The sequence below is a fragment of the Sorghum bicolor genome, chromosome 1, assembly GCF_000003195.3.
Source record: "Sorghum bicolor cultivar BTx623 chromosome 1, Sorghum_bicolor_NCBIv3, whole genome shotgun sequence".
Classification (NCBI taxonomy): Eukaryota; Viridiplantae; Streptophyta; class Magnoliopsida; order Poales; family Poaceae; genus Sorghum; species Sorghum bicolor.
The window spans coordinates 26,491,419-26,552,155 of NC_012870.2; the positions used below are offsets into that span (position 1 = coordinate 26,491,419).

The following is a 60,737-nucleotide window of genomic DNA, read 5'->3' on the forward strand; positions in this document are numbered from 1 at the left end:
AGGGATTATATATCCTGTGCCGCACAGTGAGTGGGTGAGCCCAGTACAAGTTGTGCCTAAAAAAGGAGGCATGACTGTTATTATAAATAAAAAGAACGAGCTAATTCCGCAACGCACCGTCACAGGATGGCGGATGTGCATAGACTATAGAAAACTAAACAAAGCCACGAGAAAGGATCACTTTCCTTTACCTTTTATAGATGAGATGCTAGAGCGGTTAGCAAACCATTCGTTCTTCTGTTTCTTAGATGGATATTCAGGGTATCATCAAATCCCGATCCATCCCGATGATCAAAGCAAAACCACTTTTACATGCCCGTATGGAACTTATGCTTACCGTAGAATGTCTTTTGGGTTATGTAATGCACCAGCTTCTTTTCAAAGATGCATGATGTCTATATTTTCTGATATGATTGAAGAGATTATGGAAGTTTTCATGGATGATTTCTCTGTTTATGGAAAAACTTTTGATAGTTGTCTTGAAAACTTAGACAAGGTTTTGCAAAGATGTGAAGAAAAGCACTTAATCCTTAATTGGGAAAAATGTCATTTGATGGTTAGGGAAGGAATAGTGCTAGGACACTTAGTGTCTGAAAGGGGTATTGAGGTAGACAAAGCTAAAATTGAAGTAATTGAACAACTACCTCCACCTGTGAATATAAAAGGAATTCGAAGCTTTCTTGGCCATGCTGGTTTTTATCGTAGATTCATAAAAGATTTTTCATTTATTGCTAGACCACTTACTCTTTTGCTAGCCAAGGATGCTCCTTTCGAATTTGATGATGCATGTCTAACATCTTTCAATTTATTAAAGAAAGCACTCATCTCTGCACCAATCATTCAACCCCCTGATTGGTCGTTGCCTTTTGAAATTATGTGTGATGCTAGTGATTATGCTGTGGGGGCAGTATTGGGACAAACTAAAGATAAGAAGCATCATGCAATTGCTTATGCTAGTAAAACTTTGACAGGAGCTCAACTTAATTATGCAACCACTGAAAAAGAGCTTCTGGCTGTTGTCTTTGCCATTGATAAATTTAGATCTTATTTAGTTGGAGCTAAAATAATTGTTTACACTTATCATGCTGCACTAAAATATTTGCTCACTAAAAAAGATGCTAAACCTCGCCTGATTAGATGGATCTTATTACTCCAAGAATTTGACTTAGAAATAAAAGATAAAAAGGGAGTAGAAAATTCTGTTGCTGATGACTTGTCTAGAATGTATTTTAAGAGTCCACAGGAAACCCCCATCAATGATTCACTTCGGGACGACATGCTCTACGGGATTAACAGGTCTGACCCCTGGTATGCAGATATTGTTAATTTTATGGTTTCAGGGTATGTACCACCAGGAGCAAACAAGAAGAAGCTTATTCAAGAAAGTCGTTCACATATATGGGATGAGCCATACCTCTTCCGAGTATGCTCTGATGGCTTACTCAGGAGATGTGTGACCACTGAGGAAGGATGGAAGATCATCGACATATGTCATTCATCACCGTATGGAGGTCACTATGGAGCATTCCATACACATTCAAAGATCTGGCAGTGTGGATTCTATTGGCCTACAATGTATGAAGACACAAGGCAATATATCAGAAGATGTGGGCCATGTCAAAGGCACGGAAACATAAATACAAGGGATGCAATGCCACTCACCAACAACCTTCAGATTGAGCTCTTTGATGTCTGGGGAATAGACTACATGGGTCCATTTCCTCCATCAAAGAAGTGTGAGTACATCTTGGTGGCAGTTGACTATGTCTCCAAGTGGGTAGAGGCATTACCTTGCAAGTATGCCGACAACGTCAGTTCAAAGAGGATGTTTGAAGAAATTATATTTCCAAGATTTGGAGTCCCCAGAGTAGTGATAAATGATGGAGGAGCACACTTCATCGACAAACGCTTCAAGCAATATCTATCAAGACATGGAATCCGTCACAACGTCGCTACCCCTTATCATCCTCAGACAAGTGGCCAAGCAGAGACTTCCAACAAACAAATCAAGAATATTCTTCAGAACACAGTAAATGAAATGAGAACGGCGTGGAAAGACAAGTTACCTGATGCACTCTGGGCATACCGGACAGCATACAAGACCCCAATTGGAATGTCTCCATACCAATTGGTGTACGGGAAGACTTGCCATCTACCTGTTGAACTAGAATTCAAAGCACACTGGGCCATAAAGAGATGGATATGGACCTAGATGTTGCTGGAGATTATAGAAGAATGCAACTATCAGAATTGGAAGAATGGCGAGAGAAGGCATATCACAATTCAAAGATCTACAAAGAAAGAGTCAAAAGGTGGCATGACAAAAGAATCAAGAAGAAGGAGTTCACACCCGGAGATAAGGTATTACTTTTTAATTCCAGGGTGAAGCTTTTCGGGCATGGAAAACTCCGGAGCAAATGGGAAGGACCATTCAAGGTAATCAATTCATCATCCCACGGAGCTATCACACTTCAAAATGACGAAGGTACGTTATTCAAGGTAAATGGTCAACGTCTTAAATTATTTTTAGAGCCCAATAAGGAATTTGAAGAAATAGACGTAGTCCATTTTTACCTTCCCATGGAGAATTAGAGCCCGACATTTTTGGTCTGATGGTTTTGGGTCATATATATATTTTTCTAAATAATTCCGCATCTAGAAACGCGCTCGGAAAAGTGGGCCCACAGAGGGGCCAGAGAGAGGGCGGGCGCCCAGATCAAGTGGGCGGGCGCCCAGCTCCTGTTCCCCCTCGGTCCCGACTTTCTCTGTTATGGAAAATGCAATTATGGTAATTCGAATAATCCCTCGGATAGAAAGTTTCGCACACACATCGACGGGAGAAACCTGAACAACCCATAGAGGCACCCTTTTGACCCCTATATAAACAGACCCCTGACCTCAGTTTTCAAACACCAAGCCACCAAGCTTTCTCTCCTTCAATTAGAGCTTGATTAGCTCTCCTTCAATTAAAAGTTTATTAGTTCCTCGTTGCTCCAATGGCCGAGAAGTACCACGATGATTGGGAAGTCGTCACCTTCAACCTCAACATGGAGCCTGTGGAAGACCCCGATGCCCGTGCTCTCGTCCCGGCCAACACAGAGCGTCAGCTAGAAGCCATGCCATTACGCCAACGCAGCTCCGCCCAATCTTACCATGCTCAACCAGTTCTCACCGCACCACCACAACCCCTACTCCTCAAAGGATCATCATCCAAGACGAAGACCACTATCAAGGTGCCAACCGGCACAAGGATCCTTCCACCTAGACCCAATGAGAGGGTCGTTGGAGTCAAGACCAACCGGAGCGGCGAGATCAGCGGCGTACGCTACACTACGGAGGAGGAAAGGCCTTACTTCGAAGGGATTAGAGCAGCCAAAGTCCGTTTCATCCCTCCAAAGGCAGCCTCGAAGCACTCTCTCAATGCTTTTGAGACACCTCCCAAGCGTCGCAAGACTATAATGGATATTGATGAGGAAGTTCGCAGGCTAGACAGAGTTATCATAGATCTCCAGTCCTCGATCAACTCCCTCACTAGGCAGCTCTCTAACCACAACACCATTATACTAGGCCTTAGGCAGGATCTTGCCAGTGCCAACAAAAAGATCAAGGAATTAGAGCGCCGCTAAGTTATCTAGATTAGACCTTGAGGCAATGCATCTTAGTTATCTATTTTTAAATTCGGTTTAGGTTTGCAATTATCATCAGTTTGCTATTATCATCAGTTTGCTATCAGTCTTTTGTAATAAATGCCTCAAGATCAATAAAGAGTATTATTATTATTATTATTATTATTATTATGTCTTGTGTGTCTCTACTTTATTTTTGTGCAAGAAAGAAGAAAACAAGTATGGGGGAGATCCCTCAACATGCTAAACACACTCCGACTACACCATTCCACGATTCAGGTACACACTCTGCACACTTTACTTAGACATATCTTTGATTATGCAGATTACTGTTTCCGACATGATAAGATAAAAAGATTAAAATATTTCTAATCATGATTAATCTCAATCTATGATATTTCCTGAAAACTTGCAATTATTATAAAAATCATTTTAAAACCCTGTGTTACTTAAGTCAATATGGAATATGTGATGGTAGAGTATGATTTCTTATTCTTGATATCATTGTTGCTTGGAGAATTTATTTCAAAATATTCAAATTTCTAGCTACCATCCTCAGTGTTTTATATGCCTGATAAAACTGAAAATATTAATTATGATTATAAAAGCTATCTGCTCTGTATTGAGTTTGTTCAAAATGAGTTAGACCCTTGTTGAGAGATTTATCATGCTCCCAAGATCAAGACATTATTTTAGAAAGATTCACTCTTCCGAAGTATTATTGCATTAGAGGCATGGGCTATGCAAAAATAGAAATATTTCGAGGAAATAAAAAGGAGCAAGTGCTCGACAACCTCGCAGAAAAAAATAGACAAGTGTCCGGCAGTAGAATTAGGGGTACCTCGGTATCCACTTAAAAAAAATGATGATAGCCCATGGTCCCTCTAATAAGCAATATGCCAGCAAGAGTTGACAAAGATTTTAATTTCCAAAGTCTTTGATCTAAGAGTATGACATTCCCCTCCTCGGATCCCGTTTTGATCAGGCAATAAATGCAAAGTAAGTATGCTTGAGAATTTTTTTTAAAATAAAACAGCCTCAGTAAGATATATATAAAAGATAATGAGTGATCTGAGAGAACCTATGAGGATAAAAAGGTATGCTAACTTTCTTTCAAAAATATACAAAAACTCCAAGTGATAAGATTGAGAAGAAAGGATCTTTACTCTTGACCATAAACATCCTTGACTATGGTACACAGTGGATTTTGTAACACCCTGCAATTATAAAGAGAATGTTTTAAATGTTTACCCCAGATATTTTTCTTAACCATCCTTTTCTCGAGGACGAGTAAAAGCCTAAGTATGGGGGTATTTTTTGACGGTTCTTAAGTATCAATTTTAGTTATCAAATAAACAAGAGAAAGGACCAATATGCAACCAACACCTAGAATTAGGGTTTGATCTGACAGAATTCCACGAGTTTTGTTGTTTATCTATTTCTGCAGGGGGTTATCAGGAAATAAGGAAGAAAGGCCCACATGTCGGGATTACATAGAGATATCAACGCACCGCGCGATTTTACATCATCTAGAAGACTCCAGAAGCCACGAGACCGAAGCGGAGGCGAAACGGGGCCAGGCCCAGGGCGCCCGCCCTGGAGGCCTGGGCGCCCGCCCCCCTCTGGATTGCTTTCGGGACTCTCTTCGTTCGGGATATTCCACCGACCTATTGGATCAAGAAAAACATAGTACCACCTCGCCTATCGACCCAAAAACGCATAGAAGGGGAGGACTATATAAGCAAGGCCCCCCTGGCCCCTGGAGAAGACATGAAGAAATTATCATAGAGACTGAGGGGTGCCCTCAAAGGAAAACCTCTTCTCTAATTAATATTTCTTTTTAGGCTTAGCAACCAATGTAAGGTAGAAATAGATCTTCTAGTTTCTACTAGATTGAGAGAGATAGAGTGGAGGTGTAGAGTGGAGGAAGCCCGGCCTGTCGGTGTCTACTCCAAGCTTGTACCTGCGGGATCAAGTTCTCCTAACCCGAAGCTTGCTCCTAGGATTCTTCAGTAATTCGACTTCTAAATTCTAGTAAGTTTTTGTTTTATTGTTCTTATGGTTTATGAGTTTACTTTAATCTCTTTGCGTAGAGTTTAGAGTAATCATTACTGGCGTAAACGTGGTGTTTAGGCTGGGGTACTCATAGATATTCCCTGACTAGCTGGACCGTGGTAGTAGTGAGGAACGTGACAATTCCGAGCTACCTTTGTAGATCACATCTCGTTAGCAGGAAGGATAGGGTTTATAGGTGCGGGTTGAACATCCTTTGTGGTGTCTAGATTCCGTTAGCCTCCCCATTAGAACAGTAGATCATCCTTACCAAGGTTAGAAGGAGACTACGGTTGCAGTCTTCTCTATTTATCACTCACATCGAAAGACATTCTTTGTGCCTAAAGGTTAGTAGTAATAGACCGGTTAGTCAGATGCACTCTTTCTCCTAGTGGTAAAAAAATAAATACGATACTCTGGATAACCTCCCGGGTGAAGTGCTCACCGATATCCGTGCGCTTGCGGATCAATTCCTTATTGCGTTCCCAAATATCAACAGCCATCACCTAGACGGTTAGGTGGTGATTGGAGGCACGAAGATCACCCGGAGTTCTTGTGGGTGGCTCGTGTCAAGCTTGTGAGCGGTTTTGGGCGATTCACCGCGACGGAGTGTCGAAGAATCAGCCCGTAGAGAGCACTTGGTCCTTGCGCAGACCAAGGGGGAGCAAGACCCTTGCGCGGGTGCTCCAACGAGGACTAGTGGAGAGTGGCGACTCTCCGATACCTCGGCAAAACATCGCCGAGCTCTTTCTTCCACTACTCTTTACTTTCTAGCATCTACTTTATGTTCTTACATTCTTAGAATTGCCTTGCTAGAATAGGATTGGAACTAGGTTGCAAAACTCTTTATCCGATAGCTCTCTAAGTCACACTAGGCACAAGGGGTTGAATTAGAGTTTATAGGTTGCTTAAATTTTTAGAGAAGCCCAATTCACCCCCCTCTTGGGCATCTTGATCCTTTCAATTGGTATCGGAGCCTAGTGCTCATTATTTAGGCTTCACCGCCTAGAGAAAGATGTCTAACGGGGATGGACCGCCACCCATGTTCGATGGGGATGACTTCCCGTATTGGAAAATACGGATGGAGTCATACCTTGAGGCATGCGATGTAAAGTGCCTAAAAGCCGCGACCGAAGGGTTTGCCCCTCCGGAAAGAGCCACCGCTCTTACTCCACAAGAGCAAGAAAACGAGAAATGGAATGCGAAGGCCAAAAACCACATCTTTAGAGGCCTTTGCAAAGAGGTGTTCAACCGCGTTCGGAGCCACAAAACCGCCAATGAACTTTGGAAGGAACTTTGTGCGCTTCATGAGGGATCAAAGAGTGAACGCGAGGAACGCTGTCACCTAGTGATGAACAAGCTTAATACATTTGAGATGCTTCCAAAAGAAAATGCTAATGAAATGTATTCTCGCTTGAATGTCATTGTAGAGGAGCTTAATGGACTTGGCCTTACTCAAATGAGTGCCGCGGATGTAGCAAGGAAGATACTATGTGTGCTTCCCATTGAGAAATATGGGCACATAGTGACGGTGCTTCATTAAGGCGATCTCTCCACCGCTACACCAACCGCCATATTGGGAAAGATCAATGCTCATGAGATGTACATGCACATGAACCCCCAAGATGGCTCCTCATCGGCCAAGAAAGAGAAGGACTTGGCTCTCAAGGCTTCTCACAAGGGCAAGGCTAAGAAGATTGAAGTTGAGTCATCAACTTCAAGTGATGATGATGCATCTATTGCCCTCATGGTGAGAAGAACCACCAAGATGTTGAAGAAGCTCAACAAGAATGGAGTCAACTTTGACTCCAAGAAGAAGAAGTTCTTCACAAGTAGCAAGAGAAAGCCCATCTCCGAGATGGATTGCTACAATTGTGGTGAACTTGATCATCTTGCTCACCAATGTCCAAAGCCCAAGAAGGACAAATACAAGAAGAAGAACAAAGAACAAGATGACTCAAGTGATGATGACAAGAATGAGAAGAAGCAATACAAGAAGAAAGGTGGCAAGAAGAAGGAGCACTACAAGAAGAAGAATGGCAAGGCTTACATTGTTGGTGATTGGCTCACCGACATTGAGAGCTCAAGTGGTGACTCCTCCGGCAATGAGAGTGATGATGAGAAGGTTGCCGCAATTGCCATCGATGCTCCATCACCATCATCTTCACCACCATCTACATCCTCTACACACCTATGCCTCATGGCTAAGGGTGACCGGAAGGTACAAAGTGAGGATGAGAGTAGTGAAAGTGATAGTGAATATGAATCACCCTCTTATGATGAACTTGTAAAATTGCTAAACAAGTACACAAAAGTCATAAGAAAGACTAGAAGTGAGAACAAAAAGCTTGAACTTGAAAATGAAACACTTCTAGCAAAGCTTAAGTCTAGTGATGAGCTTCCAAAATGAGATCATGACCACTAAGCTCAAGGCGCTCAAACTCTCTCTAAAAGAGCTCAAAGAAAAATATGATAAACTTGAGAGTGTTCATGATGAGCTTATCACTAGATATAGAGCAATGAAAGAAGAGCTAACAACTCTAAAAGCAAACTATGACAACCTTGAGATTGCTTATGAACTTGCAATTGAAACACATGTTGCTACTAACAATGTTGCTAAGCTTGATGTAGCCACATCTTGTGATGACTTACTTGTGGAGAGCACAAGCAAATGTGTTGATTGCAAGGGCAAGAAAGTGGTGGTGGCCGAGAGTTATGAGGACATTATCAAGCTCAAGGATGAAATAGTCATGCTCAAGAAAGAGTTGCAAGACCAAGCCAAGCACAAGACCATTGTGATTGAGACACTTGATCAAGACAAGAAACTTGCATATGAGAACAAGTTACTCAAGGAAGAAAATCAATATCTCAAGCTTGGTTTGATGTATGACAAGCAAAAAGAAGATGAGACATTCATCTTGGATGAGTTAGCTAGCAACAATGACCCAATCATCAAGAAGCTAACTCAAGAGAACAACAAGCTCAAGAAAGAGAAGGAACACCTAACCATGGGGTTAGCCAAGTTCACAAAGGGTAAGGACCTTCAAAGTGAGCTTTTCATGAACACCGTCATGAAGATGGACAAGAGTGGGATTGGCTACAAGGCTCATCAAACAAAGCTCATCAAGTCACTAGCCACTCATGATCAACCAAGCAAGCCAAAGCCCAAGACATGCTTTGAGTGTGGTCTAGAAGGACACTTTGCTCATGAGTGTAAGGCACCACTACCACCACCCTTGCCCAAGCATGCAAGACCATTTGCCTTCAATGCTCACTACATTGTAAGGAAAGACAAGAGTGGCAAGGTCAAGGTTAGCTTCATGGGCCCGCCCAACAAGCAAAGGCCAAAGAAGATTTGGGTGACAAAGCAACTAGTAGAGAAGGTCAAGGGCCCTAAGCAAATGTGGGTCCCTAAATCTCAAGCTTGATCTCTTGTGTGTAGGTGAACTACAAGACCGGTGGATCACATTGGGTAATTGATAGTGGTTGCACTCAACATATGACCGGAGATCCCCGGATGTTCACCTCTCTTGATGAAGATGTTGACAACCAAGAGAAGATCACATTTGGTGACAATTCAAAAGGCAAGGTCAAGGGATTAGGAAAGGTTGCTATATCAAATGACAACTCCATCACCAATGTGCTCTATGTGCAATCATTGAGTTTCAACTTGCTCTCGGTTGGACAACTTTGTGATCTTGGATTTGAATGCCTATTCAAGAAGAAGGAAGTAATTGTGACCAAGGAAGATGACAATGAAGTGATATTCAAAGGCTTCCAGCACAACAACTTATATGTAGTTGATTTCTCATCCGATGAAGTTGATGTCAAGACTTGCTTATTCACCAAGACTTCACTTGGGTGGTTGTGGCATAGAAGGTTAGCACATGTTGGAATGGGTACACTTAAGAAGTTGATGAAGAAAGAATTGATTAGAGGCTTGAAGGATGTGACATTTGAAAAGGACAAGCTTTGTAGTGCATGTCAAGCGGGCAAACAAGTTGCAAACACACATCCAACCAAAGCCTATCTCTCTACTTCAAGAGTGCTTGAGCTACTTCACATGGATCTATTTGGACCAACCACATATGCTAGTCTTGGAGGCAACAAATATTGCTTGGTCATAGTTGATGATTTCTCCCGGTACACTTGGACATTCTTCTTGCAAGACAAGGCCGAAGTTGCATTAATATTCAAGAAGTTTGCAAAGAATGCCCAAAATCAATTTGATGTGAAGATCAAGAAAATTAGAAGTGACAATGGCAAAGAGTTTGACAACACCAACATTGAAGAGTATTGTCATGAAGTGGGAATCAAGCATGAGTTCTCCTCAACATACACACCACAACAAAATGGGGTTGTAGAAAGAAAGAACCGGACGTTGATCACCTTGGCAAGAACAATGCTAGATGAATACAACACTTCGGAGAAGATGTGGGCCGAGTCAATCAACACGGCATGCTATGCCTCAAACCGGCTCTTTCCTCACAAATTCCTAGAGAAGACACCATATGAGTTGCTCAATGGGAAGAAGCCCGATGTCTCATTCTTTAGAGTGTTTGGGTGCAAATGCTACATCTACAAGAAGCGCCAACACTTGGGAAAGTTCCAAAGAAGATGTGACATTGGCTACTTGGTTGGCTATTCATCAAAGTCCAAGGCATATAGAGTCTTTAACCATGCCACAAGCATGGTTGAAGAAACATTTGATATTGAATTTGATGAAACTAATGGCTCCCAAGGAGCAAATGATAATCTTGATGATGTAGGTGGTGAACCATTGAGGGATGCCATGAAGAACATGCCGGTGGGGGACATCAAGCCAAAAGAAGATGATGATGATGTGCAAGTCATTGAGCCACCATCCACCTCACATGTACCACAAGATGAAGACAAGGATGTGAGAGATGCTCATGAAGACACCCAAGTCACTCATGAGCAAGCCGTGGCACAAGCACAAGATGTTGATGCTCCCCAACCAACCCCTCAAGTGGCGCCAAGAAGAACATCACATCTCCTCCAAGATCACTCTCAAGATCTCATCATCGGGAGTCCATCACGTGGTGTAACTACTCGTTCTAGACATGCTTTATTTATTGAACATCACGCTTTTGTGTCTCTTGAAGATGAACCAAAGACTATAGAGGAAGCTCTTCGTGATGCGGATTGGATCTTGGCCATGCAAGAGGAGTTGAACAACTTCTCTCGCAATCAAGTGTGGACACTTGAAGAGCGACCCAAAGATGCAAGAGTGATTGGAACAAAATGGGTCTTCCGGAACAAGAAGGATGATCAAGGCAAAGTGGTGCGCAACAAGGCAAGACTTGTGGCAAAAGGCTTTTCACAAGTGGAAGGTCTTGACTTCGGTGAAACCTTTGCACCGGTGGCGAGACTTGAAGCAATCCGTATCCTACTTGCATATGCATCTAGTCATGATATCAAGTTATTTCAAATGGATGTGAAAAGTGCCTTTTTAAATGGTTATATTAATGAGCTTGTCTATGTTGAGCAACCCCCCAGTTTTGAAGACCCTAGGTACCCCAAGCATGTCTACCGGTTGTCCAAGGCACTCTATGGTCTCAAGCAAGCTCCTAGAGCTTGGTATGAGAGGCTTAGGGACTTCCTCATTGAGAAGGGCTTCAAGATTGGGAAAGTTGACACAACACTCTTCACCAAGAAAATGAATGGGGAAATCTTCATTTGCCAAGTTTATGTTGATGATATTATTTTTGGCTCTACTAATGAAGATTTTTGCAAGGAATTTGGTGATTTGATGTCCAAGGAGTTTGAGATGTCCATGATTGGCTAGCTATCCTTCTTCCTAGGATTTCAAGTCAAGCAAATGAAGGAAGGGGTCTTTATCTCTCAAGAGAAGTACACTCAAGATCTTCTCAAGAGGTTCAAGATGATGGATTGCAAGCCAATCAAGACTCCCATGGCATAAAATGGGCATCTCGACTTGGATGAGGGAGGTAACCCTATTGACAAGACTCTCTATCGCTCCATGATAGGAAGTCTACTCTACCTCACCGCATCTAGGCCCGATATAATGTTTAGTGTGTGTATGTGTGCAAGATATCAAGCAATGCCTATGGAATCTCACTTGATTGTTGTCAAGAGAATTCTTAGGTATCTAAAATACACACCTTGCCTAGGCTTGTGGTATCCCAAAGGTGCAAGATTCCAACTTGTAGGCTATTCCAATTCGGATTATGCTGGATGCCGGATTGATAGAAAAAGCACATCCGGAGGGTGCCACTTCCTAGGTAGATCACTTGTCTCTTGGATGTCAAAGAAACAAAATAGTGTTGCCTTGTCAACGGCCGAGGCGGAATACATTGCCGCCGGTGCTTGTTGTGCACAAATACTCTAATGAAACAAACTTTGCTAGACTATGAGGTAGTACTAGACAAAGTACCTTTGTTGTGTGACAACGAAAGTGCCGTAAAACTTGCAAACAACCCGGTTCAACACACCCGCACAAAACATATTGACATCCGCCACCACTTCCTTAGGGATCACGTTGCTAAAGGTGATATATCTCTAGAGAATGTGGGGACAAAAAATCAATTGGCGGATATCTTCACAAAACCCCTAGATGAAGCTAGGTTTTGTATGTTGAGAAATGAACTTAATGTGCTTGACTTATCCAACTTCACTAAAAGATAAAAGTTGTGTGTTGAAACTTGTAAATAACTTTTGCTTTGCATATCATGCATACTAAATCTAAAATCCAACTTGCATGTAGGGCTTGTCTAACATGGTTAAGATAACCCCTTTGTGTGTGTGAAAAAGCTTAACCTTGGATCAAACTTGACAAGCATTAGTTTACTTTCAAGTATTGCATTACAACTCATATCATATGCATGCTTGTTAGTTGATCGTTTCTTTTCGGTTATTCGTTGAGCATCCGCTGTGTTCGTCCATGGATAGGGGGAGCATTCAAAGCTCATTGTGATTCTAACCTCTAGCTTTATGGCCATATGATGCTCCTTGGTAATTTCTCGAACTATTTTCATAAAAATTACTAAGCCTATGGCTAAACATTTGTGAAAATTTGAGGGTTTGAGAGAAGTCACTCATACCAGTTCCGTTTGGTGTTTATCTGTGTGTTATTGAAGATGAACTTGGTTGGGTCAAAATCGGTCGTGGTGCTTAGTTGAAAAAGTGCTCAGAGGAGCACCGGACGATGCACCGGACGCTGCCTCTGTGCGTCCGGTGCGGTGAGTGTGCCAGACTGCACTCACCGGACGCAGGAACAGTGTCCCTGCAGCGTCCGGTGTGGTGCGTCCGGTGCTCACCTGGCGTGACCTGAAGCACCGGACGCTAAAGCCAGCGTCCGGTGCCCATCGTCCGGTGCAATGCCGAATTGCAGACCTCTCTGCGCATGAGTCCGGTGGTCACCGGACGCGTCCGGTGCCACATTAAGAGCGTCCGGTGACCCCGCGGCGGGCGCATAAAGCCCGCGCCCTGGGGCTTTTCTCGGGCAGTTTCTTTTCTCCGTCCTCCGCCCGAGCCCGTGCCCTAGACCCGTCACCACCTCGCCGCCGCCGCCGATCCCTCCGTTCTCCGGCGACCCAGACTGCTCCCCTGCGCCAGATCTGCACAGGGATCTCACCCCTTCCTTCTCCTCGCATAGAGTTTTCCTCCTTGCGAAGTGGTTAGGGTTTGGGGTAAGTCCTTTATTCTGTGCCCCCAAGGTGCTCGAGTTTTTGAGTCAATGGATAAGAAAGGTGTTTTGATCTCGATCTTGTACATCCAATCCTTGTAGCACCTTGAGGAGAGGATTCGTGGTCTCCGGCAGTCTTCGATCGCGATATCTCCTTGGGAACGCGTCTCGTCCTCGGATCGTAAGTCGTTCGCGCCCGTATCTTATCTATTCTTGCGATCTATAGGATTGTCTCATCTCTAGTCGATATGATTGCTTATGTATATACCCTATCTTGTCTATTCTCTGCAGAAAGTTGTTTTCCGTTGTCAGTCGGTTGTTTGTCGGACGCTTGATTTGCAATGGCTCGTACCAAGAACGTCAGTGGTCCAACAGCTGGCTCAGGAGGTTCCCCAGGGGGTGATGGTGGAGGTGATCCTCCCCGTCGCCTGTCAGCGGCAGAGAAAGGCAAGGGAAAGAAGCTGGCCACCAAGAAGCGCAAGGCCAGCGACAGAGATGCAGAGGTCGCAGAGGCAGTGGCAGCAGCAGCAGAGGCAGCAGAGAGAGGTGGTCGCTCTGGTGCTCTGAGGATCGGGGATGACCTCACGCCACAGCAGAGGCGTGCAGTTCTTCAGGCAGAGGCCCTTCATGGATCCCCTCCAGGCACCGTGACGATTGGAGGACAGAGGATTAGGCTCGTGGTTAGGGATTCGGCTCAGGAGGATCCAGACACTGAGACAGAGACCCAGGCAGAGGGTCCAGCACAGGAGCAGGAGCAGGAGCAGCCCCTCCGGAGGTCGACTCACGCTCGTACCCAGGCCACTCCTCGGACTGGTACGCAGGGTCAGTCCACCTCCACTGCTCGTGCTACACCAGCTAGAGGCACTCCAGCTTCTCGACCGAGGCCAGTCAGGATCCACAGGGATCTCTCTCTTGTGTCAGCCAGAGAGATCCAGCAGCTGAGGTTCGTTCCGTTTCCCACCTGGTTTCCAGCTGCCAGGGATCCCAGAGCCGGTGCCAGGTTCTACACAGTAGTCCAGGAGGACATCTACGAGGCACTGGTTCGCTCTCAGGCACAGTTCAGGGAGCACAGAGTGATAGACCTAGAGATACTGGGGAACGTGGTTGGAGCTGACATTCGTCAGTATTTCACCTACCTCCCCGGACTTCCAGAGTTACTAGCACTCCCCGACACTTACTGTGAGCAGTGGGTCAGAGAGTTCTACACGTCAGTGTGGGTTTCTCCAGATCACAGTTATATCCACTACGCACTAGCGGGGACAGACTACAGAGTGACTCTTCTACCGTGCCAGAGATGACAGCTACCGCGACTGAGCCCGTGCCTGCTTCGTCAGCTGGACTCGAGCAGCCAGCACAGCCTGTGACAGCTCCAGAGCAGACCCGGACCGCTTCACCAGCTCCTGCAGCTTCAGAGGGTCACTCCACCTCCTCTGCCTCGACGGCCGACAGTTCAGATGATGCAGCCCGCTTCGTGGCCGTGCCGAGGGACTCCACTGCTCCGCCTCCTCCACCGGCTTCTTAGGTTTTTGGCGCTTGATGCCAAAGGGGGAGAGAGTGCGTATGAGAGTTAGGAGTTAGGGGGAGCTAGAGAGAGTGTTTAGGAGTTTATTCTTTTGAGATACTTGTTATGTGTGCTACTATATCATGCATCACGTTTACTTTAATGCATTGCACTTGTGTGAGATACTTTGGTTGTGAGACATGACTTGTGCTTAATGTGATATCTTAATATCATGTGTTTTGGCTCATATTACCTTTGCTTCCGTGTTGTACTCCAATGTACTTATGAGCCTTATGTTTATATCCTGTCGTATACCTCTCACATATTTGGATGCATGATATTGGACTTGGTTGATATAAGCATGACTAATCCCGTTGTTCTTATTGCAACATGCTTATTGAAACCAAGTCACTTTAAAAACCTCAACTCTTTTCATACTCGAGGTTGTCATCAATCACCAAAAAGGGGCAGATTGAAAGAGCATCTAGGCCCCTAGTGATTTCGGTGATTAATGACATTATTGATTACTATGACTAACGTGTGTTTTGCAGAGGCAAAGTCATAGGTAAGGTCATGGTAAATCGGTACTCGATGGACAGGGACGTACATGCCAACTTAATAGTGAAAATCGTTTCGGTTTTAAAAGGATGGATGGACATCGTCAAGACTAGACTAGGTCTAAGTGCCATATGGTGAAGAAGGGCACTTAGAGTAGTTTAGGACTTTGTTTTCCTTTGACCGTACTATTAAGAGGGGCTTTGATCTAGTAGCTTGACTTAGGCAAGGCTTTAGGTTTAGGTGTGGTGCACACTTGGTAAACCTAGCACTAGGCAGCTCAGAGATAGTCCTTAGATCGAGAGGAACCAACTTCGTTTTGGAGCGATCGCGTTTCGATGAAGTTTGGGTGCCCGAAGGGGCACCGGATGCTCTGTGAGTGCGTCCGGTGAGGTCCCTAGCCGTTAGAACAGTGTGGTGCTTAGGGTTAGGCACCGGACGCTAGCACCGGACGCACCGGGTAGCGTCCGGTCTTTTACCCAGGGAGGTTGCAAGCCTTCCCTGAGCACCGGACGCTAGCCCCGGACGCGCCGGGTAGCGTCCGGTCCCATGCGCAGGGAGCTTGTAAAGTTCACCCGAGCACCGGACGGTGCACCGGACGCTGGGAGTTAGCGTCCGGTGACCTGTTAGAGAGAAGTACAGTTAGCCGTTATGAAGCACCGGACGCTCGGTGCAGTGCGTCCGGTGCAACATAATGTGTGTCCGGTGACCCCGTTTTCAGTGGAAAACGGTTGGCCGACCTTTGGATTTCGTGGATAGTATTTATACTCCACCTCGTCCATGAAAGCCCTCTTGCCCATTTGAACATCAGAGAAACTTGTTGTGGAGCAAGAGAGTAGCAAGAGCCTAGAGAGGATTGAGATTTGAGTGATTTCTTGAGAGAATCCTTCTCTAGTGAGTTCCAAGAGTCAAGTGTGCATCCACCACTCTCTAGAGCCTTGTTTGGGTCAAGTGAGAGTTCTTTGCTTGTTACTCTTGGTGATCGCCATCACCTAGACGGTTAGGTGGTGATTGGAGGCACGAAGATCACCCGGAGTTCTTGTGGGTGGCTCGTGTCAAGCTTGTGAGCGGTTTTGGGCGATTCACCGCGACGGAGTGTCGAAGAATCAGCCCGTAGAGAGCACTTGGTCCTTGCGCGGACCAAGGGGGAGCAAGACCCTTGTGCGGGTGCTCCAACGAGGACTAGTGGAGAGTGGCGACTCTCCGATACCTCGGCAAAACATCGCCGAGCTCTTTCTTCCACTACTCTTTTACTTTCTAGCATCTACTTTATGTTCTTACATTCTTAGAATTGCCTTGCTAGAATAGGATTGGAACTAGGTTGCAAAACTCTTTATCCGGTAGCTCTCTAAGTCACACTAGGCATAAGGGGTTGAATTGGAGTTTATAGGTTGCTTAAATTTTTAGAGAAGCCCAATTCACCCCCCCCTCTTGGGCATCTTGATCCTTTCATGGATGTTTCAAAAGTAGATCGAGTGTTGCATCCTTTGTCTTCGCTTTTCTGCTTCCTCACCTTCACCTCGTTGTCTCTCCGTCCTCCTTTTAGCACCGACTAAGCATATGTCGCCTCTCCCTCTCTTCTGGATGTTGGTCTAGCCACCTGTTGTAGTCGCCCGCCGCAGCCGTAGGCCGCAAGTATGCGCGTGAGCAGCGGAGAGGTGCGAGCGGGTCGGGGCAGCACGAGGTGGGTCCAAGCGTGTGCGGCCACATGGGTGGGCGCGGGGTGCAAGCACGCGCGGGAGACGAAGTGCAGTCCCGAGCGTCCGGACACGCGTATCCGTCCGGACGTCCGGGCGCTAGCAGTACCGCTCCTGGAAAGTTGTGGCTGTTGCCGGGCTCGCCTACTTCGGCGCCCAAAAATTTTCGAGATTTCCTGTTACATCGAATTTTACGGCACATGCATAAAGTATTAAATATAGATAAAAAAGATAGCTAGTTGCACAATTTACCTGTAATTTGTGAGACGAATCTTTTGAGCCTAATTAGTCTATAATTAAATAATAATTGCCAAATAAAACCAAAAGTGTTACAGTACCGAAACCCAAAATTTTTCGCGAACTAAACAAGGCCTTCTTGGCTAACGAACTCGAGGTCGTTAGCCATTTTATAATGTTTTTCTTTCATAATAAATCAGCTAACAGTACTATCACGATTCATAAGCTAAACGAACAAGACTGTCTTGACTAGGGATGAAAACGGTACGGATATTTTCCGATCGTATTCGAGACCGAATTCGTTTAGAGGGGTTCAGATCTGTCCGTATTCGAGTCCGAATATTCAACATCCGATACCGTATCCGTATCCGAATACTTAAATCGTATATTTGTGATGTCGACATCCAATCATATCTTATCCGACATGGTTGACATTATCCGTATTCGAATCCGAATCCGACCAAAAACATGAAAACAAATATGATATCAGTGATATCCGTCCGTATCCGATCCGTTTTCATCCCTAGTCTTGACCAGTAGCCTTCTAGCTAGCATGGACAACAAGGACAAATTCGAAGACGGATGAGCTCATCATGCAGTTAGGTCTTTTTTAGTTAAAAAATTGTAAAAAAATTCAAATTCCTCATCACATTGAATCTTGCGGCGTATGTATGAAGTATTAAATATAGATAAAAATAATAACTAATTGTACAGCTTATCTGTAATTTACGAAACAAATTTTTTGAGCCTAGTAAGTCTATAATTAGACTATATTTGGCAAATACAATCGAAAGCGCTACAGTGTCTATTTTGTAAAAAAATTTAAAACTAAGCAAGGCCTTAGGTCTTGTTTAGTTCCCAAATTTTTTTGCTTTGGGCTATGGTAGAATTTTTATTTTTATTTGATAAATATTGTCCACTCATGAACTAACTAGGCTTAAAAGATTTATCTCGTAATTTATAGGCAAACTGTGTAATTAGTTTTTGTTTTCGTCTATATTTAATGCTTTATGTATGTGTTGTAAGATTTGATGTGATGAATAATTTTGAAAAAAAAATTGGTTTTTAGGTGAACTAATCAAGGCCTTACTCGACTACAACGTCAAGAATGGCTCGACAGAGCTCTGATTCTTAGAAGACATGGAGGATGACACGACGGTGCAATGGAGCAAACGGCACACGTTGCAGCACACGCTGTTTGGGAATGATGAGTCCCTGCACCATCACTATTCGCTCCAGTTCTAGATGACGGTATGATACTCGTGTGAGTGGACACGACATCTGCATGAGCATCATGGACGGATACATAGGGCAACGGACGTAGTGTCAACTCATCTTCGTGTAAACTGTGCAAACTCTAATCTGGACCACATGATGTTGATCTAAAGAGGTGTATGTGGAAGGAGGGACTTGTAAAAGTGTGATTAAGAGCGAGCGGTTAAGTGCAAAATTACCCAATCTCTCCGCGCCCCTTGGATCAACATCCTGTAGTCCAGATTAGAGTTTTTACAGTTTGCACGGGAGATGAGTTTGCATTAGATCTGTTGCCATTCTTCTAGAAATACCCAACCTTTTTATCCACTAAGTATATATATATATATATATATATAATATATTAGAATTTCATGTTTAGGAAATAAAATTTCTCTCTCATTTTTTAGTATCCTTGTATTCTTTTTTCCACATAGGTTTTATGTTAGTTTGATTGCTAAAATTATTCTATTTTGTTGTTTCTGCGAATATAAACCTAATTATTTATCTCCAGACCACATACATATTGACTCATGTCACCAAATATTAGTACAATCATATCTTGTTTCCAAACTCTTTTCCAAGATAAAAATCGGAATATGCACATGATAACATGTATAATAAAGTATTCTTTCCGTATGAGTAAACGAGGCATGAGTGGGAGGCAATTCTACAATCATCGTTCCTAAATCTCTAACCCTAGTCGGCCAGGCATGACATGGTGATAGTACTGCCGGTTTCCAGTGTCATGAGCTCCTAGTGTCATGAGCTCCTAGCGGCGTAGGGCATGCAGAGCAGGTGCGGTCTCTGTCTCTATGCTATGCCCACATGGCGACCGACGAGAGCGCACGTTGATCATGAGATTAAAGGAAACAGCTGAGCGATGGCCAACCAAATACCAGCAAAGGTATCCAAGATTTAAATCCTAGCTCCGCCATAGACGAGCATATGATCCTGAGACATGTATATATGGACTGATTTGGCCACGCTGGCAGAAGATTATGTTGTTGGCATGCACCATGGAAGCCTTCTGCTTTCAAACCTTTAGGTGGTCTAGGCTTGAGCTCCTTTTCCAAGCATATGATCCTTGAGGAGATTTAACAGAGCATTATCATATTATTATCAATATTAACTTATATTATAGTTGTTATGGACATCATTAAATAAATTATCAATAAAAAACTATCAACATACATATTTTTTTGATAGCTTCTTTTCTTCCGTAGCAACACATAGGCAAATTTGCTAGTCATCTATAAAAGACTGAAGCCTAACTTCGCAAATCACAATAGGGTAACAATAAAAGTGATCTTTCTAGAACCATCATTCAATTGACCTTGTTTGGCAAGGCTTCTCCAACGGCTTCAGAAGTTGTTTGGAACCATTTTCTGTCAAAGGGGGTAAAATAAAATGGCTTCACCGATGAAGCCTCTAAAAACATATTCTACACAACTTTGAGGTAGGAAGAAGCTAAAAATACTGGCTTCTCTTAGCTTCACCTCGTCTTATATGACGTTTTTTGAGAGCATATTGTTAGGAACTCTATATATGGAGCTGTTTTGCCAAACAATTTATTAAAATGACTCCAGCTCGACCGATAAAGCTGTTTATGAAACTGAAGCCCTCCAAGACCGGCTTCACTAGTTAAGTAGAGCCATGGCAAACGAGGCTGTTTTGAGCAGGCAAAAGAACATGAATCTCCAAGAAAAATACTCCTAAAAATGGGGCTAGAAAAAACAACTGAAACCTAAAAATTAATATTTTCAAATAGAGCAATTCTGTGCAATGGGTAGCCTTTCAAGCAAGCAAAACAGAGACGGTCTCATAATTGGGCTGGTAGAACAACTATTTAGCAGTGGGAATACGAATAGTACAACAATTTTGGAAATGGGGAAGCCGAGGAAGCAAAGGTTAAAGACTAGTAGAACAATTATTTAGCAGAATTTAGCGCTGCTGACTAGACAGTCTTCCCTCTCTCAATAGATGCTAGACACAAATTTTGCAGAACAATGGACAGTGTGTCACTGTGTGAGGAGCACACACGCTATTTCTTAATAACTAGTATACTGCCCGTGCTAATGCTAAAGCAACATTTAGCTATGTGCAGATTAGAACTAAAATATATGTAATTAAAACAACCAAGTTATAAATTATAATAGAGTTCATGGGGAAAAATTATATCTACCAAAAGAGAAATTCATATCTACCAAGAGGATGGTTAATACTTCTCGTTCCAATGGAAATGATGGTTGCATTGAATGTAGCCCTCAGTTCATTTATCTGCTTATTTTGACCATCTTGCCATGAAGCATAGTCCATGTCAAATGCCAAAGCATATAGAAATACAAAAGCTTAGTTCCAAGATAAAGTTAAAAAAATTCTCGTCTGTCCGATGCCAAAGCACACATTTAAGGTCCGGTCCCGATCGTGGTCGTTCTTAGATGGGCTACGGCAGGGACGAAGCCAGCGGTGGGGCAAGAGGGGCTCAAGCCCCCTCTACCGCTGCAGATCCCACAGAGCCCCCTTTGAAGTTTCCTTCGAATTTCTAGCTTTCTGCCATTGTTGTACTGTATAGGAGGGGCTGAGTTTGATGTTGAAGACGACCTCACGACTTGGTCTACCTGGGCTTTAGTTTCCTTCTCATTTCAATACTTGTAATTCAACCAAAGCCGAGTAAGACCCATGCGGTGTAAATCAACACATGTGTGGCATTGCGGTAGGCCTGTCAGTGCCTCACATCTGTGGTCGGCCGGTTGCCGTTTCTTTTTTATTCTACTTGGGCCCTATGAATTATATGAGTATTTTGATTTGTAGTGGATACGGTGACATAGGAATTTTCAGTTGAGATTGTCAAGAAGAGTAGGGGCGTCCCTGGCCGTGTACACACCCTCAATATTCGCCATCTCACCAGCCCGAAGGTAGAATGGGAAGATTTTTTCGGTGTGTGCCAAAATAATCTAAACGCACGACTGACGAGCGGCTCAATAGAGGAAGATGGGAGGAGAATATGTAGTAGCGCCTACCTGCGGTGCCAGACTGAGTAGCGGTGCCAGGCGGTCACGCCAAGCAGCGACAGCAACCCCACCCAACGTTGAGCTCTTCCTCCGACGGGAGTGAAAGGTCCTAATATGGCTAGAGGGGGGGGGTGAATAGCCTATTTAAAAATTCTACAAAAACACTAGAGCAAGAGGTTAGTAAATAACAAAGCGAAGCTTTTTGCTCTAGCTCTAAGGGGTGTTTGCAAGCCACCTATCCAACAATTCTAGTCGATAAAATCTCTAGGCACACAAGATCTATGTCACTACTTACACTAGAGAGCTACCTAAAGTTTCTATACAAGTAAGTAAGCTACTCTAGTTTGCAAGAAAGTAAGAGAGATGGTTTGAACTTTATACCACGGCGTAGAGGGGATGAACCAATCAATAATATGAAGTCCAATCACCGGGAGAAATCCAAAGCACAATCACAATGGATACACACGATTTTCTCCTGAGGTTCACGTGCTTGCCGGCACGCTACGTCCCAGTTGTGTCGACCAACACTTGGTGGTTCGGTGGCTAAGAGATGTAGCACGAACCTCGTCCTCACTAGGACACCACAAGAACCTACCCACAAGTGAGGTAACTCAATGACACGAGCAATCCACTAGAGTTACCTTTCGGCTCTCCGCCGGGGAAGGTACAAGACCCCTCACAATCACCGGGAGATGGCCATGAATAATCACCAACTCGTGCCAAAGCTCCTCCGCTGCTCCAAGCCGTCTAGGTGGCGGCAACCACCAAGAGTAACAAGAAAACCGCAGCTAGAACGATCCCCAAGTGCCACTAGATGCAATCACTCAAGCAAATGCACTTGGAATCACTCCCAATCTCACAAAGATGAATAATCTATGAAGGAGATGAGTGGGAGGTGTTTGCTTAGGCTCACAAGGATGTCAAGTATGTTAGAATGCCAAGAGAGTGAGCCCTAAGCCGGCCAACACGTATTTATAAGCCCCTCCAGCAAATAGAGTCGTTGGCTCTTTCACTAGGCAAAACACGGGGTCACCGGACGCTCTTAAAGGGGCACCGGACGCTCAACACCTGCGTCCGGTGCTCCAAAGTCAGCCGCGTGTCAGGGTCTAACGGTAACCTGCAGAGCACCGGACGCTCTCTAAGTTGGCACCGGACGCGTCCGGTGCACACCGGTCTTAAACACAGAGAGGTCTGCAAAACGCGAGGTCACCGGACGCTCCAAGCTGCGTCCGGTGCTCATCGGACTTAAACTCAGAGAGCTCTGCAAAACGCTCAGGGCACCGGACTCACACCACCGGACGCTCCAAGCTGCGTCCGGTGCCTATCGTCCGGTGCCTAACCCTAACCGAGCCAGGTTGCCTGCTCACCGGACGCACAGGCACAGCGTCCGGTGCTTCTGGGCCAGCGTCCGGTGAGTGTTCCTCAGCGAGAAACACTCCCGCGACTTCTCCAAATTTCCCACCGGCGCAATAGAAAATATGCATTTCATTTTCTCAAAAGCGCCGAATCCATCCTCTCTCTACCCTTCAGACTCCACCTCCTTCTCAAAGTGTGCCAACACCACAACGTGTGTACCAACAAGTGTGCACTTGTGTTAGCATTTTCACAAACATTTTCTTCGAAGGAGTTAAGTTAGCTCACTAGGTTCTAAATGCATGCACATGAACAATGACATCTAGTGGCACTTGATAACCGCTTAGCCAAAGAATTCCCCTCTTTATAGTACGGCTATCTATCCTAAATGTGATCACACCCTTTATGGTGTCTTGATCACCAAAACCAAAACCCTAAGCAATACCTTTGCCTTGATCTCCATAGGGTTTTGTTTTTCTCTTTCTTCTTTACCAAGTTGAGCACTTGATCATCTTGTGGTCATCACCATCATCACCATGATCATCACTTGCTCCATCACTTGGCATGTACCAACCTCATTAAGTCTACACACACTTAGCATAGAGGTTAGTACTAGGGTTTCATCAATTATCCAAAACCAAACTAGGGCTTTCAATGCAGGCGACGCTGCCCCTGTCCGTGGGCGGCCCAGCACTGCCCCTCTAACCGCTCTTATGCATGCTTCAAACTTTTTTCTACCGCTGTTAGATTTGGTTCTCGTTGGTTTTGAGACGTTGATTTTGATGGAGTTAAATTTTTTTGTGTGTTTTTTTAGGTACATAATAGTTAGAGCTCTCAGCGGGAACGTTTTCTCTAGGTAGACCAAACATAATTTTGTTAGGTGAATAATAATAATAATAATAGTACTACTAATAATAATAATAATTCCATGCCTCCAAACAATTCACAACATTTTTATTTTAGGTCTGCTTTGAAAAGAATTTCACAGTAATTATATTATATAGGATTTTATAGAAAATCAGTTCATTTTTTCACAAGAAAAAATCCCGCGTTGCAAAGGCGGTCTTATTCCATACATAATATTAGTGCAGCTGGAAAAGAAATCGAAATCCAACTGCACTGAACTGAACTGAAATGCATTGAAGGTATGGTAGGTATCTACTAGCTAGCTAGTCCTATCTAGCTAGTAGCCAGCAGGGGCGTTGGCGAGCAGCGCTTGTGCTTGTGTGTCGTACTTGAATCCTTGGCTCCTGGAATGATCGGCGGCCCAGATGAAGATCCCGTAGAGCTTGCCCTGCGACTGCAGCGTCTGGCAAGCGCTGAGCGACGTGTTGATGGACACCGACGTCGTGGTGGCCGCCGTCGTGAAGCTGGCCAGGATGTTGCCTCCGGGGTAGTTGACGAGCTGCTGGTCGAAGTAGTCCACGTACTGCGCCTCCGTCGTGCTGGCGCCGTACGCGTAGAACTGGTAGTTGACGTAGTCTATGACGCTCCCGTAGCTCGCCCACAGTGCCTGGTAATGGCGCTGCACGTCGGCGTTGCCGTACGGCGCGATGGACGCGAACTTGATCACGCCGTTGCTCTTGAGCGTGGTCACCAGGCGGCCGATGCACTCGGCGAAGGTCGCCGGGTCCGCCTGGAACTGCTCGTAGTCGATGTCGATGCCGTCCAGGTTGTACTCGTGGATGATGCTGGTCAGGGAGGAGACGGCGTTCTCGACCCAGGACTCCACGGAGGTGATGTTGAAGTACACCGGCCGGTCGTTCACGGTGGCGCCGCCGAGGCTGATGGCCACCCTCACGTTCGGGTTGCTCTGCTTGATGCCGGCCACCGCGGAGGCGGTGAGCACCGAGTTCTGCCAGAAGATGTTGAACTGCCCGTTGGTCGGGGTGGGCGGCTCCGTGGCGGTGGTGTAGTCGATGACGAAGGCCATGATGAAGTCGAATCGGACTCTAGGGTTGATGGGAACGTCGGTGAACTTGACGCCATTGAAGATGGCGCCGATGTAGTCCCGGAACAGGTTGGAGTTCGCTGCGCTGGCCATTGGGACATGGACATGGACGGCTACAAGAGCCGGGACAAGTACTAATAATGCAATCAGCTTCGAGTAGCCCATTGTTAAAGTATCTTGCTTTGCAATGGCCAATGCCCAATGGTAGGTTGGATTGGTGGAGGTTGGAGGTGGAGGTGGAGCTGCAAATTAAAACAGCAATCGGTGTATTATTTATATACATCTGCATGTATGGGCCGGCGAACGTCAATCGAGATTATTAGATTAGTATAAATATATTTTCTTCAAAGAAATTAAATGGCGTTGAACGTTGAACAGTGGACTTTTCTCTCTACTACTAAGTCTGAACGTAAAGATCAGGTCAGAGATGTCAGCGTCCAGATTGAAGGAAGCTCATCAGACTGAAACTGAATGTGCTCCTCGGTAGCTGACCCTTGGTTCATTTGCCATACCCATGCAGTCAATGGATACGGAAGAAGAAGAAGTAATGCTAGCAGAAAAGGTAGAAGAAGAAATAGATTACTGAAGATTATAACATTCTCTGAATGTTAGGTTGCGCTACAGTGGTTTGATCTTCATTCCAGCGTTTGCTCCCAAACAAATGTCGCAGCTGGTAACGAGAAAGTCTCTCCAACTTGGCATTTGAAGGTCTGGCAACAGCTCAGAGAAACGACTAATCTTGCAAACACATCTTGTTGGTCCACTTCCAGAAGGTACAAATGAGAGGCTACCCAACCTATAGTTGACTTCATCAGAGATCAAATACACCACTATTGTCTATGTTGGCTTGGAATTTATCAAAGGTACTAGGAAAAATTTTGCTCTTGTTTGATCTAGATGCGCAGTTTGTGGGCGTCGGGCTAAATCCCTCACTTTCTCTGTTCTTATTAGTTACAGTGACAGGAGAAAAGGAAAGCACAGCTGCTATGTTGGACTGTTTCAAATGGATTGCATAGGAGTATATATATGTCTAAGAGTTGGTGTTGGGCCTGCAGCCTGCTATTGGATACAAGTTCTGGTTTCAGGCTACAAACTTTGACCGAGAACGACGTGAAACATGCACACAATACACTGAAAAGGACATGACAACATCAATTGGAAGAAGCAATGCTTTAATTTTCCGAGAAGATATGCATTCAATGGAAATCTGATACAGCACCGGCTAGCGATTCGTACGATTAGCACTTGCCTGGATGGCGTTTGCCTCCACTGGCACTACATAAAAAACTAACCCATACTCTTATATGAAACTACTGATTTAGTACAGTTGTAGCCATCACAATTTAGCTGCTTCCTGGTGGCCTCACTTCTCACGGTCCCAAAGAGAGAAATTAAGAGTTGCACCAACTACTGAAGAAGATTCAGAAGACATAATCCGAATTCCAAATGCAATAGACAGACATGAACCTGGACAAAAGGAAAAAGTATTCGGTTTAAATTGTAAACCTGATACCTAGTTCAGACATGACAATTGAGGTATTTGTCGTTGCAGTGCTCAGTTTGAATTTCTTCTTTTCAATATAATCATCAGTTCCCTTCAACCACTGAACAAGAACACCCTCGCCCCTTCAACCAAATGCAGAACGAGATGTCCCCATCCCAGAAAACTGTAATGGATCCTTCCACTCCTTCCTTGTCTCCAAACCAAAAGCAAAGATTCTAAACAGTCAGGCAGCCTGACATACTATATATGAGAAAAACATAGACTTCTGCCAAACAAGTATTGGGCTCGTTTGGTTAGAAGTAATTAAGGTAATTAAAAGCAGAGAATGACAGTTTAGAGATAGAAGTTTAGAAATCTTTTATTTATTTTGTTGGTCAGGCCGTTTGGGGTAATTGAAAGTGGAGAATGGAAGTTTAGAGATAGGAGTTTAGTAATGTTTTTTCTTTGTGGGAACAAGAGTTTTGGTAGGAATGGGAATGAGAGTTAAGAGACAACTCCCACTAATAATCAATTCCCTAGAGGAGGGGTCATAATTGGGTGGAAAATGTGCTCTTAACAAAAGAAAAATACATCATCACCATCAATCATGATTTGGCATATAATTTCTCCCTCAAAATTGCCACACCAAACAGGGGATATGAATTCCATCTCTTATTTGCATCCATGAACCAAACAAAGGATTGAAATTAAAAGTCAATTTCCTACACTAACTCTCTCTATCAACTCTCACCACTTATTCCTATACTCCTTCCCACGTCGTTAGTTGCTAAACACACCCGTTTAGAAAGAATGGATAGGGAAGGGTACAACAGAAATATGTCTATATCCAAATGTAGACTAGTTAGCTGACTAGATGCGTCATTAGTAGACGACACAAACACAAACACTTGTGGTGCTGAGTAGTTGCAGATTACATCCCATTGGACCATATTTTACTATTCTTATTTGGGTGTAAGTTCTATATTCAATTGGTGTAAATTGATTGTTCATAAATGAGAATATCAGAATTACTCAAACTGTTATCTGATTTTTATTTTGGAATTTTTTTATGTTTTATTTGGTTCTCCTTTGAAATCTTCCATTTTAGCCTCCATAGAAAAATCTGGCTAATTTTTTGTGTTAAATTATTTTGATAGGTTTTATTTGGTCCATTTGATCTGGTCATGGCAATCGAGCGTTTCATGGATAAAAACACTCGATTTTGTTTTTGTTCTCAATCATGTTTAGGTGACATCCAACACTTGTGTCAGATATGCCCCTAAAACATCACAGTGCTGAGTACAGATTCCATTCTTATAAATACTTCCATTCTACTATACGAGTGTTTGACGACAAATATACATGTCTATCAAATGTTAGACTAGTATTTAGCTGACGAGATGCGTCATCGTCAGTAGACGACACAAGCACAAAAACTTGCAGTAGAATGGAAGAATTTCAAGAGCACATGCATTATCTTAACAAAGGGTCACAGCGACATGGCTCAAAAAAAAGGTCACAACGACATAGCAACTGACAATTTGAGCACATAGCAACTGACAATTTGAGCGCGATTATTTCATTCTCCATTAGGTGGAAGTTTCATCTGAGTTTCATTCATATTAAATAGGCTGCCACATAGGCATTTTGGATGACATGGCAGTGTATTTAAGAAAAGAGAGAAGAAATAAGTTTCATCTAGATGAAACTCTCTTGGCACGATTACCAACTCTCTATGAGTCTTAAAATTAAATGCTTATAAAACTATGGAATGAAACTCTCATAGTGGGTGATTCATCCAAGTTTCATTTCATTTTATATGACATGGCAACCTTAGAAACAACGCTACGAAACTCTCCACTGAGACTGACATTATATTCTTGCAACAACGTTTTATTCCATATTTAGGCCTTGTTTAGTTCGCAAAAATTTTCAAGATTCTCCGTCACATCGAATCTTTGGTAGCATGCATGGAGCATTAAATATAAACGAAAATAAAAACTAATTGCACAGTTTACCTGTAATTTGTGAGATGAATCTTTTGAGCCTAGTTACTCCGTGATTGGACAATGTTTGTCAAATAAAAACGAAATGCTACAGTAGCAAAAACAAAAAAATTTTGCGAACTAAACAAGGCCTTATTACCATAATTAAGGGGTGAATAGTTGAAGCAAAGGTCCAGTCCAGCTGCAAAATATATCTACTGACTAACGGTACATATATTTTCCGACCGTATGAGACCAAATTTGTTTAGAGAGGTTTAGATCTATCCGTATTCGAGTCTAAAAATTCAACATCTGATACCGTATCCGTATTCGAATACTTAAATCGTATATTTATGATGTCGACATCCAATCGTATCTTATCCGACATGATCGATATTATCTGTATTCAAATCCGAATCTGAATCCGACTAGAAAATAAATATGATATCAATGATATCCGTCTGTATCTGTGGAGTAATCCGCAGCCCATATGAAGATGCCGTAGAGCTTTCCCTGCGACTGCAGCCTGCGCTGAGCACCGTATCAACCGGCACCGAGGTCGTCGTCGGCGCGGTGGTGAAGCTGGCCAGGATGTTGCCGCCACGATAGTTCACCATCTGCTCATCGAAGTAGCTCATGTACTGTTCAGCGTTTGTCACTAGCTGTGGGGCGGCTGGATATTAAGCCGCCCCTATAAATAATTCTCTATTTGTAGGGACCGCTTAATATACAGCCGCCTCTACAAATCGATTTGTAAAGACAGCTCAATATCTAGCCGCTCCTATAAATGGACGTCTATTTCAATGGACGACTTAATATCCGCCCTACAAATCAATTTATAGGAGCGGTTAGATATTGAGTTGCCGTTAAAAATGGACGCCAAATATTTAAAACAAAGTACTAAAATTGAATTTTTGAAAACAATCTCGGATGGAGAAATGACTAAAATAAACGTTATAGATCTTGAGAAGCTATATAATTTTGTAGTTGACAATTTTTTGTTTGAATTCATTTTGTTAAGAAAAACTACGTTTTAATTTATCCAATTTGAAATTTGAACTTTTCAAACGATCTCGGATGATGAAATGATCAAAATAAACTTTGTAGATATTAAGAAGTTATAAAATATTATAGTTGACAACGTTTTGATTTGAAGTCATCTTGTCATGCAAAATTACGTTTGAATTTCAAAAATTTAAAATTTGAATTTTTCAAATGACCACGGACAGAAAAACTTTCTAAATGAAAAGTGTAGCTCTCAAAAAGTTATGAAACTTTCTAGTTGGTAACTTTTTCATTTGAAATCATCTTGTCATGCAAAAATACATTTGAATTTCTAAAATTTGAAATTCAAATTTGTAAATAGTCTTAGATGGAGAAACTCTCTAAATGAAAATTGTAGATCTCAAAAAGTTATGAAACTTTGTAGTTGACAACTTTTTGATTTGAATTTGTTTATAGCCTTAAACAATCAATTTATACTCAGTTTAGTATAATATGTGAGGAACCAAAATGAAAAATAGACACAAGTGACAAAGGGGTGTAGTGGTAGTGGAGGTCTCACGCGTGAGAAAAAATTCCAGAGTAGTAGATGGGTGGGTGGTGTGGCTGACCGATAGGGCCTACTTGGATTAAAATAAAAATGTTTTACTATTTTTTGGGATTTTTTTCATGGTTTCTGGAAAATAATTTGTAAGGGTGGTTCAATATTGAGCCGCTCCTACAAATCGATTTGTAGAGACGGTTGGACCAACCGCCCTTATAAATTCTTGATTTGTAAAAAGCCTTCCCGGAGGGGCGGCTAGTGATGACCGCCCTTACAGAAGTTAGGAGCACCCCCTACAAATCATAACTAGCGTAGTGTGTGCTCGCGTCGTACACGTAGAACTAGAAGTTGATGTAGTCTATCACGCTAATCCCGTAGCTCGCACATAGCCCCTGGTAATGGCTCTACACGTCGGCGTCAGTGAACGACGCGATGGACACGAACTTGATCACCCCGTTGCTCTTGAGCGTGGTCACCAGGCGGCCGATGCACTCGGCGAAGGTGGCCGGGTCCACCTAGAACTGCTCGTAGTCGATGTCAATGTTGTCCAGGCCGTATTGCGGGACGATGCTAGTCACAGAGGACACAACGTTCTCGACCCACGAGTCGACGGAGATGACGTTGAAGAAGACCGAGCTGTTGTTCACGGTACCACCGTCGAGACTGACGGCCACCCTCACATTCGGGTTGCTCTGCTTGATGCCGGCAGGGCGTCAACACCGAGTCCTGCTAGAAGATGTTGAACTACCCATTGGTCGGAGATAGAGGATCAGGGGTGTAGTCGATGACGAAGGAGAGGATGAAGTCGAACCGGACGTCGAGGTTGATTGGCACATCGCTGAACTAGACACCATCGAAGATGGCGCCGATGTAGTCACGGAAGAGGTTGAGTTTGTTGCGCTGGTCACTGGGGCATGGAGGGCGATAACAAAGGCAAGAGCTGGGAGAAGAACGACTGCAATGAGCTTTGAGGAGCCCATGGTTGGTAGTTTTTCTTCTTGTAGACAACCGGTTTGCCCTACTGCTTGTGATGCGGCTGCGAAAGGAACCGTTATTTATAGATAGATTGTCCTGCACTAACTTCACAATAATAATTTCAGTCTTTTTCAAACTGAAAACAAATGATTCTTAAGGTTGATTGGACTTTCCTAGCTTTCATCTCATCTAGATCTGTTTGGTTGGGCTGTGACTTTTAAAAAAGTAGCTCTGAGTTGCAGCTCTCTAAAAAGTAGCTTTAGAAAAGTAGTTATGAGAAAGTCAAAAGCCTCTTTGGCTCAGCAGTTGTGGCTTTCTAAAACACTGTTCTCACCTACGAGCGAGGTCCGCGTGTCATCCTCTTCCCTCTTTCTTCCAGTGTTGCACAGGGAGGAACTGCTCATGCTCGCGGCTCACTGCAGTAGTGGAGGTCACGCTAGCAGGGGAGGGAGCTTGCCGGTGGAGGGCACAACAACGGTAGAGGTCCATCGTGCACGGGAGGAAGCTCACTGGTGGAGCTAAGGCTGCGGTGGTTGTGGAGGTTGCAAGGGAGGGAGGGGACTCGTCAGATGCGCGGTGGCACTCGCTAGTGGAGGGCATGACGACGATGGAGCTCGTAGGGGAGGGAGTTCGCCGGATCCGAGGTTGCGCTCACCGTTGGAGGGCACGATAGCGATGGAGCTAGCAAGGGTTGCACTCACTGGTCGATTCCAGGGCCACGCTTGCAGCCAGGACCATGGTAGCGCCGCCCATGTGCCCGCGCAACCATGTCCAGGGTAACGCCCGCCACCAGGCATAGGTCGGATGGGAGGAAGAAGACACTTACAAGGCTCGCAAAAACATAAAACAAAATGGTATGTTTTATAACCACTGGTAGGTGGATAATTTTTTTACCCCAAAAGTAGTTGAAAGCAAGGGTGAAGGTACTTTGAGTTTTGTACTACAGCAAAAGCCGCTTTTGGCCTAAAGCAATTGTGGCTTTTCACCCCTTTGGTTAGCTTTTGTCTTTTGCAAAAGCGAAAGCAGGTTCAAAAGCCCAACCAAACAGACCCTTAAATGTCAGCTTTTCGATCGGAAGAAACTGAAACTGAATGTTGCAGTCATTGGATATGGAGGATACAATAAAAGTTTCGACCTTCCAACTAGCAGTGAAAAGTCTTATCCAACTTAATGTCTTTGGAAAAAATGACTACTACAACTTGCAAATTGTTGAAAACCAAAGTCCAACTACAGTATATGAAAAGAGGACTTTGAATGGTGGCTAAATTTATGAAGAAGAGAAAGGGAGTCAATAGATTCAAACACTGTAAAATCTTTGTATCCATTCTCTTTGTCCCCTATAAATAGAGGGTCGCTTTCATGCTTGTAATACACACTAGAAAAGAGAAACAAAGAAGCAGAAAGATCACTCTTCTCCCATCTCTCTGTGCCCAAATTTCTGTGTTCTTGAGTGCATTATGAGCAATTCGGTGAACGATTTCTAACATGTTATCAGCACGAGTTCTACCGTGCTAAGGGTAAGAAGGTAGGAAATCGATTCAATTGATGCTCACTGTTTGTATCCTCTTGTTCACGAACAAATACACGTAGCACAACACAGTAGTACCTCGCCGCCATCCTGAAGATAAGCGTGCGGACGGACCGAGCCACCGACGTCCCAAAGGCGTACGGAACAGAATGCCGACGTGTGGGTGCCTCTAGCCCCACCTTCGTGCGAAACTCCGCCCCCTGTAGGGGTGTGACCGCCGAGCCACTGAGCCGCGAGCCACGGGGGCCGCGCCCCGGTCGGCTCGCCACGCCGCCCACGCCCCTGGCCGGTCGCGCCGCCGCAGGGAGCCGCACCCCTGCTGCAGACGAGCCGGCCGCGGACCCAGCCGCCGGAGCAGCGCCGCCATGGGGGAGGTCGCGTCGGGCCCTGGCCACGCCACCTACCGCAAGCGCCGCCGCGGACCTAGGCCGGCCGCGGGCGGGCCGCGAGTACCGTCGCGCGCTAGGCCAGGTCGCTGGCCGGCTGCCATGGCCCCCATGGCCATCTCCTCTCCTATCTATCTTTCTAAAGAAGAGGATAAGGAAGAGAGAAAAGAAGAAAAGAATGAGTGGGTTAGGGTTTACCCTTCCCATTTATATGTTTTTTGGGCGAATCTAAGCCGTCCATCGTGATGGACGGTCACGATTGATTGGGCCAATCTGGTCAGCCCATAAAGGACGAATTTGGCCTCTTTAGCCCATTTAGGGTGGGCAGCGCATATTATTATTTGCACAAAAATAGTGCCCTGAAGCCCACTATAATACAAAAATACACGGCCCGAAGTGCGTGAATCATGTGCGGCCCGAAGTCCGCCATATTTATTTATTTGTTATTATTATCGCTATTATTTATTTTTCACAATCATTTATTGCATTTAATTTTCATATATTTATTTTATTGCAATTCTTAATATTTCATTACAAAGTAATCCTGAAGATTACACCTAAGAAATTTATATAGTCCTGAAGACTCTATGAAGTCGTAATTCTGAAGATTACGTACCGACATCTACTAATCCTGCACATTAATCGTTCAGGCATGTCGGACATCGCAAAAAGGATTTCGAGATGCTCGCTGTGGATGGCAGCAACTACCTCACTTGGGCGACCGACATCGAGATCACACTCGATGGCATGGGCCTCGATTATACCATTGTTCGGCCTGAAGCTAGCAAGGATGAGCGCACAAAGCAGGACAAGAAGGCGTTGCATTACTTACGACACCATCTTCACCCTGACTTGAAGTTCGAGTACATGACGGAGAAGGATCCACTAGTCTTGTGGCAGTCCCTCAAGGACCGCTTTAGCCAGCAGCTGACCATTGTGCTCCCCAGAGCACAACAAGACTGGATCAACCTACGCTTCCAAGACTTAAAGTCTGTGGCAGCATACAACTCCGCCTTGCACAGGATTGTGACCAAACTGCATCTATGTGGCCAGAAGATCATTGACGCTGATATGATCGAGAAGACCTTGTCCACCTTCCACCCTAGCAACATTGTACTTCAACAGCAGTATAGAAACTCAAGGTACACCAAATACTCTGAGTTGAGTGAAGTACTATATGTTGCCGAGCAACAGAATGAGGTTGTCATGAACAATCATTCTGCCCGGCCTACTGGTTCCATAGCTGTGCCTAAAGCACATGCTAATGTTGCTAAGAGTTCTCACAACCGCAAGAGGGGCCGTGGAAAGGGAAAGTGAAAGGGGAAGAGGGGTGCCATGTTCAAGGTCAAAGGAAAGGGAAAACCCAAAGGTAGGTTCGACCCCAAGAAGGAAAGAGGTGACCACAGTGGAGAAGAGCAAGGCAATTGCTATAGATGCGGAACAAAGGGGCATTGGTCCCATAATTACCGCACCCCCAAACACCTCGTTGACCTTTACCAGTAGAGCAAGAACAAGGAAAAAGGTCAACATGAGTCCCACTTTCTCACTGAGCCTGAAGCTCAGCCTGAGAGGCACGACGACGGGGTCGTCAGTGAAAGTGGAGGCGTCCGAATGGACGAGAGTGAGGACAACCTTCTTGATGACTTTGATAAATTTGGAGACCTACAGTAATCTCCAAAGAGTCATGTTAGCGATGCTCACATGTACTAGTTTGGTCATGTATGCTCCTGAAGAGCATTTGTAATGTAGTAGATGGTCCGAATTGTTGTAATGTTTCCTAGGAATTATGTAATGTTGTCTTTATGATAATATATGTTTATGTTAAATTCTTGTCTTTATTTTATGGTATTTAACAGAGTCTGTGGGGACCCGATGGCGGAAGCAGAACTCTATCTTATAGACAGTGGTACCACCAATACGATACTAAGGGATACTAGATATTTTCAAACATTAACAAAGAAAAGTGGAAATATTATGACCATTGCCGGAAGCAATGCTCATATTGCGGGCACCGAAAGTGCCACTATAGTTATCCCTATGGGTACTCAAATCTTTGTAAAGGATGCACTATTGTATCTCGACTCAAAGCGCACACTTTTGAGCTTCAAAGATGTCCGTGCGAATGGTTTCCATGTAGAAACCAAGATCGAGCAAGGTGCTGAATACCTGCTGATCACTAAATTCGACAGGTACCAAAAGTGAGTGGTTGAAAGATTCCCTTCATCGCCAACGAGTTTGTACTACACGTACATAAAGCCCACAGATGAGTATGTTGCGATGAAGACCATATTTAAAAACACAGAATCGTTTCGAATATGGCATGACCGCTTGGGTCATCTTGGGTTGGGTATGATGAGAAAAATCATCAACAATGCTGCAGGCCATGATGGTCGAGGCTTCTCTAATCCTAAAGATTTTATTTGCACCGCATGTGCAAAGAGGAAGCTGATCACTAGACCATCCCTCCTAAAGATTAGGGATGAGTCACCTGTGTTCCTGGAAAGGATACAAGGTGACATATGTGGACCTATCCAGCCCCTGTCGGGCCCATTTAGGTACTTTATGGTACTGATTGATGCATCTACCAGATACAGCCATGTGGACCTGTTGTCCACTAGAAATCATGCTTTCTCCAAGCTCATTGCCCAAATAATCAGGCTGAAAGCAAGTTCCCCTGATAACCACATCCAGTCCATTCGGATGGATAATGTTGGTGAGTTCAGGTCGAAAGCTTTTGATGATTATTGCTTAGCCCTGGACATTAAAGTAGAACACTCAGTACCACATGTCCACACACAAAATGGTCTAGTTGAGTCCTTGATCAATCAAATGGATTGCCAGGCCATTGTTGCAGAATTGTAAGCTGCCAACCAGTTGTTGGGGCCATGTGGTGTTGCATGCTGCAGCACTGATCCAACTTAGACCAACTACATACCATGATACATCCCCCTTGTAGTTAGTGCGTGGGAAAGAACCAAGTATTTCCCATCTACAAATATTTGGCTATGCAGTGTATGTGCCAATACCACCACCCCAGCGTACCACAATGGGACCCCACCGGAAGTTGGGGATATATGTTGGTTATGTGACTCCATCCATAATCAAATATTTAGAGCCTATGACTGGGGATCTTCATACGGCTCGATACGCTGATTGTGTCTTCGATGAAGACCATTTCCTAGCATTAGGGGGAGATAGACATCCAGAAGAATGCTGGAAAATTGAATGGAATGCATCGGGGATGTGTCGACGAAAGTTGGTCGGCAGTCTACCTTGGGGTATACCCACGGTAATAGTTTATCGGTAGACGGTGCGCAAACTACGAACTCGATGGTGACGCAAGACACGGGCAAGCGTTTTATCCAGGTTCGGCCGCCGAGTTAGCGTAATACCTACGTCTTGCGTCTGATTGTATTGATTTGTGTTGAGAGAGTAATCTGTCCTAGGGGGGTCCCTTGCCCCTTCTTATATAGTCCGGAGGGCAGGGTTACAGATCTGGAAACTAATCCTAGTCGGTTACAACTGCCATAGATAGTTCGATATCAATTCCTATTCTAACTGACTAGAATCCTGCTTGATCTCCACGTCTTGTTTGCTTGCGTAAAACTCCAAGCTGTCGGATCAAGCCTTGAACTTGTCTCGTAATGGGCCAAGCCTCCTGACCCAAGTCTAGCCGTAAGGGTATAGGGGTTTATACCCCCACAACTAGTCCCCGAGCACCATGTATTGTGAAGTAACACGCCGTCTTGAGCTTCTTTGACCGATGAAACTTAACATCTTCAATCATTATGAAAATTGCCCAAATAGTTGCAACAATAGTTTGAACAAATCATCATCATCGAAGAAGCCAATTGTTCGAAGAATGCATGGTGCTCTTGAGAAAAAATATTTCTTTTTTGGTGAAGTGTGCCCACTTTACTTTTCTGAAAAGTATGGTCCTTCAAAAAGGCAAGCAAGTTCACCGCAAGGTGAAGTGTGCCCACTTAGTCCCCGAGCCTGGTAGCAGGTGACGTAGTCACGTGGTGCCAGGGTCCAAAGAAGAATCTTCAAAGCCACTTTAAATGTGAGATGCATCGCTAGATGCATCGTACCGATGTAGTCCCCGAGCTTGCTAGAAGGCGAAGTATGAACCTTGTAGCAAGGTCTAAAAAATTGAAATTATCCAGTCCCCGAGCATCTCATGCTTATTTACCATAGAGTTTTCAATTTAACGAGCTGGTCAACCAGTCCTCGGGTGTACACTGCTCGGAGATCGATACAGCCTGCTGAGTCCCGAACTAATGAACTAGGCGACCAGTCCCCGAGCATCAAGCGCTCGGTGGTCGGTGCAGTTCCAAAATATTTGACGACCAGTCCCCGAGCACCAAGTGCTCGGTGGTCGCTGCGCTCCTTGAAGTTCCGAGTTGACAGACTGGGCGACCAGTCCCCGAGCATCAAATGTTTGGTGGTCGGTGCAGTCCCCGGATTGTTGACTCTCTACCATTTTTGTCTGCTTGTTTGGAAAAAATTTTAGCACATAAAAGTTGACGTGACGAGACCTCCTGACGAGATGTCAGATGGCTGCATGAAAAGTTGCGCCTAGCAACTGTACAGCCGCCCTTTGCGTGGTTTGAGAAAAGGAAACCATCAATTTGTACGAAAACTCCGCCGCATTAATTGTTGATAATCATTGAAAAACCGAAGCGCCGCGCCCGCCGTATGGCCCGCCCACTTCCCGAGAATGCGGGAAGTGGGGAGGGTGGAGTTGCGGTTTATAAAATCCTGACATTAACCCCTCAATGCTTTTCCCTGCCATTGCCTTCAAGCTTACCGCTCTCGCCTTCTTCAACCACCTGCGCCCTCGTAGTTCGAAGCCACTCCCGCATCTCCAATGGCGAAGAGCGACTCCAAGAAGAGGGCCGAGCTGATGGCCAAGGAATGGAAGAAATCCCGCAGCACCGCAAAGTCTCTCGGTGACCTCGTCGATATGGGGCTACTGCACAGCCCGGAACTCGACGGCTAGAGGGCGCCGGAGGGAGAGAGCTACCCCGACCCCCGTGCCGGTGAGATCGTAGTGTTCGAGGACTTCGTTAAGAGGGGTTTTGGGGTTCCTGTTCATCCTTTTCTTCAGGGTCTTCTTTTGTATTATGAGATCGGGATTTGCAATCTGCACCCGAACTCAATCCTTCTTATTTCCACTTTTATCCATCTGTGCGAGGCCTATGTTGGCATAGAACCGCACTTCGATCTCTTTCGCTATCTTTTTTGTTTAAGAAAGAAGGGAGCGGTTGGAGGCTCCAAGGTTGCAGGTGGAGTATACCTCAACCTTCGCGATGGGATGAAGAACCGTTATCTGCACTGTCCATGGAACACCTCTCTAGCCGAATGGTACAGGAAGTGGTTCTACATCAGGGAAGAACCGGGCAGCTCCACATTCTGTGACGTGGGGTACATCCCCGAGAAGAGGGTAAGCTGGACCGATCGCCCAGAGTTCGACGGTCAAGTGGCAGACCTGATGAAGCTGATCGACTGGTCGCGCTTGGACGGGCTAGGCGTGGTCGGTAACTTTGTGTGTCGTCGGGTGATGCCCTGCCAGAAGAGGGTGCACTCGGCGTACGAGTATGCCGGAAGCGTGGACCCGACCAGGATGCGTCCTGAGGTCTTGGCGAAAGCAGAGGTGCAGCAGTTGTTGAACGAGCTGTTCAACTTTGCGGACGGGGGCTTCGTCCGTGGTAGTGATCGGGTGCAAGCCTTCAAGTTGGGGCGACCAGCACCTAAGGTATCTTACTGTTTATTTCTCCTTAGCATTTGTTTTTTGTCAGCTGCTGACTTATCTTTGTTACTTTTGCAGATCGGAGACGTTGACCGGTGCACAGTGTATGTGTCACTGGCACCTGGGATGGAGAATCCTGCGGGGGAAGATCCGCCGGAGGAAGACGCTGCTCGGTGTACTCGTTACACCAATAGTGAGGAGGACCAGGCTCGCCCCGTCCCGACCACTGAGGAGAGAGTGGCGGGGAAAAGGCCGTTAGCAGCAGATCCTTCGCCTGCGCCGACGCTGCCAGCAGAGAGCAGCCAAGCGCCAAAGCACCGTCGGCTCGTCCGGATCACCGACGACGACGACGAGGAGGAGGAGGCCGCACCGTCGCTGGTCCGAAGACCTCGTAGCCGTCCGGACAGTGCACCGGCCACTACTGATCGGGTGGCCAGCGACCCTCCTGCGCCGCGCGTTACGGAAACGGGGGCGCAGGTGCCGTCCGGTAGGGCTAGGAGGAGGTTCACCGCGGCCCATCGTCGATTAGACCTGTAAGTGTTAGACTTACGTACTTGGGCGATTTTTTTTTTGCTGAAAATGCTGCCTTGTTTTTTAGCGCGGCGTCGGACGTCAACCCCGACCACGCCGCCGGCCAGAGGGTGACCGAGCCTGCTTGTGCCGCTGAGGACGCGGCGCCGCAGACCGCGGAGCAGCCTGTGGCAGCAGCCGCGCCTGAGAGCGTCGAGGACCTTCCGGCCTCGACAAGGACTGCGGCGAGCAGTTCGACAAGGGTCGAGGAGGCTATGGGGACGCCTCCCCCGAGAAACGTTGCGGAAGGGGAGGGCAGAGCCCCGACCCCTCCCCCCGTCGAAAGGAGGGAGGTTCCAACGCCGCCCCGGGCAGGAGTCCCTTCGGCCACAGGATCCCCAGGCCTGGTCCAGGGGCCGGTGATGCCTGCGACCACCGCCGGGGGTGATGCAGCGAGCGAGGAAACCCAGGCGGCCTCCAGCGACGAGGTGGAGGAGATTGAAGGTCGTCCTCGTGATGGCCGCCAACACGTATATGTGTGGCGCCAACGCGGGGACCACTTTATCGGGCATGAGGAGCTCGCGGAGACAGAAGAGGCCGCCAGAGTAGAGCGCGCGGCCAAGCGTCTCGTGGACGAAGTCAAGGTAAGTGATTCTTTGCGCTGCTCGACACTGTTATGTTATCTTGCTGGGTCAACATATGTTCGTCTTGCAGGGCGCAATGAAAACGGCGAAGTATAGAAAGAGGTGCTTCGACCAAATAGAAGGCATTGTAGCCGAGAACAAGACCCTGGCCACAGAGGTGGACCGGCTTCAGTCAGAAGTTGGAGAGAAAGTATCCGAGATGAGCGCTCAGGAAGAGCACCGTCTCGAGCTTACCCGACGCTTGGCCGACCAGTTTCGGCAGCGAGAAGGTTAGTCTCGTACTCCGAGGCAGCTGTTTGTAGCCGCGTTGGTTGACTTCGCTGACCAGGGGATTATTCATGCAGGTTTGGAGGAGGAGGTCGCGCGACTTCGACAGGAGAAAGAGCAGCTCAGCCAAGAGCTTGCCGGTGCGCTGGAGGCCGGGCGCCGAGCAGGAGAGGAGCTGGGCCGGAGGGACCGGGAGTTGTCTGGTAATACGCGCCGCCCCCGTTATCTGCCGCTTATCGCTCTTTTCGATATGTTGAACTAACATATTGCTTTATTTGCAGTGCTCAAGGTGAACGCCAAGAAGCACCTGGACGAGCTGGTCAAGGATTGGGACTCCTGGAAGGCTAATTGTTGTAAGATATGGAAAGGAGTAGCCCCGGTCCTGGACTTGATCAGCCCCGAGCTTCCGGAGAGCCAGCCCCGCGTGCCGAGATTGACGCCAGTTGAAAAGGCACAACGGGCGTGGGACTGGCTCCAGCAGTTCGTGAAGGACGCCGGGGAGTTTGCTGGCGCGCATATCCTTAGCATGGTGCGCGCCCACTACCCCCTGGTCGATTTGACCAGGCTGGAAAAGGGGTATCCCAAGGAGGTCGGCCCGCAAGAGGCGGACGAGCTTCGGGGTTGTCTGCTGGATTTGTCGTCGACGGTGATCGGCGACATCAATCTATGCGGAACGGCCACTCCCCCCGACCAGCCGGGTTCAGACAGGTCGGCCAGGGAGCTGTCTGGCACGTCTATTGCGGGAGATGGGCGGTCGACGCCTGCGGTCTCGACCAGCCAGGCGCCGGTGGCCCCGACCCCTTCGTCCGGGCAGCAAGGCCAGGCGGGTGATCAGCCTGAGCAGTAGGCCAGTAGGGTAGTCTGTAGGAGTAGACTAGTGTCCGCCCGTCCGGGTATTTATTGTAAACTTTGTATGTAAAGTTTGTAATAAAGTTTGCTTTTGTCATGACTGCTATTTTGAGCGCTGTACAATTATCTGAGTGACGTGTCACTGTGCTTTATTCATGGTCGTTAAGAGTTTCTGTCGCAGAGGACATTGTTGCTCTTTGCCGAAAGCTCTGCGTGTAAACAAAGTATAGACAAAAAAGAAAAAAACTTTTATTATTGCCAACTATAAGAGACTTACAAGCAAAAGTTACTAAAACTTATGGATAAAATCGGCGCAGTTTGTCTATGCGCCAAGAGTTAGGCACGCGTGTTCCGTCTGGATATGCCAATCTGTAGGATGTGGGTCGTGTGACTTCGGCGACCACAAAGGGTCCTTCCCAGGGAGTGGATAGCTTGTGCATTCCTTCCTGGCTTGTTTTCCACCTGAGTACCAGATCGCCGACCACGAAGGAACGGTCCTTAACGTTCCTGTTGTGGTATCGTTTGATTGCCACAAGATACTTTGCTGTTCGAAGGCATGAATTTAGACGCTTTTCTTCCATGCAGTTGATTTCGAGTTCCCTGGTGTTGTCGGCCGTTGACTGGTCGAAGTTTTCAATCCTTGGAGATCCGAAGGTTATATCAGATGGCAGCACTGCCTCGGTGCCGTAAACCATGAAATAGGGTGACACCCCGGTGTTCCGACTAGCCTGTGTTCGGAGACCCCAGACCACGGCCGGCAACTCTTTCATCCATCGACCTGGTGCTCTGTCATTCTCGGTGTACAACCTTTTCTTTAGGGCGTCGATGATCATTCCGTTTGCACGTTCAACTTGGCCATTTGCCCGTGGGTGAGCTACTGACACGTATTTTATGACTATGCCTCTGTCATCGCAGAAGTCCCAAAATGTGGTGCCAGTGAACTGAGTACCCAGGTCGGTGATTATACTGTTTGGGATCCCGAATCTGTGTATGATTTGATTGAGGAACTCCACAGCCTTCTCGGAGGTTGCTTTGACCAGTGGCATGTATTCAATCCACTTTGAAAACTTGTCGATTAATACGAAAACGAACTTGAAGTTACCAGGAGCCGGTTTAAATGGCCCGATCATGTCGAGCCCCCAGCAGGCGAAAGGCCAGGACGACGGGATAGTTTGAATCTCGTGAGCAGGTACGTGGGTCCTTTTAGCGAAGAACTGACATCCCTCACAATGTCGGACCAGTTTTTCTGCGTCATTGACCGCGGTTGGCCAATAAAAACCTGCTCGGAAAGCTTTCCCGACAAGCGTTCTGGAGGCAGCATGATTGCCGCAGGATCCAGCATGTATGTCGTCTAGGAGCTTGATGCCATCGTCCTGGGATATGCATTTGAGCAACACTTCAGAACTTGCATTTTTTCGCATAAGTTTGTCGTCCACCAGTATGTAATTCTCTGATCGTCGAATGAGGCGCTCGTTCTCTGTTTTATCCTGAAAACCTGACCCGTCCGATATATATCTAATGAATGGGGTGCGCCAATCGCGGTTACCGGTTGCCGGAGTAACGTCGTCTATGAGCATTGCCTCAATAGGTTGCTTTTCGGCCGGGTCTTTGCCCACACTTGGCTCATGGATGTCCTGGACGAAAACACCTCGCGGGATCTAGGCCCGAGATGACCCTAACTTTGACAACGCATCTGCTGCCTGGTTCTTATCCCGGACCACGTGGATGTACTCTATGCCGTAGAAGTTGGTTTCCCATTTGCGAATTTCTTTGCAGTAGAGATCCATCTTCTCGTGGGTTGCGTCCCATTCCTTGTTGAGTTGGTTGATAACTAAAGCGGAGTCGCCATAGACATAAAGGCGTTTGACTCCCAACTCAACGGCTAATCGTATGCCGTGAATGCATGCTTCGTATTCGGCGACGTTGTTTGATGCCGGAAAAAGGATTCTAAGGACGTAACGCAGTTTGTCCTTGTTAGGCGACACGAAAAGAATCCCCGCACCGGCGCCGTTGATGTTCAAGGACCCGTCGAAGAACATCGACCAGTGGTCGGAGACGTTGGGAACGGGGGGCTCATTGAGATCCGTCCACTCTGCAATGAAGTCGACCAGGGCCTGAGACTTGACTGTGGTGCGGCTCTGGAATTCCAGGGAGAATGGGCATAATTCCATTGCCCATTTTACAATTCTGCCGTTGGCGTCTTTATTGCGCAGAATGTCCCCAAGAGGGAAACTGGTGGTTACCAAGACTCGATGGCCGTCGAAGTAGTGCTTTAGCTTTCTCGATGTTATTAAAACGGCGTATATGAGCTTCTGTATTTGTGGATATCTGGCCTTGGACTCATTTAAGACTTCGCTTATGAAGTAAACGGGTCTCTGGACCTTGTAGACATGACCTGGCTCGTCTCGCTCGACCATTATTGCCGTGGAAACAACCCTATCGGTTGCAGCAATGTAAAGGAGTAGGTCTTCATTGGGCTGAGGCGCTGTAAGAACAGGCGGTGAAGTGAGGAAAGTCTTAAGCTGGGTGAAAGCAGCGTCGGCTTCCTCTGTCCAAGAAAATTTTTCCGATGCCTTCAAGAGTTTGAAGAAAGGGAGGCCTTTTTCCCCTAGTCTTGAGATGAAGCGGCTGAGTGCGGCCATACATCCGGTGAGCTTCTGAATATCCTTGACATTTTTAGGTGGTCGCATGTCGAGTACTGCTTTTACTTTTGAAGGATTCGGGCGTATGCCGTCGCGGCTGACGACGTTGCCGAGCAGTAGACCGGAAGGGACACCAAAGATGCACTTTTTGGGGTTAAGCTTCCACTTGTACTTGTTTAGCGCCTTAAAGGTTCGGTCTAAGTTGTCGATTAGGGTACTTGCATCCCTTGTTTTGACGATGACGTCATCTACATAAGCCTCGACGAGGTCATCACGGATCTCGTCGTGGAGGCATTGCTGGATGGCCCTTTGATAGGTGGCTCCGGCGTTTTTGAGTCCGAACGACATGGTCGTGTAGCAGTATGCGCCGAAAGGAGTAATGAAAGACGTTTTTATCTAATCTTCTTCCTTTAGCGAGATCTGGTGATAACCAGAGTAGCAGTCTAGAAAAGAGAGGAGTTCGCATCCGGCCGTTGAGTCGACCACCTCGTCGATGCGAGGGAGACCAAAAGGATCTTTAGGACAGTGTTTATTGAGATCAGTGTAATCAACGCACATTCTCCATTCATTATTCTTTTTGCGTACAAGGACCGGATTGGCGAGCCAATCGGGATGATACACTTCTTTTACGAATCCGGCTGCTAGAAGCCGTGTTATTTTTGTCCTAATAGGCTCCTTTTTGTCACGAGCGAACCGTCGCAACTTTTGCTTGATTGGTCTTGCGGTCTTCGAGACGTTTAAGGAGTGCTCGATTAGGTTTCATGGGATGCCGGGCATGTCTGCGGGTTTCCATGCGAAAACGCGCACGTTGTCCCTTAGAAACCTCACGAGCGCGTCTTCCTATTTGGGGTCCAGGTTGGCCCCGATGAGGGTCGTCTTCTCGGGGATGCCGTCGACCAGTTGTACTTCTTTATACTCCTTGGATTTTGAATTCTTCCTGGCGGTCTCCTGCTCGGGTAGTCGGAGCTGGTCGGGAGGTAGCTGTGCGGCTTGGGTTGCTGTTTCTGCCATCCGGATCGAGAGATCAATTGCCTCGGTGATCTTGAAGCTCTCTTCCTCGCAAGTATATGCGGTGTAAACATTGCCTCTGACGGTCAGGACGCCCTTCTCCGTAGGCATTTTGAGGACCAGGTATGAGTAATGCGGGACCGCCATGAATTTTGTCAGCGATGGTCGGCCCAGTATGGCGTGGTAGGTTCCATCGAAGTCGGCGACCACAAAGTTGACGAACTCTATCCGAAATTGGTCGGGCGTGCCAAATTGGACAGGCAGTGTCATCTGTCCGAGGGGCACTGAACTCTGACCTGGCAAAACTCCCCAGAATTGAGCATCGTAGGGTTTTAGTTGTGCCGGAGATATCTTGAGAGCGGGCAGGCTGTTGCGGAAGAGGATGTCAATGGAGCTTCCTCCGTCTACGAGCACGCGCTCGAATCTGATGCTGTTGATGCAAGGGTCCAGGATTAGAGGGAAACGACCTGGCTCTGGGATAGCGGCCCACTGATCCTTTCTGCTGAAGGAGATCTCCCTGTGCGACCACGGGGGAAATTTCGGGTCTGCGATCAGGTCGTCCGTGCTGTCTATGTTGAGGCAGGCTCTCTTTAATAGCTTTCTTTCTCGCTTGGATTCGATGGAGACCTTGCCCCCGAAGATGGAGTGGACCACGTCAGTGGGGCTGACATATTGGTGTCGAGGGTCCCTGTCTTGGTCATCGTCCTCGTCTTCGTGGTCGTGCCCGTCTCGTTTTCCATTTTTCTTGGCAGAGTCGTCTTGGGCGGCCCGCCGCGTATAGATGTTTTTTTAGGACGCGGCACTCTTCCATGGTATGATTAGACTTTGGATGCAATTGGCACGGTCCCTTCAACGTTTTGTTGTAGTCTTCTTGGTAGTCCCGCCGCCCGTTGGGACGCTTGACCGTATTCACTTCGTGGTCGTGGTCGCGGGGGCGCTTTCCTCTGAAATCGTCGCGATTGTCGCGCCGCCTATCCCAACCTCTTTGTGATCACGGTTGTCGGGGCGGCGGTGGTTCCTGTTGTCGAAACGACCGCGACCGTCATCTCGCCGGGGAGGCTGGTCGGGACCTCTCGCATCGTCCCGGATTAGTTTTTCTGCGTCGTCGGCATCGGCGTAATTTTTAGCCGTGGCGAGGAGCTCAGCCATCGTTGTTGGCCTTTTGCGCAACAGCTTGTTCCTCAGTGCTTCATGGAAACGCAGGCCTTTAATGAAGGCAGAGATGGCCTCGTCGTGGGAAATCTTCGGGATCTTAAGGCGCATATCCGAGAATCGTCGGATGTAATCGCGCAGAGGTTCATTTTTTCTGTCCCTTATCCTTTCGAGGTCGTACTTGTTTCTAGGCTGCTCGCATGTGGCGATGAAGTTGTCGATGAAAGCCTGGCGTAGCTCTTCCCAAGAGTCGAAGGAGTCCTCGGGCAGGCCAAGGAGCCACTGATGACCAGCCTGGTCGAGGACTACTGGGAAGTAGTTGGCCATGACGTGCTCGTCCCCTGCTGCTGATCGGACGGCGATTTTGTAGAGAGTGATCTAGTTCTCTGGATTTTCCTTGCCGTCGTATTTTTTGAGTTTCTCGAGCTTGAAATTGCGGGGCCACACGACCTGGCGGAGGTGTGAGGAGAACTGTCTCAGGCCCGGGGGGGGCGTGCGTTGCATCATACTCAATACGGCACAGGTTTTCGTGGACTGCTCTCTCCGTGGCGCGCCTGTTGATGCGGTCCCGGGCATCTTTGGGAGGGATGTTATATCGAAGATCCCTGTGCTGGATTACTTCTTGACCACGCCTGCGATTCTGCTCGCGGTGACCGCCAGCATCCCGACCGCCGTCGTTACGCCGTGAATCTGTTCGATGGTTGTTGGGGGAACGGCTACGGTGGTGCCTGCTGGGCTGCGGTGAGGTCCGGCTACGGTGAGTCTGGTCGGAGGTGGCTTCTGTATAGGAGACGGCCTGGACTCTTTTGAGCAGAGTGGCTGTCGGTCCCATTGCGGCGATCAGGTGTGCTCGGACACTGGTTCGGACCCCTTGGCACTCAGGGGTATCAGGGAACCGGTCTAGATTAGCCATAGCGACGGCCACATTGGCGCTCGGCGTTTTATAAACTTGCTGATCTCCGACCATGTCAAAAGCGTCGCTGAGATTATGCAGCGGGATTTGGCGTTCCTCGTCCGCGCGTCGTCGGGCGCGATCGGCGTTACGCTGCTCGCGGAGCTGCCGCTGCTCGTCTGTTTCTCCGTCAACGACCGGCTCGTCGGCGCTGACGTTGAAAACGATGTCTCCTCGCCGGGGTGGGAAGACCGGGAAACGAGGGAAGCCCGGAGGGTGTGACGGGAAATCCAAGTCGTAGTCCTCGTCCTCGGAATTTATGACTTCAGTGGGGACGGAATCAGTGCTCGAATTTGTGCTGGAAGCCTGGCCGTCCCGTAGCTCTTGGATCGTCACCATGTTGACGTAATGACGAACTGGTCGACCGCTCCCCTTTGGCAACCAACCAGCTTTGTTAAAGAGGGATCGGACGTGTCTCGAGTAGAGAGAAGCCGAGTTGTTCAGACCGCGAGGATAATCTTCCTCCGGGTTGACCTTGGTCTTGACAGATCGTCCTGAGGGAGTCGAGGTTATCGTCAGAGACGTTCCCAGCCGTTCGTGTGTAACGACACGAGTTGGCCGGTGGGATTTGAAAAAATCCATTGGGGCAGCTTGATCAGGCTGGCGCAAGATTCCATCTACTAGTTGGGAAGCTTCAAGTAGCTTGGAATCGGCGCGGTCAAGTGCTTGGAGAAGGTCTGAGCAGTCGATCTTCTTCCCCTTGTAGAGCGGGGGCGGTGGTCGGGCGCTCGGAGCCGTCACCCGAGTGGTCGGAGCCGACGTGATCCCAGATTGGATCTGGGTTCCTTCCGAAACCGTGGTCGTGAGACCACCGCCGCGCGTCGTCCATGTGATCTGGCCGACGGTGAACGTGGGGCCTTCAGGAACGGCCACGGAAGCTGGGATTGTGACCATCTTGTTCGCCAGAGAAGTTGCACGCACACCCCCTACCTAGCGCGCCACTGTCGACGAAAGCTGGTCGGCAGTCTACCTTGGGGTATACCCACGGTAGTAGTTTATCGGTAGACGGTGCGCAAACTACGAACTCGATGGTGACGCAAGATACGGGCAAGCTTTTTATCCAGGTTCGGCCGCCGAGTTGGCGTAATACCTACGTCCTGCGTCTGATTGTATTGATTTGTGTTGAGAGAGTAATCTGTCCTAGGGGGATCCCTTGCCCCTTCTTATATAGTCCGGAGGGCAGGGTTACAGATCTGGAAACTAATCCTAGTCGGTTATAGCTGCCATAGATAGTTCGATATCAATTCCTATTCTAACTGACTAGAATCCTGCTTGATCTCCACGTCTTGTTTCCTTGCGTAAAACTCCAAGCTGTCGGATCAAGCCTTGAACTTGTCTCGTAATGGGCCAAGCCTCCTAGCCCAAGTCTAGCCGTAAGGGTATAGGGGTTTATACCCCCACAGGATGCAATCCTTAGACCCACGCACTAGCGAATCTGAACTGGAAGATCAGAGAATTATTCATTTGCAAGGTCTTGCAAATGAGCTGCCAGATGCCTTCACTGATCACAAAAGGGTGACAAGGCCGCATATACCTACAATAAATGCGTCGAAGAGAGTTCAGGTACCCCTGAAGGCTACCAACTCTATAGTCTCCCCTAATCCTAGGAAGAGGGGGAGACCTCTAGGTGCTCAGGACAAGGTCTTGTGGAGACGTTCGCCGAGGTGATGGTCTGAGACACTTGCACAACTCGAAGAATCAGTTGAAGAAGCTCGACCCAAAGTCAAGAATGCCCTAGAAGTGGCAACTCAACCTGAAGTTGAGGAGGTCCCTGAAGGACACCATCCTGAAGATGGAAATCCCAATGCGTCGCGTGCACATCATCGCATTGGAAGATCGGAACGCCCCAACTCAATCGTTACAGGAAATCACGATGAGTGGGAAGACGATCATGAAGAGATCGCCACTAACTATGTGGAATCCGAAGAGTCATATCATAGAAAGGCTACTATTGTCAAGATATATTTCGCCTCAAAAATTGCTGACTTAATGGATCTGGATCTAGAACCAAAGTCCATGATAGAGCGCTAGAAGCGCTCGGACTGGGATAAATGGAAAGCAGCAATTGAGGCTGAGTTGCGCTCGCTTTGCCAAAGAGAGGTTTTTGGTCCTGCAGTCCCAACACCTCCAAAGGTCATCCCTGTAGGATGCAAATGGGTCTTCCTCCGGAAGAGGAATGAACATGGCGAGGTGGTAAGATACAAAGCGAGGCTAGTGGCACAAGGGTTCACGCAGAGACCCAGCATCGATTACGATGAAACTTACTCTCCTGTTATAAGTGGCATAACGTTCCGATATCTTATATCTATGGCAGCTAAATTGAATTTGAAAATGCAGTTCATGGATGTTGTGACCGCATACTTGTATGGGTCACTTGATTCAAAAATATACATGAGAGTCCCTGAAGGACTCAAGATCCCTGGACTGAATCAAAACCGCAACATGTTCAGCGTCCGCCTGCAACAGTCGTTGTATGGGTTGAAACAATCTGGAAGGATGTGGTTCAATCGATTAAGTAACTTTCTCCTGCAGAGAGGTTACATCAATAATGATGATTGTCCCTGTGTTTTCATAAAGAAATCCAATGATGGATTTTGCATAATCTCCATCTATGTCGATGATTTGAACATCATTGGGACTACAAGGGACATTGAGGAAGCGATGGCTTACCTCAAGGCGGAGTTTGAGATGAAAGACTTGGGCAAGACTAAGTTTTGTTTGGGGCTGCAGCTCGAACACCTCCTTAAAGGAGTGTTTGTACACCAGTCCACTTACATTAAGAGGGTACTTGAAAAATTCAATATGAGCAAGTGCCACCCTCTTAAGACCCCCATGGTGGTCCGATCCCTAGAAGCGGATAAGGACCCATTTAGACCCAAGGGCGATGATGAGGAAGTATTGGGACCCTAAGTTCCATACTTAAGCGCCATTAGAGCACTGATGTACCTTGCAAACTGCACTGGACCTGACATTGCGTTTGCAGTAAATCTGTTGGCAAGGTACAGTGCTACCCCAACCAGGAGGCATTGGGTTGGTGTCAAAACCATCTTGAGGTACCTACAAGGTACACAAGACCTTGATCTATGGTTCTTGAAGAACCAAGCTCTAACCATGGTGGGATATGTGGATGCTGGCTATATGTTTGACCCGCATAATGCCAGATCACAGACTGGTTTTGTCTTTCTCTGTGGTGGTGCAGCCATTTCCTGGTGGTCTGTAAAGCAGACCCTAGTTGCCACATCGACCAACCACTCAGAGATAATCGCTCTGTATGAGGCTGCAGGAGAGTGTGTTTGGTTGCGACGAATGATTAATCACATCCAGAAGTCATGTGGTTTGAACGTCGCTGACACCCCCACCATTATCTATGAGGATAATACGGCTTGTGTTGCACAGATGCATATGGGTTATGTCAAGAGCAATCTCACAAAGCATATTGCTCCAAAGTTCTTTTATCCCCATGAGCTCTAGAAGAGCGGGGAGATAAATATCCTGCAAGCAAGATCGTGCGATAACCTCGCCGATTTTTTCACAAAATCTCTACCCACCTCTAGCTTCTATAAGTGTGTCCATAGAATTGGTATGAGGCGACTTAGAGAGTTGTAGGGTCTAGGGGAGATCAGCCCCAAAGACACAATCCATGCCCGTGGTCCTGAAGATCACGAGTCGGTCTTGAAGGCCGACCTGAACATCAACTGTTGTACTCTTTTTCCCTTGATGAGTTTTCCCACTGAGTTTTCTCATGCAAGGTTTTTAACGAGGCAATAGGTGCAGCATAAGCGACGCGTGTGATGTACTCTTTTCTCCTACCTTTTTTCCCACATGGTTTTTTTGGGGGGGAGTTTTTAACGAGGCATACACATAGCATAAATTTAGCCAAGGGGGAGTGTTGAAAACCAAAGTCCAACTACAGTATATGAAAAGAGGACTTTGAATGGTGGCTAAATTTATGAAGAAGAGAAAGGGAGTCGATGGATTCAAACACTGTAAAATCTTTGTATCCATTCTCTTTGTCCCCTATAAATAGAGGGTCACTTTCATACTTGTAATACACACCAGAAAAGAGAAACAAAGAAGCAGAAAGATCACTCTTCTCCCATCTCTCTGTGCCCAAATTTCTGTGTTCTTGAGTGCATTGTGAGCAATTCGGTGAACGATTTCTAACACAAGCAAATATTGCTACCGCACTTCTAGAATAAAGACGCAGTAGCAGCCAGGACTATAGGTACATAATCAGCCTATTCCGCTGGCATTTTGTTGAGACTAGCATTCGGCTGCTGCAGTAGACCTACAATAAGCGCAGCCAAATAGGCTGAATAATGCAACATAAAGTTGACTTTGAGGTCAAATACATCATTGTCTTTTTAGCTTTTATATCTTAGAGAACGTACGAGGAATTGTGACTCTTTCTTTAAATCATTGACTTTTTCTGCTCTTTGTTAGTTTCAGCGGAATAGGCATTGGAACGGCCATGAACCCGACAAAGCTAGTCAACACAGGTCTAAGAATTAGGCTTGTCAGGGCAGAGGTTGAAAGAATGAAAGTAACTTAGCAAATTGACTGAATGTTTGGATGGATGCCTAGGCCATCTAAGGTTTTTTTCAGACTTAGTTACAGATGTAACACTCACAAATATAAGTGCACACTCACCTCTATGAATGCATGCATGCACATCCTACCCTTATGAACACCTTCGAAGAATCGAGATAGACCAGCAGATCTTGAGATTGACGAAGTCACCACAGACGTCTCGCTGTCGACGAGCACGTCGCCTACCATTGAAAAAACAATGCTATTAAATCCTGAAATAAATTTAGAAAAATACGACTACCCATATCAAGTCAGGGACTTGATCTCGGATAGGCAGATTCTACCACAAAGAACCCAACTAGCTGAAGTACGCTCAGTTCTCTTAGACCACCTAAGGTTGAGTTCTCTTTGATTCGAATTTAGGTGCTAGTTTCTTCTCAATATAAAGTCTCAATCGTCTAGTTCTCCTCCTAAGTTGGTCAATCTATTGCTCTGTTTAGCAAAGCTACCAGAGCTGATTCTCTGGTGAATCCAGCAGAAAACTCTGCTAAATATTTTTTTAGAGAGAAGGTGCAATGGTATGAACTGATTATTTGTAATGAACTAAGGCCCTATTTGGTTTGCATTGTTAAACTTTAACTCCCGTCACATTAAATATTTAGAAATATATATGGAGTACTAAATATATACTATTTACGACACTAAAAACACAAGTAGAGAGTAATTTGTGAGAAGAATCTTTTGAGCCTAATTAGTTCATGATTGAACACTAAACAAAAGAGCTACAATACCTATCAAACTTTAATACTTCTAACCAAACACCCCCTAAGAGGATGGGAGGTAGAAAAGTAGCTTCTCCTTATTCTGTAAAAATAATTCTACATCTTAATTTTGAGAGTTTATGTTAAAAATCAAAGAGAAACACTTTTAATCATAAAATTACTTCTCTCAAAGAATGAGCTCCGGTAGAGAATCAATTAGGTAGAGCTCTACCAAACAGAACATATGTGATAGAGATTCTACTTTTAGGCTACCACCAACTTTGACTCGAAAGGAGAAAAATAATACATTGAAAAGGAATGATAACATCATTTGAAAAATAATGTATTTCTGCACGCACTATGTATATATGAAACTGAAATATGTAATAGTAGAGTAATTGGAAGAAACATCACTTACCTTATGCCCTTAGCATGGTTGCCTCACTACATAAAGAGTGGCTAGCAATGTCAAAGTTTATTTAGGCCCCCGTTTGGCATGACTCTATTTTACTAGTGAAGTCGTTTTTTTCTAAGCTCTATAAATAGTTTCATTCAGTGGAGCTGGAGCCGTTCTGATAAACTATTTGGCAAAATAGCTTTACATATAGAACTCTTTAAAACATACTCGTAGAGAACCCCATACAGAGCCCACTAGGATGAGGTGAAGCCATTACTTTTGGCTCGATCCTACATGAAATCTTAGTGTGAGACCACGACTTAAGGGACTTTTTGGATAAAACTATTTTATTTTACATTATTTGGTACAAAATGGCTCCAAACGGCTCTTAAAACCGATGCAGAAGCCGTATCAAATAAGGCTTTATATTTTTGTATTTGCTATCAAAGGCTGACCACAAAACCCGCCAATTGCAAGGATGTTTTTTTAGGTTAAATCTCATGCGTCAATCTGAGAGAGAACTTCATATCATTATCACATTTCGAAGCAATCCTTTATAAATTCATTTAAAAAAACAATCTTATTATTACTATTAGAGCTCCAATGGAGACTTCATAATAATTCTCACAAGATACGCTATGAATTACATAATATAACTCTCATAATACAAAAATTTGGCCTTCAATTTGATACACCATCATGAATAATAATCATTAGATCTATTATGTTTTACAAAAAATATTGTACTCATTTTTGTTATCATAAATATAAATAAAGTAACCCTTATATTTTGCATCTAAATTACCCACGTCTTTTTTATGGAAGGTAATCAAAATTAACTCTCTAAATTCATATATAAATTACCCACAATTGTTATTATGAAAGATAATTTAAAATAACTCTCTAGCTTTATATTTGAATTACTCACCTATGTCATTATTAAAAATAATGTAAAGTAACCTCTAAGGGCGTGTTTAGTTGATGAACGAAAAATTTTTGTGACACTGTAGCATTTTCGTTTATTTGTAGTAATTATTGTCCAACTATGAACTAACTAGGCTCAAAAGATTGGTCTCGTAAATTTCGACCAAACTATGCAATTAGTTTTTATTTTTGTTTATATTTAATACTCCATGCATGTGTCTAAAGATTTGATGTGATAGAGAATCTTAAAAAATTTTGGGTTTTGGCCCTGTTTAGTTCCCTGTCCAAAATTTTTTCATCCATCCCATCGAATCTTTGGACACATGCATGGAATATTAAATGTATATAAAAAATAAACTAATTACACAGTTTGGTTGAAAATCGCGAGATGAATCTTTTAAACCTAGTTACTCCATGATTAGCCTTAAGTGCTACAGTACCCATATGTGCTAATGACAGATTAATTATACTTAATAGATTTGTCTTTCAGTTCCTGACGAGCTATGTAATTTGTTTTTTTATTAGTATCTAAAAACCCTTTCCGACATCCTTCCGACACATCCGATGTGACACCTAAAAAATTTTCATCTCCAATCTAAACAGGGCGGGTGAAAGTAAACCAGGCCTAAATTGGGCCTTGTTTAGTTCACCCTGAAAACCAAAAAGTTTTCAAGATTCCCCGTCACATCGAATCTTGTAGCACATGCATGAAACATTAAATATAGACGATAATAAAAACTAATTACATAGTTTAGCTGTAAATCACGTGATGAATCTTTTGATCATAGTTAATCCATGATTGGATAATATTTGTCACAAATAAACGAAAGTGTTACAGTGCCGAAATTTTTTCACTTTTCGAACTAAACAATATGGTAAGATTTGATGGGTCATCTGTAGGCCGAGACAACCAATGTCCAAACTCGAAAGCATCATTTCTCTGCCTCTTCTCACCACGAACAAGCGGAACACCTGGGAAGCATCCGGCTCCCAGATCTCCCGAAGAACCCTAACCCCCCACAACCTTCTAGAATCTCCCCGCATGGACGGCCTCGCGGCACCGTCGCCGTCCCACTCCGGCGCCACCTCCGGCGGCGGGGCCTCCCACCGCAAGCGGAAGCTCCCGCCGTCGTCGCTTTCCGACGCCACCGCCGACGAGGACGACGACACCACCGCTCCGTCATCCCCCTCCACGGCCCCATCCTCGCCCTCCCGCCCTTCCTCTCCATCTTCCTCACACTCCGACGATGACGAGGACGACTCGCTCCACACGTTCAATGCCGCGCGCCTTGACGGCGCGCCGGGTGGGGGCTCCGCCTCCGGCCGTCCTCCGAAGCCGGATTCCTCATCAGTGTCTGCTGCGTCGGCCGCCGCCGCGGCTGCGGCGGGCGGAGGACCCAAGCTGGAGCCTGGCTCGGCGACCGCCGGCGACGGGAAGGAGGACCCGAAGGGATTGTTCACGGACAACCTCCAGACCAGCGGCGCTTACAGCGCCCGTGAGGAGGGCCTCAAACGCGAGGTCAAGGCTTCTTTTCTCTTCATTTTGTTTCACTTTTCCCTGCCCGCTGATAGTATCAGTTGATTAGAATGTGGCTGAGTCTGAGACAATTGAATTTGTTCAGGAAGATTCGGGAAGGCTGAAATTTCTCTGTTATTCTAACGATGGTGTTGATGAACACATGATATGGTTCGTAGCACTTCTGACAACTCTGTTGAGTAGTATGGTGCTAGTTTTTATGAATTATGTGTCTTCGCAGGTTAGTAGGTTTGAAGAATATCTTCGCTCGGCAGCTTCCAAATATGCCCAAAGAATATATTGTGCGCCTTGTCATGGATAGGTAATGCCCAATATAATCCGCCTACAGTTTAGCATTTACTCATAATCTTTGTGGCTTTGGAAATGGGAATAAGATTAAATTCCTTCTGTGGTAGTTAACCCCTTCACCCCTTGTGTCATATGCCACAGAACTCACAAGTCAATGATGGTTATCAGGAACAATATTGTCGTGGGAGGCATTACTTATCGCCCTTATGCAAGGTAATGCTGCCACTTTGGTTACTATTTGTTATGTCGATATTCTATATTTGTTGTGCTTAATGGCCAATTCATGATATTTCATATATGCTCTTTCTATTTCAAGATCCAATAGTTCTTTGCAACTAAAAGCAAATGGCTCGCAACTGACACTAACTTTATGAGCAAATGTTGCCCGATCAAGATATTGTGTTGTAACATGTAACTTCACACTTATTCAGGAAATCCACTGCTTTTATAATATTAAAACATCTGGCAAGTTAGAATGTAGGATGGAAACATGTGTGTGCTTTTGTTTATCCTGCATTTTTTTATTGTGCTAATTTTTATTCTGGAAATCATAGCCAGAGGTTTGGAGAAATAGCGTTTTGTGCTATCACAGCTGATGAGCAAGTTAAAGGCTATGGAACAAGATTAATGAATCATTTGAAGCAACATGCACGGGATGCTGATGGGCTCACACATTTCTTAACCTATGCTGATAATAATGCTGTTGGCTATTTTGTAAAGCAGGTATAGCTGCCTGACCTTTTACTTTATATAATCTATTTCTTTCAATTTCTTGTTTTTGTGTATCAGTAACTGAAAAACTTCGGAAACTACATGTGTGACATACATAGTACACCTAACCTCACACAATAGATATAACTCAAAATACTTAAAGACCTCTTTATGCTTTAGAAGGTTGTGGAGTATTGATGAGTTGGATGGAATTTCCTGTATAATCAATATTGGGCACAATGTTTCTGATAATCATTGACATCAATTCAAACTTTAATGTCCCAATTTATCTGCAAGCAATTTCTTAGTCATATAGATTAATTCTCTTAGGTACAACATCCAAATTAATTGTTTTCATACTTGTTAGTAAAATTGCATTGCAAAAGGACGTGATCTGCCCCTTTTTTCTTACTCTCATTGGCAACATATAGGGTTTCACAAAGGAGATCACATTGGACAAAGAAAGATGGCAAGGGTAAGCCTGTCATTTACATGTCTTTGTTTCCAATTATATCGTTCCATATTCTTTTTAGGAGTTTATTTGCAAATGTTGAACTTAACAGTTTGCTGGTTCTAGGTACATTAAAGACTATGACGGAGGAATATTGATGCAGTGTAAAATTGACCCAAAGCTGCCATATGTTGATCTGGCAACAATGATTCGACGTCAAAGGCAGGTAAAGTAATAATAGGCTAATGGCTGCACAAAACAGAATGCATCCAGCTCGTGATTAAATGTCTGTTCTTATCGTTCACTTTATTACATTTCTACAGGCCATTGATGAGAAGATCAGAGACCTTTCTAACTGCCATATTGTTTATCCCGGAATTGATTTCCAGAAGGTTAGCTTTTTCCCTCATGGGCTCAACTATATTGGGGTGTGCTTCATCTAAACACCCTCCCATTATTTAATGTACTCTGGAAGAACATCGGGGGGAGGGGGAACTGCTAGGTTGCTAGGTACGAAGATTTTTTTTTCTCGAACACAAGAGGATTTCATATCATTTTGTTAAGAAGGAGAGTACACAGGAAGAAAAGAATCCTCCCCGAAACAACACAACACCAGTACACTTGCATACTGCTAGATTGCTAGGTATAAAGAGACTTGGTAGTTGATTCTCTTTGTAGAGGAAATTACTTCCTAGGAATAATTTGTTTTGTCAGCTGCACAGAAATTACCTTTAGGAAAAGAGGCTGGTTCACCTTGTTATGAATATTGCTTGCCCGAACCAATCACCATGCATATTTTGTTCTCTTTGGGTTTGTGCTAGATAGTATACGAATACAAATGAAGAATAGTAAGATCTAGCATTCATAAGTATGCTCATATTTGCTTCTTTGTAGAAAGAAGCTGGCATTCCAAGAAGACTGATAAAGCCAGAAGATATCCCTGGTCTTAGTAAGTTGTTATATTCAGACTTGTTTTATTGTTCACCCTTGATAGGTTCTGACAGTTAGGAAGACTATCTTAGATATTTTTTTGTTCACCCTCTATGATCAGGTTTTGACGTTTAGGAGGTCTATCTTGGATGTTGTATTTTTAATTTTAAACATGCTGCATGCTGAATTATCTACAGCTGATATATTCAAAAGGTGTTTCAATTTCTGAGTGCATTAGTGTTGGTTTGTTTTGAAAATCTCAAATAAGCAACAACATCAGGAGTAAATACTAGGGACTGTTAAACATACAATACCTATCTTTGTAAGAGAAATCTGTTTATTTCCATTTTTTATTATGTCTTTACTGTTGATTTAGTAATGATAGAAGTCTAAACTTGGCCATTAATGTGATGCAGGGGAAGCTGGGTGGACGCCTGATCAGTGGGGTCACTCTAAATCACGATCAGCGTTCTCCCCGGACTATAATACTTACAGACAACAACTTGCTAACCTTATGCGGACATTGTTGAAGGTAAGTTATCTATTTATCTGCACAAATCTTAGCAGATGGTGCATGTTACATAGTACTCCCTCTTCCAAATGCAAGTCATTTTAGCCTTAGCAGATGGTGCATGTTACATAGTACTCCCTCTTCCAAATGCAAGTCATTTTAGCCTTGTCCTAATTTAGACTTCTCTACTTTGAAGTTTGTTAAAAAATGCAGAAACATCTGCAACATCAAACCATCACATACACCATGAAATATTTTGATAGTGTATTTATTTGATACTGTAGATGTTAACATATTTTTCTATAAACTTGTCAAAGCTAGAGAAGTTTGACTTAGGACAAAATTAAAATGACTTACAATTTGGAACAGAGAGAGTAGTTGATACAAGTTGATTGCACTCCAACCATAGATTTATGTAGTTTCATACCAAAAAATATGACAAATCAGCTAAAAATACATACTCATATAAAATCGAGAAAGACATCAAATGATTTGTTTTTACTTGTATCACGGATATCCCATTGCAGAATCTGAGTGAACATCCTGATGCTTGGCCATTTAAAGAGCCTGTGGATTCACGAGATGTTCCAGACTATTATGATATCATAAAAGATCCTATTGGTGAGTTTGAATTGCAGGGGGCTATAGTTCCTTTATACAATCAAAGTGACATTTTATTTAGGTGAACAACCAGTGTTTAAAATGCACGCCTGTCTGCAGATTTAAAGACGATGTTAAGAAGAGTTGACTCTGAGCAATATTATGTGACCCTAGAGATGTTTGTAGCCGACATGAAGAGAATGTTCAGCAATGCAAGAACTTACAATTCTCCAGATACTATCTATTACAAATGCGCAACACGGTGAGTTCTTTTTACGGACTTTGTTCTCACAGCCAGGGATGGGTATGTTCCTGGCCAATCAGCTGGGAACTGAGTGACATCTGGTTTTTGGAGATTTTCTAGTTGGCTGCTTTATCATGTTCACATTATCTAACCTATATAATCAACCATGCCATTCTATCTTCTAAATGGCACAATGCCCAGCTTAAATCTGGCTGATACAGTTTATGCCAGCTTTCAGACTAGGGCTGAAAACCTTGCAACTCTGGCCTCTGGTTACCTCAAGTTTTCGGAATCCACCATGTGACTATCGATTTTATTGTTTTTTGTCATGCAGGCTTGAAAATTTCTTCTCAACCAAAATTGCTTCACTGGTTTCACAAGCCTCAACCAAGAGCTAGACTGGCGTGGGCTCGCTGGACACTGTTGTCACATGCATGTTGTAAGATTATTAAGTTGTATCTGATATAGTTGTCGCCTTGCTGAATGTTCGGCACGGCGATGAACTTTTAGGTTAGTATGCTCTTTATTTTAACCAGGTGGGACACTGATTTTTACGTATTGGGGTTCAACCTGGCGGGCCTACTAATATAGATTGAGGAGATTCTGTAGTTTCCAGCACCTATGGGTAAAGATGTTTTTCAGCATCTTTGGAGAACTAAATTGTAACCTACTCAGAATTTGGTACTCCCTCGATTCTAAATGGTAAGTCGCTTTTACTATGAGCCTGCCCGCTGCGGCTTCAAGCCTCTACAGCTGCCTACATCTGTCTGCCCCTCGTTAAAAACCAGAAGCCTTGCAGCCGCGGTTGTTTAAGCCTGCAGCGAATGGGCCTATATATCTAGACATAACCTATATGAAGGTATTAGTAAAAATTATAATTTACAATTTGGAATGGAGGGATTAGACTGTTAAAGAAAACTTTAAAAGATGTGAAGTCATGAATTAAGGCATCATAGCTGAATAGGTAGAAGGGTTTCATTCTAATTCATAGCATTAGAATCAAGTCTCTGTAAAAGGACAGAATGTTGTACGCCTCTAATCCAAATTATAAGATGTTTTTTGTCCACGTCTACTGCAAAGGATTTGATCATTTTCAAAAAATAATAAAACTATTAAATGATTTTGCATTGAGAACCTAAACTATTTTCAAATGCATTTAGGCTTTTTGATCATGTTAGAACTAAATCACGTGTATGCTAATTCTTTTGTTCCAGATCGAGTATGGACACGACATCGAGCCTCTTTCGGTCTGTATACGGATTTATATTGCTGACTTTGGACTTTACAATTTTTAAACCTTTAAAACCGACTTTGGAGCAGAATGTCAATTGGTTGTACATGTCCTTAGGCTTTTCAGGATTTATATTTCACACATAATGACACGGTTACACTCTTTGGTTGAAAGAAACTTGAAAAAAATTGAATTACAATTTTTGGATTTGATTTTATAAGTTTTAGTCAATCTGTGCATTGTTTGGAATAAGACAACAAGCTAAAAAAACACTTTGTATTGAGAACCTTGAAGTCTATTTAAATCTTGATATACTATTCATTTTTTGTTTATATTTCTTTATATTTTTTCACCTAGAATCTTCCATTTTTTCTATCTTGCCATCAGGTCCTTGCTGAATTACATCACGAACTCACATACTCTCGATGAAATCGAATGGCTGGTATGGCTGGCCAAGGGTTTTCTCGCCACTGCCATGGCCCTGGAGGCCTGGACGGCCATAGAAAACACCAAGCAAAAAAAGGCAGCCATGAGACTGGAAATCAAATTGCAATAACCGAACGAGGCCTTGATCTCACCAGGGTGCTCGTCATGGACATGGATGGCAATGTTTTGGTATTTGATCGGCACATACATATATTTGCCATGTTGTTCGCTTAAGCTTATCAGCCGAATCTACCAGTTATTCAACAGTGTTTTTCTTTCATAACAAATCAGTCTGTCATGATTTATCAGCCAAACGGCCGGTATAATTTTTTAGGGAGTGTGGGGCGTATGTAAACAGGGCTCCACGGCGGGACGATGGCGTGGACGGTAATGTGGACTCGTAGCATATTTGTTTTTGGAGAGAAGAGAAGCGCAGGAGCAGGCACAATGTTGCTTGTGTATGAAACCTCCTTTGGCTTTTTAGGTGTAGAAGATATAACTTTTGTTGTGTACTAGATATAGATACAAAGTAAAAACAATGTATATCGAAAAGCCAAAATATCTTGTAATTTAGAATAATTTGGAATAAAGGGAGTATGAGGTACTGAAGC

General features: G+C 45.1%; 3 protein-coding genes and 1 pseudogene across 3 annotated transcripts; 2 read left to right on the forward strand and 2 right to left on the reverse strand.

Moving 5' to 3' along the window:
• On the reverse strand, positions 23,925 to 25,173 carry LOC8064915 (chitinase 2). The gene has a single exon (XM_002467198.2). The coding sequence runs from the start codon at positions 25,069 to 25,071 to the stop codon at positions 24,139 to 24,141; it is 933 nt and encodes a 310-aa protein (XP_002467243.1). The 5' UTR covers positions 25,072 to 25,173; the 3' UTR covers positions 23,925 to 24,138.
• On the reverse strand, positions 28,822 to 30,900 carry LOC8059469 (annotated as a pseudogene).
• LOC8059471 lies at positions 32,789 to 34,126 on the forward strand. Its single transcript, XM_002464576.2, has 2 exons — positions 32,789 to 32,991; positions 33,460 to 34,126. Exons 1-2 carry the CDS (start codon positions 32,789 to 32,791, stop codon positions 34,124 to 34,126), a joined length of 870 nt encoding a protein of 289 aa, XP_002464621.2.
• LOC8064917 (histone acetyltransferase GCN5) lies at positions 54,111 to 59,191 on the forward strand. The gene is made up of 13 exons (XM_002464578.2): positions 54,111 to 54,716; positions 54,820 to 54,884; positions 54,955 to 55,035; positions 55,164 to 55,235; positions 55,577 to 55,745; positions 56,165 to 56,208; positions 56,311 to 56,410; positions 56,508 to 56,576; positions 57,079 to 57,133; positions 57,531 to 57,646; positions 58,153 to 58,246; positions 58,346 to 58,487; positions 58,804 to 59,191. The coding sequence occupies exons 1-13, from the start codon at positions 54,111 to 54,113 to the stop codon at positions 58,865 to 58,867; spliced, it is 1,677 nt and encodes a 558-aa protein (XP_002464623.2). The 3' UTR covers positions 58,868 to 59,191.

What these genes read in the sequence shown, in the direction of transcription:
- LOC8064917 (XM_002464578.2), top strand. Translation starts at nt 54,111, where the DNA reads ATGTCCAAACTCGAAAGCATCATTTCTCTGCCTCTTCTCACCACGAAC. An exon ending in GACAAAGAAAGATGGCAAGG is followed by an intron (nt 56,209 to 56,310) that starts GTAAGCCTGTCA and finishes TGCTGGTTCTAG; the next exon opens with GTACATTAAAGACTATGACG. An exon ending in TGATTCGACGTCAAAGGCAG is followed by an intron (nt 56,411 to 56,507) that starts GTAAAGTAATAA and finishes ACATTTCTACAG; the next exon opens with GCCATTGATGAGAAGATCAG.
- LOC8059471 (XM_002464576.2), top strand. Translation starts at nt 32,789, where the DNA reads ATGGGGGAGGTCGCGTCGGGCCCTGGCCACGCCACCTACCGCAAGCGC. An exon ending in AGAAAAGAAGAAAAGAATGA is followed by an intron (nt 32,992 to 33,459) that starts GTGGGTTAGGGT and finishes TTAATCGTTCAG; the next exon opens with GCATGTCGGACATCGCAAAA.
- LOC8064915 (XM_002467198.2), bottom strand. Translation starts at nt 25,071, where the DNA reads ATGGGCTACTCGAAGCTGATTGCATTATTAGTACTTGTCCCGGCTCTT.